The 72,089-nt window shown below is 45.5% G+C and overlaps 1 protein-coding gene across 1 annotated transcript; it reads left to right on the forward strand.

The window, feature by feature from the left end:
- Positions 1-27,052: 27,052 nt before the first annotated feature.
- FOXA2 (forkhead box A2) lies at positions 27,053-29,738 on the forward strand. Its single transcript, XM_045883800.2, has 2 exons — positions 27,053-27,139; positions 28,187-29,738. Exons 1-2 carry the CDS (start codon positions 27,053-27,055, stop codon positions 29,492-29,494), a joined length of 1,395 nt encoding a protein of 464 aa, XP_045739756.1. The 3' UTR covers positions 29,495-29,738.
- The last annotated feature ends 42,351 nt before the right edge of the window (positions 29,739-72,089 follow it).

The following is a 72,089-nucleotide window of genomic DNA, read 5'->3' on the forward strand; positions in this document are numbered from 1 at the left end:
CGGGTTTTCCTTCATCCTGGTATTTCTTTCCTCCAAAGGACACTGTGTACTCACCACACTTACTCTTGATCATCCCAAAACACAAATCCAGATTCATTTTTTAAAGACGAATGACTGAGTGCTTGTCCTATATTTTTGTTTTCCCCCAGCTATAGACTACCTGTGCCAACAAAAATGAGTGTATTCATTTATTTTTAAAAACCTCCTACAAATCTTCAGTGACTCTTTGAGTATAAAATATTCATACCTTGACTCCAAATTACAGTTGGGAGCATAACCACTCAACAAGTACTTTTAGTTCAGATTCATTTTAGATTCATACAAGCAAGGGAAGGAAACATCGAAAACACAAAGCATCCTTTGAAGGAAAGAAATCCTGAATGAAGAAATGGGTGGGAAAATACTGCCATTTCAAACCAACCCAAACACCCATGCCTCAGGTTCAGAGCTATTTAGAGTGGAGGAGCCCACTTTGGCAAGTACAAAAGGTGGCCACAGGACAGAACACAACTGAATTGAGGAGCTTCTTGAACAACAACAAAGAAAAACCCTGCTTTAGAGAATTAAGGTAAGTCAATTAAATGTGACTGTGTCTTAGCCACATCCACTTTTATCACAATTACTCAGCATTTGTTAGGAGAGCTCTTCTGACCATTTAGTTCCATGGATTCCAGATAGCTAGAAAGTTGATTTTACTATGAATTTGGGTGCTGGGGAAAAAATGATCTAGCTATTCAAAACCCACTTCTTGGGTGCCTGGGTGGCTCAGTTGGTTAAGCGACTGCCTTCGGCTCAGGTCATATCCTGGAGTCCCTGGATAGAGTCCCTCATCAGGCTCCCTGCTCAGCAGGGAGTCTGCTTCTCCCTCTGACCCTCCTCCCTCTCATGCTCTCTGTCTCTCATTCTCTCTCGCAAATAAATAAAAAGTCTTAAAAAAAAAAAAACCCACTTCTTGATTTCCATGAAGTGCTACCTGGCAGGTCTGGTTGCAAATCATTTTGTAAATGCAAATCCCAATACCAAAAGTTTCAGGACTTTTTCTTTTTAGTAATCTTCATAATAATTGTAATCCTGGTGAAGATATTTTTAGAAGAAAATGTTTTGGTGTAAGCTTCACCAAACGCTTTTAGAATGTAGACATTATGCAAATTGGAAATATGCATTTTTATTTGACAATGTTTGGAGGGAAATCAACCAGCACTTGTGAGGTCTGAGGGCTGTCTTTGAAAAGTACAAACATAGCAAAAGGTGATTCTTTCTGCCAATAAAGGTTCTATTTTACTAACATTTCAGCTGACCTAACTAAGCCCTTACTGGGAAAGGCCACCCCCAAGCCAGAATGCTTCTGGCTCACACCAGAATGAGCTTCAGGGATCACATCACTGGAGGCCCAGGGGAGGGAAGAGTTTGAGTTTGTTTGATTCAGGGGTACAGTAAGAAAGTCAAAGCCCTAGATTCATTCTGTTTTTCTTGCCTTCCCTCTGTGGGTCAGCTTCATACAGGGCTGCAATGGATCCCAGAACCTTACAAATATAAGTTTCTTCTGCCACATCCAGGACCGAAAGCAGAGATCACTTCTCAGAAGAACAAAGCAGCTTCCCCTCCCCCATCCCACATACCCCAAGCACATGTCCCCTGAGACTCACAAGAGGTGCGGAGCCCACCCCTGAACTCATACCCATGGCCAGGAGGTAAAATTGAGCTCAGGCCTGAGCCCCAAGACAGAACCAAACACAAACATTAGCATTCCCCCAAATGTAAGGACCACACAGAGTAAGAATGGATACCTACAATATAGAGTTACCAAGAATTGACCAGGTAGTAGATGTTGTGGGGCCTACTCATCTAGAAAGGAAAAGCCTGAGTAGTCACAGAGTGGGCCAGGATTTCTAATATTCCCACAGTTCCCTAAACCTGTGCAGGCTCAACAGTGGCAAGCCAAGCTACTGGGAAGGTATAGCCACTTCAACAGGAGGCCTTCCTGAAATCTCCCCACTCCCTTTGTTCATCCCTGGACCAACTATAGACCTATCGCAGCCACCCTATCTCTAGCTTTGACCCAAGCTGTCCCCAGGATCCAAGGGCAGATAGATGCTAGCAGGTTGTGGTTCGCAGGCCCTTGGCAAGTGGCCCCCTGCATAGACCAGCTCACCACATGGCAGTTTACTTCTTCACACCAGCAAGAGAGAGCCTCTGGCTTCAGTGAGGGCTCACGCTATCTTTTCAGACTCACCTGATGAAGTCAGGCTCAGCTGGGATCATCTTCCTTTTGATTAACACAAAGTCAGTTGATTTGGGACCTTAGTTACACCTATGAAATCCCTTCTTCTTTGCCATATTCTTTTGGCTAGAAACAAGTCACAGGTCCCTCCCACACTCCAGTGGAGCAGACGATACAGGCCATGAACACCAGTGGGTGACAGTCATAGGAGCTAATAGAATTTTGCCTCCCTCAGGTTGCATTTTTCTCTCTCCAGCTACCCTGTCCCCAAATACAGTGTATCTATTGGATTTTTCATAGGTTCTGCCAGCATCACATACCAAAATGGGAAAAAGCTGCCCTGTATCCATGAAAAATGGGAAGCTAGAGGAAAACTCAGTGTGCCTATACTTTCCATGGACAGAAATCTATAAGCATTGTGTTCCACCTTGCAGGCTCTTACAGAGAGATTTTTGGCCATGTTCTTGTTTTTTAAAAGACACCCCTGAATCAGTGGAAATAATAGGGCTTATGAAGTTGTCCAGTGACAGCCCCTGCTCCGTATTTCTCACTGCTCACCAGCAGTCACTCTTATAGCAGTGGGTCAATTGGCATTGGAACAGAAGTCAAATATAACAAAATAGGTCGCTTTCAAGTGGTTCAAGGTGAAGTCACTATATGGCATTAAGGACTGGGGCATTATGTGGAATTATTAGAAAAAGTGAAATAGGGGCGCCTGGGTGGCTCAGTTGGTTGGGCAACTGTCTTCGGCTCAGGTCATGATCCTGGAGTCCCGGGATCGAGTCCCGCGTCGGGCTCCCTGCTCAGTGGGGAGTTTGCCTCTCTCTCTGACCCTCCCCCCCTCATGCTCTCTATCTCATTCTCTCTCTCAAATAAATGAATAAAATCTTAAAAAAAAAAAAGAAAAAGTGAAATAGAATAAACAAAGCTTTTCAAATATCTGTACCCCAAGTACAGTATATCAACAACCAGCATAGCCCATAGGCCTATGGATTATGTGATTTACAGCTGAAAAATAAAAAATAATCCTGAATGTCCTAGTGAGTCCCAATGGCCTAAACACCAATCAGAGGTAGAGTAGGTAAGTGGGATCCTACTTCCCCTGCTCTGTTCCCACCGAAGTTCTGTACTGTTTTTCTGGACAAGCTCCATGTGGAAGCAAGTACCACCACCATGGTGGGCACCTCATTCCCACAGTGGCTCTGGAGCGCAGGCTCAGGACAGAGCTTTCATCTGAATGGATGCCAAGGCCAGAGCTGAGCTAGATAATTCAAACCGGTATACTTGTGCCGGGGCCCAGAGGAAGAACAGCAAGTTTTAGGAATCAAATTCAGGCAACAAAGAATTAAAAGAGTTTCTGAGGAAGGAACAGAAAAATCCAAGACAGCCAAGAGAGAGTCTTGAAAGCCCTCTGTTAAGGGGCCAAGATGGAATATGAGGGTCCATTTCAAGGGCCTAGCACGGGCAGACACCATGTCAAAGGTCTCACCCCAGCCAGACATTTATTTATATCCCAGTTCTTGTTCCTCATAAAGGATATTCCCCTTTCAGGAACCACAAAATCCAAAGTACATTCTCTGTGTGATGGAACTTCAGCCACGGGAAGATGAAATACTTCAGTGTGAATTCACTGAGCCCATCACTACACTCCAATGTGCCAATGCTAATAACAGTTACCAAGACAGTTCTAGCTCACCATTTTGCCTCCTCCACCAACCCACAAATTTCCTACCAAAAAAACACTCTATCTTAATCCTTAAGTGCTATCTGAATCTGAGTTCTATTATAAATATGCTAATGATTGGCAATCAGTAGACACAGTGAGGTTCCAGCCAGCCAGCCTCAGAAAAGGCAGACATCTCCAACGTTTCACTCTTCCAAACTTGGCAGGTTGTAGTATGATGAAGGATTCCAAAGCATGTAAAGTATTTTCTTTTCCTGTAGATAGAAAAAAAGAAAGGGGGAAGCAAGTTGCCAAACCCTATACATCCTCTCTTTCCAGGCTCCATCGTGTCCTCTTTGTTGCCTTGTGCCTGGAGTGTTGCAATGCCCGTCTATGTTCCTATTTTTAGTACAACACTCTACATCCTGGATGTTTCTAGTGGGTCAATCTATCACTTTCATCTTGTGACCTCTCTGCTTAAAAAAGACAATTATTCCCCATTCCCCATTGAATAAAATCTGGGATTCTGGGCCAAGCATTTGTGCCCAGCACACTCTAACCAGTATCTGAGCTCCCTGCCCCTGCTCTGCCCATATTTCCATCCTACCATCTAATCACTATCTCCAGATCATGTCTTGACTTTCCTGTCTGCACATTATTGCTCACTCCATTCCTCCCAAATGGAATATTCTCCCACCTTTCCCACCAAAACAGTCAAGATGCCCCCTCCCTGACCTTCCCCTTTGAACACTCCAGCAATCTGTATACTTCTCACTTGACCTCCCAAATTGCCAGGTATTGGGAGGGGGGGATTTATATGTGTGTATAGCCCTTAGGGAGGGGACTGGCTCACAATCACAGTCATCCATGTGCTTCACAACATCGTTTGTGTCTTAAATATGGAAAGCACTTAGTATTTGTTGGATGGGTGAGCAAGAACAATTTTCAATTCTTAGACATCCTAACTTATTAGATTACTACCTGGATTCACCATTTATTATAAAAGGAAGATTTACATATATGCTTAATATATATATATATTATTATTTACATATATACTAAAGTCTATACATATGCATATTTGTCATTTTTCTCAATAAATGGCAGCAAGTTTGAATATATAAAAATAAAGATGAAGAAGTCTAGGCAAAGCATGGAAATATGTATAACACAATGCCCAATTTTAAAAGACAGTGAAATATCAAGTTTTCTAACATTATTAGGTAAGATATGTGTGTATGAGATATAATCTAGAAGAAAGAACACAGAAATTAAATGGTTTTGCAGAGTAGTGAGATTTAGTTTATTGTTGAATTGATTAAATGATACTGTAGTAGGACTGACATTATACATTACTTACTATTCCCATGTGCCAAGGAAAAAGTGGTTTCCTTATTTCCTATAATTGAACTTAACTTTGAAGTCCCTCCCACATGTATACCCTCTAAAGACCAGGGTCAGTCTGAACAAGCCTTCTAATTAAAAGTCACACCATATCCTCTATGTAAGCAGCCTCTGTCAGCTAATTATCCCATCTATTCTAAAGCCACCTTCCCACCAGAGCTGTTTATCCTTTTCTTTCTGCCTCCTCAAGATGCCTCCAGTTTCAAGAAATATTCATATATCCTCAGGTAATGGGAGTCCCCTGCAGGAACTCCTCTAGGTCTCACTAGCTCCCAGGTGAGGGACATCCCCTCTCAATTGGTCTAGACATTAGCTCCTGGTACCACTGCTGAGTGCTGGCCCTGCTCGCTTCTTCAGGGAACTATGTGAGCTCCCTGTGCTGGAATGTCTGCACAGCATGCCCCTGGATCAAGGCTGGGGTCTACACACATGGCTGTGGGGCCACAGATCTTGAGTCTCAGCCATGTTCACCTTCAGGTTCAGCTTGACCTCCTCACCAAATAGCCTTTTCCCCCAGGGGGCCTGCCACCCCTCACCCAGTCAACCCACAGCAGGCGCTGGATCTCCCGCCTCAGCCATGGTGCAAAACCTCCCGAGGCTCCTACAGGAATGCCTGGCTTCCTTTCTCACAGGATGCTGGGGAAGAAGACACAAAACACCAGGTGAGGACCTGCTACCTCAAACTCCCTTCCTTGTTCTTCTATAGCTGCCCTATCATGTTAGAAAAAGATGCATGTACCCAGATGTCTTTGGAGTCTCAGAAACACCTTCTAAATGTTTCCATACCCTGCTATCATCCTGAGATTCACCTATTATTCCACTCCTTCTGACTCTCTTGGGAACCACATGCTGTTTGTTGGGCAATGGTTTTACATTATATCCTGCAACCTCCCTTTGCCTTATGGTAAAGCTTATGGTAAAGCTTTAGGGTCTGAATCTGTCCATTCTCATTCTTGATATGTAATTGAAGATTTTGGAGTTTAAAAATTTTTTTCTCTTCCCTCAAAACTTGGCTTTCAAAATAATTTCCTTGCTCAAGAAAGGACTCAAGAAAGAGAGCTTCAAGTCTCAAAGTAAGTTAATGAACAATTTGTTCTTCACTTTTGATGCTCCAAGTGGTACTTGGAATGATAGATAGGCATTGCCTGGGAGCTTGTCAGAAATGCAGAAGCTCAGGCCCCCATGGACCTTCTGAATCAGAATGCACCTTTGAATTGCCTTTGACCCTTAAATGATTATTGTCCTTAGTAAAGTTTGAACAACATTGGTCTAGGAAAATCTCTTCCCTCATAGATTCACTTTCATAGTGGGTGGATTGAAAGAATATGTAATTTACAAGGCGACCAAGAAGGCACTGGTTTAATATTTTTGATAATAAAAGTCCACTCTTAGTCATCATGAATAGATGGTACCTTTGCAAAAAAAAAAACAAAAAACAAAAAAAAAACACCCTGGGGAAAAGCCAAACTCCTTCTTTGCCCTGAAAAATGGTAACTGGTTTATGGGAGGAGTTCTCAGACCCTTTCAGCTTGAACCTTCCCATGCCCCTGAGTACCAGTGTGTGAGGCAGAGATGGTATCCTATGATTTCATGTCACCTTGACAGTCTCTGATCATATGTGTGTCCTCGCCCTGTTTTAAAGTTTAAACTCCAGAGGCTCAGTGAAATTAACCAACTCACTCAGGGTCCCCAGCTCCTAAGAGAAGAGCTGGGGGCAGAGCTGGGTCATTCCAGTAGGGCATACATCCAATGTCTTTCCCAAGCTGTTGAGAAGAAGAGAGCCAGTAAAAATCTTGTTTCTCTGGTTTTAGAAATAACCATGGGAAAAAAGAAAGAAAGAAAAAGAAATGCTGGCCTTGAATCACAACAATTGGGTCCTCTATATTACCTTCTCTGGGAGAGTAGGATTCGCCTCCATGATACCAACCTCAGACATTAGGATTCCTGTGTCCATATGATGACAAGGAGGAGGAAGAGGAAGAAGAGGAGGAGGGGGACATAACAACTAGTTAAGTGTCCAGTTTTACCAGAGGAAGCAATAACAATCCTTAAAAAGTATATATTCTTGCTATTCTTTTCTCCTCCTGGAATAGACACCTGGCTGAACAGATAGGCAGCATGGGACACACAGGCAAGGCCTGCAGCTGTCTTGGATAATGTCACCTCTTCGAGCTTCTCAAAGGGAGTTTCTTGGGCACCATGCAGCCTGTATTGTAAGTGAGACCACTTCCAGATTCACTCAAAATCCATGCAGGTGTTTCCACAACCTGTGATGGCCATCATATAGAGAAATATTACTGTATTTTTATAGATCATGATTAAATCAGAGAGTATCCTCACTGTGAGCCATCACTGAATGCATGACAGCCATGATCTCCACAATGCTTAGAGAAAGGAATAACCACTATCTTCCTTGAGAGATGAAGAAACAGAGTCTCGGGGAAGCTAAGTAACCTATCCAAGGTTATCCATCTCATAAGTGGTAAAATCAGAGATGCACGTCAAAGTATTGATTCTAAAGCTCATGCTCTTTTCCACTACTATCCATCAATTTAACTCCTCAACCAATGAAAACCTTTGATCTAGACCACCTGTTAGATTGGGTGTTAAGCCTCAAGGAGGAGCAGTCACTGGCAGAGCCCTGAGGGAAAAAAACACCCAGCAGGGGGCTGATGAGGGATCTGTGGGGATAGAGAGGCAGGAATCCCCAGACATCAAAGATGGTGACTAACAGAGAAGGTCCTGCCCACCATGTTGACACAGTTGCAGAGAAAATGTGGTGCTGATGAATAAGGTTAAGCTAAAGCAAAGTTGAGGTTTTTCCCAGACCCCATTACAGTTCCTTCTCACACACCCCTTTGAGAAACAGTGGTTTCAATATGCACTAGTGGTGTGCTTTCACCTTTTCTTGTAAAATTTTAAATAAACTCAACCATAGCTATTCCAGGTACTGGGGATATGCTGCAGTTTTAGCACAGACCACGGAACATTTTAATGTAGAGTTTCCTACCAATATGATGGCCAAAGGTCTCTTTCCCATTTCATTTTCCAGCACATTTCCACACGAGTAAAAGAGGTGATCCATGCAGTTGCTTACATAAAATCAGGAAAGGGATATACTTTTGGGTTTTCGAACCCTAGGAAAGAGGGTGCTCCCTGATAAAGAAATTGTTTAAGTGAAGGAACCAACCCCACCACCCACCCTTCAATGCCTACACACACACACACACACACACACACACACACACACCGTCCACACGTTGGGGTAGCCTACTAGCCACTCAACTCATCCTTTCCTGCCCTCCCAGGTCCAACCAAGATGGAGGCCTCCGTTCTGGCACCTTACCATTGCCTGCTGCTCAGCACTGGCATCCAATCAGCGCACAGAGAGAATACGGACTCTGCGGCAGACACCAGCAATTGAGATGAATACCAATTCCTCTGCGAAGACCCCTGGAGAATTCATTATGTCGGTTGTTCTTCTGAATACTCCTTTAAACATGCAAATCCCTTCAGCACTGCTGTACTCATAGTTGAATAGAATATGAATCAAAGGCTCAGCCATTTCCTTTTATGCTCTGATCATAAAGTCTGAAACATCTCAAGTTTGTGTATGTGGATTTTTTTTTTTTTAACCAAAGGAAGCTAAAGCTTTACTTATTATTCAGAGCTGTCCAAAACGATATTAGGAAATGGGAAGTTAGTCCTTCAGATGTTATCCAGATTCAAAAATTAAAATGATTAATGTCTAGAACATAAAAATTATGAGAAAGACCATTGGAATAGTGATAAAAATAAAGAGATGGTGGAATTTCCAGATAAATTCTGAAGAGTCTTGTAACTGATGTAAGGTCCCATTAACCTCATGGGGATCTAATCAAAGGCTTTCTGTTAAAAGTAAATCTGAGACTCAGGGAGTGAGAGTTCTTGCAAGGACAGGTGAAATTCCATCAGTACTTCATAGAAATGGCCCTGAAAATGGGATGTCCCTTCTCACACATAGTAGGAATTATCACAGTCCTGGTTTTTGCACAAAAATGTTTAGGGTCAAATAGTAAGAGGTTTCTTCTATGATATATAGTCTAGTTGAGTCGCCAGTACATTGCACTTTCTGACCTCAGTTTTAGGGAGCAGCTGGAGATCCAGCCTTCACTATGAGGATTTTTCATGGTGAGATAATTTTATCTTGAGTCCCTATTTACTACAAGTGAATCATCTCACCAGGAAACGAGAAGCAAGGCAATAGTTTACCTTCTACTTAATAAGGAACAAAGTTCACCATTACTCAATACTTCAGCTTACTCTTACACCACTGAGTGTTGGAAATGCATAGTTTTAGAATGTTTCTGTTCAAACTTGGCATTTATACCTACCTTCCTTCAAGTAATGAAAAGGCCTTGTGGTTCAGGGAGAATTGTAGTGGAGAAATAATCCTGTTAACTCTCTAGTTGACATCGATCTCACTGTTCCTAAATGTTATCCCTAAAAAGTGGAAAAATCACATTACTGAGTTCTGAGGCAATTTTCTGAGGAGCACATTTCATAGTTCCAGTGCTTGTTGACAGAATATAACTTTTGATGAATGCAGGTGATTCACTCTACACGTTTCTGAAAATTCAAATTTGGAAGGTTGATCCTATCTTGAAGGAGTTGGAGGGGACTCCTGGCCTCTCCACTCTTAGGAATACAGTGCTGGGGTACAGAGCATGTGATAACTGTTATTATTATATGTCTACTTGTCTCTCCCTTCCCTATCAGCCATTCTTAAAGATATCTAAAGATATCTAAAGATAAAGATCACTAAAGCCAAATCACATTGAAAACTTCACAATGATGATGAGGCACTTATCATCATTATCCTTGTTTTATGACCAGGATAAGGCCTCTAAATCTAGGCACTAGGAAATGGAGACAGTAGAATTTAAACGGATGATATCAGAGCCCCAAATATATCCCCCTAAGCCCACCCTCCATCTGTCAGCATATGCTGTCAGCAGAATCCTACCTTCCCCACACAGGACTGGAAGTGCCTAGAGAATTAAGATTGCCCAGCAGCAGCTGTTGTCAATCAATGACTGACAGAACTTGGTGCATACATACCCCAGCTCCCTCTCCCCTTGATAGGAAGAGCCCTGACATCCTTGTTCCGTTGTGTCTCCCAGGGTCCTCAGCAAAATTAAGCCTCAGTGGCCCTTAGCAGTAACTAACTCAATGACATGCCCCTTATTGTCCACCTTCCCTTCCCAATCTCACTTTGCACACCTTTCCAAATGTTTCCTGGCCCAAACACCCTGTTTATATTCGAATGCTTGGATCTACTTCTAGGGGAATCAAAATGAAACATAGATCTTTTGACTCCCAGTTCTATATTTTCATTTCATGTGATAATTTCCTGGCTTTCTCATCAGTTTGGAGTTTTCTGGAGAGACCATCAGAGGCCAGAGGTAGATCTCTTCTTCCAGAACCAGGCCATGTCCATTACTGCATAGTAGAAACCAGAGAATGTTGGTCTCAGAAGCATAGCCTCCCCACCCAGATTAGTGCTATAGCTTCCTAAGTGGTTGTATCAGCTGAGTTCCCTAAAGGCAGCCTGTAAGTCAGAGCTTAGCATGTGCCATGGTTAGGAAGCATCAGTGGGATCAATGCCTGGTGTGGGGAGAGGAGGCAGGAGTGAGAGGGGGAAATGTTGGCCCCAAAGCAGTCTTGGTCTACCCCATAGGGAGCCCCAGAGCTAGTGTGGCTCTCAGATTTGTCTGAAATTGGGTTGAGATGACTGGGCCATGGGTATTGGAAGTGGACCACCCTAGGAAGGGCTGTGACCTCAAGGGAGGTTATCTCTACAGAGGTGACCCCAAAAGGACTGACAGCTGACTAACTTGTCCTTCTTTGACACGGGCCAATTGAATAGTGATCCTACGTCCCACCTCACTTTCCTCCATGCTACTGAGAGAACAACCATTCCAAACCCTCAGTGACTCCTCATCCTCAAGAAAAGAGATCAAATTCCTTAACCTTCAGCTCCTCTGGCAACTCTCCCTTCTCCCACCACAATCTGTTTCTCCCAGGATGCTTCCGGCCCCCACTGTCGAGCCACGCCCACACCCCTGCACTGGTGTTTCCCTCTAACTAGAGGAGCCCTTGGTTCCTTTCAGCTTGGGGAACAAACTCTTCCTCTTCCCCCAAGATTTGACTTAAATATCACCCCCTCAGACAGGAGGCACCTCAGCCTTCCCATCCAAGGAAGAGCAAATTGCTCCCGTCTTGGGGGTACACCGCCTGCTGCTGCAGCAACACATTGCATTGTGTTCAGTTTGGTTCTGGCCTACTCCCAACCCTGTGAATTCCTTGAAGACATTTGTGATGCCCATGAGCTGTGAATCCACAAACATACTGGGGATTCAGTACATGTTTGTCCAATGCATTTTGGCAGAGCTTCTCCCAAAGTGTGAATAAATGTGCCTTTAAATGAGAGCTAAGACCAAGATTGATGCACATTCCTGTCACAGCTGGGGCAGGAAAAGAATGAGGGCCTCATCAGGAGTCTTGGAATCACAAAACTCCTAATTCCTGAGCTTGCAAGCAAGAGAAGAGGAATTAGGTTCCATCACTGCTATCTCTGGCTACAACCCAAAGGAAGAGGCTCAGAGTAGAAACACTTGACAAGCCTCTTGACTAGAATTGCTAGCATTTAATTGGTTGGTGTTCTTGGAAATATTTTAGCATAAATTAAATACAAAAACAATGCATGGATACATTCTTCTTGCAAAAAATTTAAAACATTACAAATAAGGGCAAAGTCCCCTTTAACACCCCCTCACCCCAGTGCACACTTTTTCTTCCCCAGAAAAGTGTGGTGTGGATCTTTCCAGATCCTCTATGCACTAGAGAAACACAGTCACATGCATACACAGACATGTACAAGAATATTCATTGCAGTATTGTCCATAATAGCAAAATTTGCAGTTCTCTCATAACATGTACTATTGGTCAGCTTCCCTCTTTCCATTTTTGTCATTTGGTGTGGGGCTTTCAGTAAGCTTTTGCAACTGCTACTCCAACAGAGCCTACCCTTGGGCTCTAAGAGCCACTTGGTGTGCTCCCACAGAGAGTTCCAAGTACCTGGGAATGTATGACCTGACCCCAGGAGATGCCTTAACCAATGATGGGTGCAGGAGTGAGAACTCACACACTTTAAAGTCTCCTGTGAAGTCAGACTGCAGCTCCTGTCTGCAGGGCTTTGCCTGAGATGGCTCCTTACTAGTCTTCTCCTCCTACACCCATCCCTTACCTGGGACTACTAGCTTAATAAATCACATGCACATGAGCCCCAGCCCTCCAGGCTCTGCTTCTAAGGAACTCACCCCTGAGACACAAGCAGTAGTAAATTGACTAAAGATTGGTGGAATGCATATATTATATTGTAGTGAAAAATAAGAGGTCATTGTGTATGTGTTAACATCAGAGAATCCCATATCCCCAAGACATACCTTTGTGTAGGAAAAACCAATTGGAATATGGATGTGTGTGCTAAAATAACATTTCAGGAAAAGAATAACACTGAGCAATGATATAAGAAAGTTAACAAAGTGGGGCGCCTGAATGGGTGGCTCAGTGGGTGAAGCGTCTGTCTTCAGCTCAGGTCATGATCTCAGGATCCTGGGCTCGAGCCCCAAAGGCAGGCTCCCTGCTCCCCGGGGAGTCTGCTTCTCCCTCTACCACTCACCCCACCCCTTCACCCCATACTATCTCTCTCTCTCAAATAAAAAAAAAAAAAAAAAAAAAAACCTTTAAAAAAAAGTTAACAGGGGCACCTGGGTGGCTCAGTCAGTTAACTGTCTGTCTTCGGCTCAGCTCACAATCCCAGACTCCTGGGATCAAGCTCTGCAACAGGCTCCCTGCTCAGTGGGGAGTCTGCTTCTGCCTCTCCCCTTGCTCATGCGCTCTCTCTCTCTCACTTGCTCACTCTTTCTCTCTCAAATAAATGAAATCTTTAAAAAATAAATAAATAAAAAAGTTAAAAAAAAGTTAACAAAGGCATGATTCTCCCCTCACACACCACCATGTGCTCCTGCTTTCTTTTTTTTTTTCCCCTGCTTTCTTTTTAGCAGCCTGACTTCTTCTGTTTTTCCAAGCAATGAGCAAAGCAGCTGCTGATTATGGGGACTTCTTCTTTTTTTTTTTTAAGATTTTATTTATTTATTTGGCAGAGAGAGACACAGCGAAAAAGGGAACACAAGCAGGGTGAGGGGTGGAGGGAGAAGCAGGCTTCCCGCCTAGCAGGGAGCCCGATGCGGGGCTCGATCCCAGGACCCTGGGATCATGACCTGAGCTAAAGGCAGTCGCTTAACCGACTGAGCCACCCAGGCGCCCCTAATTATGGGGATTTCTGCTCCCATTCACCACCCAACCAGGTCCCATGGAAAAAGGGAGAATTTTCCTTTGCTAAGAGCAAGGTTTCCATTTTCTTATGGAACAGGTGGCTACGTTGGTCAGCTTGAGAGAGTGAGATTTTCAAGTTACCTGAAAAGAATCCAAGTAGAAGTGTTTGCTTTTTTGTTTTGGTTTGGTTTGTGTTGTATCTAAGGTAGAAGTTGGCAAATGTTCTATCCCAGAGCAAGTTCTCCAGGCTGGCCTGAAACAGTTGGTGGGAGGAGTGGCAGTCTGGTAGTGGCAGCTGAGGATCCTTCTGGAAAAACAAATGAAGGAGGCTTCTGCCAGATTTGGGTCACCCAGAGAACATCACCTGGGTGGAAGACGGCTTTATGGGTGAGAGAACAGCATAGTACAGAGATTAAGGGAATAGGAAGGGAATCAGAAAGAATGGTGAGCAACATATTACCATGAAGGTAAAGAGGGGAGTTGCAAAACCATTTGGAAGTGGAGGCTTTCTGGACTTCAGGAAGAGAGCAGGAAGGAAAAGGGGACAGTTTCATCATGTGGTAAAGAGCTTAGGAACGGTTGGGGTTATTGTCTGCACAAAAAATGAAAGGCTGAATTTAGCCTTCAAAGGGAGGGAAAACCATGAAATTAAAGCCAACTGAAGCTTCAGACTGCTTGTCAGTTGAGGCAGGCTCCTCAGCTTCTAGCTCTTTGCTATGAAGAGTCACAAGAGGGGAGAACTCATTTGCTAAGCTTGGAGCTGTCCTTGGCCCAGAGCTAAGCAGAGCATTTACATCAGAGTGATCGTTTCAAACATACGGTATCATTTTGAACAAACATAGTTTTCCTTTAAGAAGTTTGTTTTTTATTACAGCTGAGAGGAGAAATTGTAAAACGTTGAGTTCTTCCTCCAGTGTGTTGCTGAGGAACCACACAGGATGCAGGGAGGAAAGCAACACTGACCCATGTTCCCAAGACACCAGGCAGTGGGCTGAGCTGTCATCGTGAGCCTCAACTGATTTCATCCTCACTAGTCCGGGGAGGTGGCTTCTGCTATTCTCCAGGTTTCACAGATGAGAAATCTGAAGCTTCTTTGAAGGGAGAACTAATGAGTCCTTAGTCACCAGTATACCCAGTTGCTCAGGTTCCTGGATGAGAACACACAGTAAGAAATGCATTTTCTATCCTGAAACAGATACACACACAATAATGGAAACGGGTTTTTCAAAAGGACACACATCTTTGCTGTGTGAGATGCACTGAAAGATTCTGTTCTATTCCTTTCCTTTATTTAATGATAGTTTTAGTGGAGCATAATAATGAGCCCTCAATTGAAATTTGAAAAGCACTTGGCTAGGATTTGTTGTAATCTGATTTGATCCCTCCAAAACCAGTCTTCGCAGGTAAAGCATGAGTTTTAAATTAACGCTGCATAGCATCTGTCCTCTATTCTTCCATCTACCCATCCATCCACCCATCCATCTGCCATCCATTCATCTACCCAATAAACATTTATTAGCATGTAGAAGTTGAACCAATTTCCAGATTCTCCATCACAGGAACTGATGCTATCTAATCAACTCCCAGGTCCCAGATGGAAAAACTCAAATCATCAATCCCTGCAAAGAATCAGTAAATGGCAGATACATGCTGTAGAAATGCCCAACACAACAATTATAGATGGTTCCAGAGCTAATGTCTTTGGGTATAACCCCTCCCCCACCAAACAGGAAAACCTTCCTTTGGACAATCAGTCACAAAGACATGAAAACGTGCAAAGAAGGTAAGTGGAAACAGTCACTGTGGCATTCTGAGACATCCCTATTGGAGGTCTCACACAGCAAAGAACATGGATCAGGGACATGAAGAAAACTGAAATCACACCATTCCCAAAGCTCCCTCATTCTTGCCTCTGAATTTGTTGTGAGTCCTGCTAACCATGACCACAGGCTGTTTAAAATTACACCGTTTGCCTTATTTAATTTTCTTCTGCAGTCATAAATATTAATTAAGCTAAACCACAGAGAGCCTGCATTGTGATCCTTTCACTTCCTGAGGTCCATAAGCAATTAAGATCCACAGCCATTTAAGTACTAGCTGGTTCTTTAAATCTGCCCTGTGAATAGACTTTTTAATTTTTTTAATTAGGTCAGATTTACAAATCTTAGTGGTTTCTTTTTTGCTACCTAACTTCTCTTGGCCTGTGGGTGTTCCCAATTTGATTCTCTTCTTGCAAATATGATCTATGTTCCTCCAACAGACTTGTTCATTTTCTCTAAAACAAGATGTAGAAAAGCGTATAAGAAAAGCATAATAAGAATCAGAAATATTTGTGTACAGCCTGTCGGCTCTCCAGTGACAAAACTGCACTTTTCAAGCCTTGTTCATTGTCTTCAAATGGTATTTAATGACAAAAACAAAAGAAATAATTGTAAAAAATGAGGAATATATAAAGGGCAAGTGAATATCTTCTCCCAAACATCCCCAAGGACCCAACTTCTGGGGTGTCATTGTTAACAGTTTTATGTGTGATCTTCCAAACTTTTCTATGCACAGACAGAGTCAGGGTTTATATTTACCAAAACTAAATCAATTCACCCTATCCTGAAACTATTTAACCCTTCATCATAAACGTATACACATTTTACACGATTTTAGAGAGATTTAAGTCATTCTGTATAACAGCTGCATAATATTCCACAATAAAGATGGGTTGATTTATTTAACTATATTCTTTTAGACTTTCAATATTGGGCATGTTGTAGGCACACCACACACGCATACACATGGTGCCAATAACTGGACACTATACCCATGAGCATTTTCTTTCCTCCCAAGCTTTTTAGAACTGCTCCATCTCACTAAAGGAAGGTCCATGGGGAAGGAGAAGAGATCTGGGTCAGAGGGCCTGGGTGGGGATGGGAGGGCTGGGGGCCTGGAGGGAGGTCTTCAGCATCTCTCACTCCTGAGACCACAGCAACAACACGAGTTCCCACCACAGACAGGCCTGCGTGTGAACCCTGAGCCTGATGTAAATGTTAGCCCTTCCACAACCTCTCTATTCTCCCAAATCTGTGTCAACTGGGGGACGGGGAACTCCAGGAAGGAAGATGTAGAAAAAACTCTGTATTCCTAAATTCAACATGTCAAGAGGGAGAAAAGAACGAAACAACCAGGAAGAGGCGAGAAGGCTTCTCCTTCCAATTTCTACGGAACTGTAAGGATCTGGAAGTGGCTCTCAGAGGTGAGGCACAGGACTCCCACCAAGACCAGATGTTCCCCATCATTAGCATCTACTTAGCACTTTATTTTGAAGACTTAGAGGAATGAAGTCACCAGGTTTCTCTCTCAAAGGAAGAGCTAAACTCTCAGGATTGTGAAAGCTCTAGACCCATTTATGTAGACTACTTTGGAAAATATTATACAGACTTTACAATTCTGTATATGATATTAAACAATACATCTGAGATCAGCATCACATATTCCTGTCCTTCGGGCTGAAAGAGGCAAGCCATGTGGTGACCGACTAGCTGCGTGTGAAAGAGCTGCAAAACCAATTTGTATTTTATATCCAGTTCCAAGCAGCTTCATACAATTCCCTCACCAGCCTCACTATCACAACCCACACTGCTTTAAAATCAAACCCAGATTAGGTACTTGGTCTCAAATTCTTACCGTGTTGACATTAATTCTCCAATGGCTTTGATAAATATGAAAGAAATAAGAAGAGTTTGCCCACAGAAAAAATATGTACCCTCCCTTTGAGCAGTTCCTACCTGGAAGGAAGGAGCCCTTTTTGGAATGAATGCCTTATTTAAATTCCCACAAGGAAAAGGTGGTCTAAGCGCTAATTGTGAGTGCATATCGCAAATAGAATAAGCATTAAAGAAACATCCTGAATTTTTAAATTCCTCTCACCTTTGAGACTCAGATTTGAATTCCTAAACGTTTCCTACTTTATACAAAAATATGTGAGTGGCAAAACAAGGGAAACAGTGTTTCTTAACGGGGTGGGGGGAGAGGGAGTTTCACTTTGGTGGTGTCTGTGGGTTCAGTTTTAATTACCCCTGGTCATGTTGTTTTTCTCATGCGCTGGTGTGCAGCATCGGTTCAGCATCTGGTCAAACTCTGTGGAAGAAAATTCCCACTCAGTCACCATCACGAGAAGCCTATGTCTTATCCAGGAGGAGGACCTGAAAACCTGAAAACCCCATTGGAAATTCAATAAACAGGAATCCCCTGTCTCGTTCTCGCTCTCTCGCTGTCTCTATCATTTTTCCATTTTACTTCATTCAAAATGCATGTTGGGATCAGCAAAAAAGCTTGTGAGATATTTAGGAAAGGTCCACAGGGAGGCAAGACCAGCCTGGATCCCGTGGGACCTCTTCCTTAAGAGGAAAAGTTAAGGGGCCTCGGTGGGCATTTGCTGATGCAGTGTGATCACAATGGAAACTTTGCTTAGGCCATTTTCTGTGCTTGGGAAAGGAGTTTCCACATTGTAAACTGATCATAGCCACAGGTCTCCTATCCCTCCTAGCCAAGCAGAGAGGTCCCTGTCTCCTGAAGACCTGTGCAAGCAGAGGAGGTGTGGGACCAGTGGGAGAGCTCTGAGTGGAGCACGGGCTACCGCACTATTTTGCCTGCACCTGCAGACACATTTTGACTCCTGTGAGCTGGAAGGTGGAATCCAGACGGCGGGGAGGGTCAGTGTAGCCACAGGTCAGTGAGGGAAGAACTGATAGAAGGTGAAGAAGGACTTAACACTTGTCATTTTATCAAGTCACATCCCACCATCTATCTCGGGACAGACTGCAGGCTGAGTGTGAAACAGGCCTTGAAGGGCCAGACTGGTCCATCTGTAGCCAGGGACCTGCAGCATGGCTTCACCAGGAAGCTTGTTGGAATGCAAACTCCGGAGTCCCTCCCCAGACCTGCAGAATCAGAATCTGCATTTTAACAAGATCCCCAGGGGATTCCTATGCACATAAAAATTTGAGGGGCGGTCCTAGGTCTGGTTAGTCCCAGTGGGTCACTGTTGCTCTATTATGCTACCCTTCCCTATAAAATAAAGCTCCCACTTTTCAGGAAGCTCCACCATCCTCCTTCTGGAATTACTTTTGGAAGTAAAATTGACAATGAATACAGACTTGTATATTACAAACACTTGAGGGCTGAGTGCTCTCTGTGCCAACTGCTGTTCTCACACCCGCAGGACGAGGTTCTCAAGCCAGCACCCACTACCAGCAGGAGCATCTCCCTGTTGCCTGCTCCTTCTTTCCAAAGCCAGAACCCCCTAGTATCCCATATTCTAGAGGGATTGCAAAAGGTGGTTTTGCATCAGGTAATTTGAACAATACATTGCTCCTGTCTGGCTGCATTCTGGCCAGATCCATTCTGCTGGCACTATGCCAACTACTTCAGAGGATTGAGTCCTTGGTTTTGCTATCAATTCTGGGTCAACACAGGCAGAAACTTCGCCTTGGGTTTTAGTCCATCACCCTGCCAGGAGAAAAACTATTTCTGAATGGTGAAATGTAGATTACCCTTTGGAATGGTCACTGGAAAATTCCTGCATCATGGCTGAAAGGAGGCATGAAAACATAAGGAAAACACGTTCTGCTAGACTCTGTGGCAGAAACAGCAGGAGAAAGTGGAAGGAAACATTTAATCTCTATGAGCACGTGGTGTAGCCTACCTTGTTCAAGGCTACATCCTCACCTCTGGAATATAGTAAGTGCTCATTAAAATAGTTGCTGAATGGACCAACAATATATAAATGCCTCTTCATTGTCACTGCTTAGTATTTGGGCAAGATATGTATAATTCTTTTATGTTTATGCAGAGCCCCTGTATCATCTTGAGATGGAGACAAGAAGCAAACACTTGGTTCTTAACCATGAGACTCAAACTCCAGGTGATGCTAAGCACTTTCTGATCTCCACAACTGTCACACGCTCTCATATGCTTCATCCTCTCATACTTACTGGAAGTGTATTTGTTAACCCACGTAAGTAATCAGTAGCTCACAGATCTAATTTTTTTTTTTTAAGATTTTATTTATTTTTTGACAGAGAGACAGCGAGAGAGGGAACACAAGCAGGGGGAGTGGGAGAGGGAGAAGCAGGCTTCCCGCTGAGCAAGGAGCCTGATGTGGAGCTCGATCCCAGGACCCTGGGATCATGACCTGAGCCGAAAGCAGACGCTTAACAACTGAGCCACCCAGGTGCCCCCACAGATCTAATTCTTAATTACCTCTTTGTGTAGACAGTAACTTCTTTGACATTAGCCATAGCAACTTCTTTCTAGATCTGTCTTCTGAAACAAGGGAACAAGAGCAAAAATAAACTATGGGAATGACATCAAAATAAACAGCTTCTGCACCATAAAGGAAACAATCAACAAAACTAAAAGGCAGCCTACAGAACAAGAGAAGATATTTGCAAATGACATATCTGATAAAGGGTTAGTATCCAAAATATATAAAGAACTTGTACATCTCAACACCCAAAAAGTGTATAATTCAATTAAAAATGGGGAGAAGACATGAACAGACATTTTTCCAAAGAAGACATCCAGATGGCCAACAGACACATGAAAAAATTCTCAATATCACTCATCACCAGGGAAATGCAAATCAAAACTACTATGAGAAATCACCTTATACCTGTCAGAATGACTAAAATAAAAAACACAATAAGCAGGTGTTGGTGAAGCTGTAGAGAAAAAGGAATCCTCATGCATTATTGGTGGGAATTCAAACTGGTGCAGCCACTCTGGAAGACAGTATGGAGGTTCCTCAAAAAGTCAAAAATAGAGCTACCCTAGATTGCACTACTGGATAATTACCCAAAGAATACAAGAACACTAATTCAAAGGGATACAAGCCTTCCTATATTTACAGCAGCATTATTTACAATGCCCAAGTTATGGAAGCAGTGCAAGTGTACATCCATAGATGAATGGATGAAGAAGATGTGGTATATGTATACAATGAAATATTATTTAGCCATAAAAAATGAAATATTTTCATTTGCAACATGGATAGAACTAGAGAGTACAAGGCTAAGTGAAATAAGTCAGTCAGAGAAAGACAAATACCATATGATTTCAGTCACATGTGGAATTTAAGAAACAAAACAAATGAGGAAAGTGGGGAGGGGGTGGCAAACTAAGAAACAGACCCTTGACTACAGAGAACAAACTGATGGTTACCAGAGGGGAGGTGGATGGGGGATGGGTTAAATACGTGATGGGGATTAAGGAGGGCACTTGTCCTGATGAGTAGTGGTTGATGTATAGAAGTGTTGAATCACTATACTGTACACTTGAAACTAACATAACACTGTATGTTAATAAACTGGAATTAAAAACTTTTTTAAAAAGAAAAAAATTATCTCTCTGTATAGCAAAGGATTCTGAAGAAGAAAGATCCAGGGTCTGATTCTTCAGGTCTGTGACCGACTCTTCATGACTCCTGTCCCCAGTGAAGTTTACTGCTTGCCTTTTTGGCAGGAATAACAGAGACTGCCTCCAAGAATAACATTCAAATATATGAAATAGCTCCCAGGGACACAAATGCAGATGCATCTAATTTAGGCATCCCTCAAAGAGGAGTTTATGCTCACTCACGTTGACATGTTATTATTGCTACTAAAAGTTGTCATTTCTTTATTTTTATCTCTTCCAATTATGTTAATTACCTGCTATAATAGTTCATATACTAGAAATGTGCTCAAGATCAAGAATGGTGGACAGGATGCTAAGTATATACCAGAAATATTTGTCGAACCCTGGACCCAAAAGGCAGAGTAGCTGGCCTTCTCCACAGACTCACACAGATGGAAGCAAAGTTGACACCTGCTCAACCCAACCACTGAGAAAGCCCATAAAAGATGAACAATTCATAACTACACCACCCTCCAAGAGCAATCAAATTACATGTTCACAGAGAGAGATCCATGTACCAAATTCATTCTAGTAGCACCCCAAGGATCGTCTTCTTTCTTCTCCTGTGCCATGTTAGAAAGTCACCATCTAGGGGCGCCTGGGTGGCTCAGTTGGTTAAGCGACTGCCTTCGGCTCAGGTCATGATCCTGGAGTCCCTGGATCGAGTCCCGCATCGGGCTCCCTGCTCGGCAGGGAGCCTGCTTCTCCCTCTGACCCTACCCCCTCTCATGTGCTTTCTCTCATTCTCTCTCAAATAAATAAATAAAATTAAAAAAAAAAAGAAAGTCACCATCTGTGGCTGGTGTGAATATCACTTCTCTCCTTCCCTCAATTCAAGGAGAGGCATGGCCCACTTTCTGACACAGATAAGAAAAAATAATATTGGTTTGCTTTTTGGAACTCAAACCTTTGGTCCATTTGAATGGTGGCTTCACCCATCTCCTTTTCAGTGTGAGAATTGAATGAATAGCTGTAAGTTAGTGTGCTAAAGTTTCCATGACATCAGATCTAATATTCTTATTACATATTTCACCTTAAAATAATAAAAAACAATTTAATAATAAAATAATAATGGTATAAAATGATACAACTATACTGCAGAAAAGATGTAGATTGAAGGTATGACTCTACCACTCAAAAATCACTTTAGCATCATATTTATTTCATTTTATTTTATCATTGTTTATTATTACTTCTTTTCCTGTGAATCTTGCCCAGGAGAGCAAGATTACATTGTATCCTGGTGTGTTGTGTATTGAACTTATACTGCTGTATTATGCTTTTTTTCCCACCTTTATCAGCATGTTCGTGTGTGTGTGTGTGTGTGTGTGTGTGTTTCAGAAGACTGGGACATGCTTAATCTTATCTTCAATCTTTCACATAAATCTCCTTTGATAACATACTCTTAGCTAATTACTTTTCCATAAACAACTGGTGTTTGGGCCATCAAAGAACTATGAAAGCCAGCAAAAGAGTATCTGAGGCTGTGTTCAGTACCAAATAGACTAATTTTGATGGTCAGGGTTTTTTTTTTTTTTTTTTAAAGATTTTATGTATTTATTCATGAGAGACAGAGTGAGAGAGAGAGAGGCAGAGGGAGAAGCAGGCTCCCAAGGAGCAGGGAGCCCGATGCGGGACTCGATCCCAGGACCCTGGGATCATGACCCAAGCCGAAGGCAGACGCTTAACCATCTGAGCCACCCAGGCACCCGATGGTCAGGGTTTTTTAAATAAAATTTCAGAAATAACAACCCACCCGCAAAAAGTGAAATGATGATTGTAACCTTTGGCACAACTATATGCTTTTCTTTATAAAGAACAAAAATTCACCCTGAAAATGCCATTCTGTGAATAAGACAGGTGTGGGCATCTGATTTCTGCCAAGCCAAAAACTTATTTAAAAGTAAAACGTGTGGAACGCCTGGGTGGCTCAGTTGGTTAAGCGGCTGCCTTCAGCTCAGGTCATGATCTCAGGGTCCTGGGATGGAGTCCCCCATCCGGCTCCCTGCTCAGCGGGGAGCCTGCTTCTCCCTCTGCCTGCTGCTCCCCCTGCTTATGCTCTCTCTCTCTGACAAATAAATAAATAAATAAATAAATAAATAAATAAATAAATAAATAAATAAATAAAATCTTTTAAAAAAATAAAAGTAAAACGTATATTTCCACAAGACTTTGCTGTCACCTTTCCATCTCCTCTGTCTTAATCTCACTTGCAGACCTGCCTGATAATGTCCTAGAGCAAGGCCTGCGCTGGACATTTATCCTCTGAAGGGCTTCAGGAATTGGAGGATTGATGAACCAAATGCCACCCTCACCCCCGACCCCCGCCCTTGGTATTTTACAGGTTATTTCTTAGGGAAGCTGAGCTCTGTTTATTGATATCCCCTTCTCCGGGCTAGTGTCATATCACAGAGAGAGCTCCCAGGTGAAAGGGGTTTTGCTAGGGGAATGCAGGATAGTAGCGTCTTCTCCCCAGCAAGAGCAGAGGAGGCTCAGATTTGAGCCCAAGTCAAATCCGCTGGGGCAGCATCCAGAATAAAAACAGCGTGCTAACCCCAAGCACAGTCGTCAGTTATAAGGCGGCCTTATACGGAAACGGGGCAGCACCCAACGAAAAGAAAGGAAAACAGGGAGGACACGGTCAAAGGAAAGCTTTGCAGGTCTCGGTCCTAGGTACGGTTTAAACTAAGGAGGTATCAGGGGAAACATCTGTTTTCAACCCAAGTTACCCGCGAACTTTTTCCTGGAGAGAAGCTCCCCAGAGCAATTTACAGCATTCCAGCCTGAGGCTTTCGTGCCAGACGCTCTGAATAAACCTTTAGAAACCGAAGCTGCCGGGGAGCACCAGGAGTGTGCCGGGGAGGTAGCGCCTCCAAAGACCTCCGCGCCGGCGACGGAAAGCGAACCTCGGGCTGTGTGAACGTTCCTGCTTCCTCGCAGCAACCGGCGCCTACAGCGCGCTGCAGGCCGCCCTCGCCTTCCTGGGAGCGGCCGCGCGCGCTCGGGAGGGTCGCGTACTGGCGGCTCGAACCCGACCCGAGCCCTCGGCGCCTCCGAGGAGGCAGGAGGCGGTTTGGGTTTGCGCAGAACTTCGGGGAACTCCAAAGAAATGCCAAACCCGTATCTGAGAGGCGGGGAAAAGGTGCCCAGGCGCCTGGGTTTCGGGCTTAGGAGCGCAGGGGTAAAGAGGGCTCGTGTCGGGCCCGAGGACCGCGCGGCCGATAGGGGGCGTCCTGTCACTGCGGAAGCCGGTGGCGAGCGCGCCCGGGTGCGTCCGGATCCCGACCACCAACTCTGGCGAGAACTTGGAAGGTTCGCTCTTTAGGAAGGGAGCACTTCTTCCTCCCGCGGACCTCCTCTCCAGGTCCCTCTCGCTCCTTTTGCTCGTGCAATAATTTCTAGAACCATAGTTTCGATCTGGAGCAAAAAGAGAAAAGGCAGCGGAACACATACACATATGCACAGATTAGGTTAACCAGAATGTGCGATTCCATAACACCAGAAAGCTATCTGTCGTTGTTTCGCAGGTTTGTCTGTTTGGGCGTCTCTCTCTCTCTTTTTTTTTTTTTTTTTTTTTTACTGAATTTGAGAAGCGCTCCTTGGGGGGTGAGATTGACAGTGTGTTTTGAGGTGTGTGTATGTATGTAACTGGCCCTAGGCCTCTGCAGAAAGCTTTAAAAAAAACAAGTAACTTACCTTTTGAGCACCAGGGCGCACCCCTCTTCCCCAAGCCCTGGGGAGAAGATTTAAATTGCTCCCCTCACGCTCTGAGACCCGGTGAGAGATGCTGGGAATCTGGTTCCTTTGGATCCCCAGCACACACTTACACTAAGGTGCATACACCCCACAACACACTTCCCAGGTGCACTGGGCCTGCTGGCCTCTCCCCGGAGCCCTCCGCGCTGCGAGTGGCTTTCAAAGCCACGCAGACTTCGGATTTGGGGGATCCTGCCCTGGCACTCTCTAGGTGGGGTTCATTAACCCCCTCACTATGAACGGGTCAAACCATTTGAGGTTCAGCACAAAAGGTGGTGCCAGCGACTGCATCTGGTTCAAAGTGATGCAGGCCTGAGATACCTGGGGAAGCGGGAAGGGGTGGCTTACTGCTCTTCCTTGCTGTCCTTCTAGACTGACCCTCACACAGTCCTTCCATTCTCGGTGCTCAGCTCAGGGCCTGCCACCTCGCCCCTGTCTTCTGGCACCATTGCCCATCATATCGGACAGGTGCGCCAGATACCCACGATTTCCTATTTGTTCTTTATCTCTGAGATGGGGGCACAGGGCTGGATCCTCATGGCCCAGCCTGTTTTTAGAACCAAGAAAAGAAGTCCACATCAAACACCTGTAATACCCCAAAACCCTGCAATCTGGGCTCATTAGGGTGTTGATAGCTGGCCCAGGACAGATGATAATCTGAACCCAGAAGCTGGAGCAAAAATAAAAAGGAAGTATATGATTGCGAGGCTTCTAATTCTTACAAAAGAGCCCCTCAAGAAAGCAGAGAACAGAGACCCTCCTGAAGTAAATTCCATGTGTCCCATTATTGATTCCTTTATTCCCCTCTCTCCTCCCGCCTCACCCCCCACCTCCTGCCCTGTTTGTTTTAGTTACGAAATGCTGTGGGCACCTCGGTTGTGACTGCAAAGTAACCTTGAAACACGGCGTCCTGAATGTCAGAGACAAATAGCAGTCTCCCAACCGTCGACTGCAGCTGGCGGGGCCGCGTGCGCCCTGCTCTGGGCGATCGGACAGTGTCTTGCCCGACAGCCACCCCCCTGCCGGTCGCCGGAGGCTGGGCTCGGAGGAGGCGAAAGCCGCGACGGCCGGACCAGGCGCTCCCCGAACGCCTTCCGGAGCCTCTCTGGGTCTTAACTGTAACCGGGAGGGGCCTCCCAGGAGCAGCGGCAGGCGAGTTCAAGGTGTGTACAGTTTTTCTAAATACGACAGCGCTTTGCAAATTGGCTCTGTCACCGTCTTGTCGTTTTGACAGGGAATGAGCACTGAGAGAGAAGAAACCCGGGATGAGTAAATGCGGCGTTTCTAAGGCTCTGCGGAGGGGCAACCTGGCGCAGAGGCCGGGCGCGTCCTCGGACAGGCGCACCAGGCGCCGGGCGCTAGGGGACCGGGCGGGGGTCAGAGCCTTGGGCCGCTCCAGGGGTGGCTTCCTCCCAGGTCCCTCCTCCCACGGGTAGTCCCCGCGCGCGCGGGGGGAAAGGGGGCTGGAGCAGGGAGCCTGCGCGCCCACTCGCCCCGCTCGCCTGGCCTGGTACTGGTGTGGGGCGCGGCGGCAGTGGGGCGGGCGCCGGGCGCCGAGGGGCAGGTGCCGGGCGCCTGCCGAGGCTCCCTCTCACCTAGGTGGGAGCTGATTATTCAAATGGGCTGCCCCGGGTCTGGGGATTGGAGGCCCGCGCCCGCGCGCCGCGCTATATCACCAGCCGCCCACGTCACTGCGGCACTTGTCGGCTCCGCGATCCACACCTCCTCCTCCTCCTCCTCTCCTCCTCCTCCTCCTCTTCCTCCTCCTCCACCTCCTCCTCCTCTCCTCCTCCTCCCTCTTTCCACCCCCCCACCCGCCCCCGCGCCGCGCGCTTCCCGCCGCCTCCCGGCAGCTCGCACTGCCAACCTCGGCCTCCGCCCAGCAGCCCGCAAGCGCGGCGGCGGCGGCGGCGGCGGCGGGCGGCGGGCGCTCCCTACAGCGGGGCTCGGGTCGGGCCTCCTCCCATCCTTGGCCCCCTCCTCCCGTGGCTGACCCCTCCCGCCCATTCCAACTACCGCCTCCGGCCGGCCAAGGGAGAGAGAGGGAGTGGAACTGGAGAGAGGGAGTGCGAGAGAGGGAGGGAGGGGACCTAGCCTTGGCTGACTTTTTTTTTTTTTTTAAGAGGGTGGGGGTGGGGGGTGATTGCTGGTCGTTTGTTGTGGCTGTTAAATTTTAAACTGCCATGCACTCGGCTTCCAGTATGCTGGGAGCGGTGAAGATGGAAGGGCACGAGCCGTCCGACTGGAGCAGCTACTATGCCGAGCCGGAGGTAGGCACTCGCCTTTTCCAGGGGGAAGTGGGGTGGTGGCGTTCGCACTGTTCCCCAACCTCAGGACCGCTTCCCTCGCCGGCACCCGCCCCCCACCCCCAGCCGCTCTGGGCAGCCGCCTTTTCCACCCTCCTTCGACTCAAATGGGTCTCTTTTTTATACGACACACTGTTAGCCTTGAGATAATATTAACTTTGTGATCAAATATTGACTTGCGGCGCCTCCAAATCCTCTTCGTGGCCGAGCCACGCACTATCCTAACAGAGTTATGTTTGGCAGCGCGCGGCTGGGGAGGGGTGGGAGGTCGGCCGGCAAGGGGGTGGGGAGCTGGAGAGAAGGTGGGTAGGAGTTGGGGGCTGAGGTAGAGGCAGATTCAAAAACTAGGGACAAAGAGAAAGGAAGTTTGTGGCTGCAAAGCCCAGCCGCGTGTAGTTCAGTTCTCGGTCTCCGCGTAGTTCAGTTCTCCGTCTCCTCCCTGCCCCTCCACTCAGTGCCTCCAGCTGGCCCCAGACTCTGCGCAGGCACTGGGTTTTGGTTCCCCTGGGGCCAAGGATGGGGTCCCGAGAGAGAGAAAGGATGAACAGAGAGGACCCTGGGACAATTTCCGCTTGAGGCCGCCGGGGCGCCCTAGGCTGTGACCCACAGGTTGTTCACTAGGGTCGGAGGTGGCATCCGAGGCCGCGGCGCGGACTCGGTGTGCTGGCCTGAGAGTTGGGGAAAGGAGATGCATTTGGGGTGCCTGGCTTAGGGGTACCCCGAGGGACCCTTGCTTTAGAATCCGAGCACGGAACAGAAGGGCTAGGATCCGGCCCCATGCAAACTGCCGCAGCCTGCTTGCCACCTCCTCCAGGGCGAGCCCGGCGCGCTCCGGGTGAAACGGACTTGGTGTCCGGGGCAGCGGGGGGGGGGCGGGGCAGGAGAGGGAAGGACTCTCCAGAGACCTCCCCGCAGGCGGGGGCCTGGGCTAGCCCGGTGGGTATGTGGTCAGGGCACGCTCTAGTTTCGGTGCTAACCCTGTGCGCCTCCCTCCCTGGGCTCTGTCCGCAGGGCTACTCCTCCGTGAGCAACATGAACGCCGGCCTGGGGATGAACGGCATGAACACGTACATGAGCATGTCCGCGGCCGCCATGGGCAGCGGCTCCGGCAACATGAGCGCGGGCTCCATGAACATGTCCTCGTACGTGGGCGCGGGCATGAGCCCGTCCCTGGCCGGCATGTCCCCCGGTGCGGGCGCCATGGCGAGCATGGGCGGCTCAGCCGGGGCGGCCGGCGTGGCGGGCATGGGGCCGCACCTGAGTCCCAGCCTCAGCCCGCTCGGGGGACAGGCGGCCGGGGCCATGGGCGGCCTGACCCCCTATGCCAACATGAACTCCATGAGCCCCATGTACGGGCAGGCAGGCCTGAGTCGCGCGCGCGACCCCAAGACGTACCGGCGCAGCTACACGCACGCCAAGCCGCCCTACTCCTACATCTCGCTCATCACCATGGCCATCCAGCAGAGCCCCAACAAGATGCTGACGCTGAGCGAGATCTACCAGTGGATCATGGACCTCTTCCCCTTCTACCGGCAGAACCAGCAGCGCTGGCAGAACTCTATCCGCCACTCGCTGTCTTTCAACGACTGTTTCCTCAAGGTGCCCCGCTCGCCCGACAAGCCCGGCAAGGGCTCCTTCTGGACCCTGCACCCCGACTCGGGCAACATGTTCGAGAACGGGTGCTACCTGCGCCGCCAGAAGCGCTTCAAGTGTGAGAAGCAGCTGGCCCTGAAGGAAGCCTCAGGCGCCACGGGCGGTGGCAAGAAGGGGGCCGCGGGGCCCCAGACCTCGCAGGGCCAGCTCGGGGAGGCCCCCGGGCCGGCCTCCGAGACTCCGGCGGGCACTGAGTCGCCCCACTCGAGCGCCTCTCCGTGCCAGGAGCACAAGCGAGGGGCCCTGGGGGAGCTGAAGGGGACGCCGGCCGCGGCCCTGAGCCCCCCGGAGCCGGCGCCGTCGCCGGGGCAGCAGCAGCAGCAGGCGGCGGCCCACCTGCTGGGGCCCCCCCATCACCCAGGCCTGCCGCCCGAGGCCCATCTTAAGCCGGAGCACCACTACGCCTTCAACCACCCCTTCTCCATCAACAACCTCATGTCCTCGGAGCAGCAACACCACCACAGCCACCACCACCACCAGCCCCACAAAATGGACCTCAAGGCCTACGAACAGGTGATGCACTACCCTGGCTATGGTTCCCCAATGCCGGGTAGCCTGGCCATGGGCCCGGTCACGAACAAAGCGGGCCTGGACGCCTCGCCCCTGGCCGCAGACACCTCCTACTACCAGGGGGTGTACTCCCGGCCCATAATGAACTCCTCTTAAGAAGACGGCTGGAGCGGGCTAGCCCGGGACGAGGACAAGAGAGAGGAAGTGGGGCGGAGAGTTTGAGGAAGGGGTGTTAGAGAGATCCAAGGGAGAAGAAATCCATTACATCCCCACCCCCAGGACAGCAGTCTCCCCTCACCTTCCGCAGCTCTCCCTCCCAAACAGAGGGGCCACACTGATACCTGTTATTCTGTATAAGGAGGGAAGGCAAAAAGAGAAACAGTCAAAAACAAACAAACAGAAAAGAGGAAGAAAAGAGTAAAAAGCCTCCGGTTTCCACTACTGTGTAGACGCCTGCTTCTTTAAGCATTTGAGAGTTCTGATTTTTTGTTGTTGTCTTTCTCCTCCATTGCTGCTGTTGCAGGAAAGTCTTACTTTATTAAAAAACAAAAAACAAAAACAAAAAAACAAAAACAAAAAAACCCACAAACTTTTGTGAGTGACTCAGTGTAAAACCATGTAGTTTTAACAGAGAAGCAGAGTTGTACTATTGTTTAAAAAGAAAAAAAAAAAGATGTAAGGGTCTGTTGTAAATGACCAAGAAAAGAAAAAAAAAAATGCATTCCCATTCTTGACACGGTGAAATCCAGGTCTCGGGTCTGATTAATTTATGGTTTCTGCGTGTTTTATTTATGGCTTATAAATGTGTGTTCTGGCTGAAAGGGCCAGAGTTCCACAAATCTATATTAAAGTGTTACTGCCAGTTTTACCCCTTGAATCTTCAAGGTTTTTTTTCCCTTTGCCTGACTTGAAAAATAAACAGGTCCAGAAATTATTTAAAAGTGTGGGGAAGGGGATCCTGGCCGGTTGCAGATTTCATTTTATTTTGGTGAAGGGAGGGCATGATGGTTGTTGTTTTAACATTTTATTATTGAAACTGTCAGACATACTGAAGTTGAACAGATTTTACAGAAAACACACGTACCCATTGCCCAGATCCAACAGTTATTGTTTCACTATACTTGTTATATCACATATCTGTCCAGCTATCTACACCTCCGTTCATTAATTCAGGTTATTTTTTCTAAATGCATTTCAGATGCTATCAAGCGCATTCAGAGTGGCATGGCCATAGACCTAAACGCATTGCAAAGTAAATCAGACATCAGTACACTTCCCCCTAAACACTTCAGCAAGCACATCATTAAATAGAAATTGATATTATTTATGATTACTTTTGGAGGGTTTTTTTTAAAAGATTTTTATTTATTTATTTGACAGAGACACAGCGAGAGAGGGAACACAAGCAGGGGAGTGGGAGAGGAAGAAGCAGGCTTCCCGCGGAGCAGGGAGCCAGATGTGGGGCTCGATCCCAGGACCCTGGGACCATGACCTGAGCGGAAGGCAGACACTTAATGACTGAGCCACCCAGGCACCCCACTTTTGGAGTTTTGAGTTTATCTTTACACACAATGAAACACACAGATCCAAGGTGGACCATTCCCTGGGTTTGATGCAGGTTTAGCTTTAAAGTAGGGAGAAAACTATGTATCTTAATTTCCCATCTGGGTCATGTGAAGGTACAATGTAGTTGATGTCTCTTGGGCCCCAGGGGGCCGACTTCTCTGGGGAGAAGCCTGGATTTTACTGTATTTCCAATCTTAGGCCTCCCTTCAAGTCAGTGAACCCAGACTGGATTTGCAAATTCCTGGTGCAGCACTTTCATCTCTGCTTCTCTGGTACCCCTTTACCCTCTTGTGGAATTGGAACTCTGCCTGGATCCTACAGCCTCAGGTTTCTGTCTACACTCCACCACCCTATCCTACCCTCCTCCTTCACTTAGGTATTCTGCACAGCCTCGGCAGTCCTAGCTATAGTCAGAGAGCCGCGAGGCTTCTGGGACCACCTCCTCCCGCTCCAGCACCTGATCTGGAGAAACAGACTTTCTCCTGGAATTGTTGTTTAAAGGGATCGCTCAGGGTGATGGTCCAAACTTCCTTTTTAAAAATAAGGTATATTTGGGGATGAGGTGGAGACAAGGGGGTATCTTGCGCTGCTTGTCCAGTGATTCTGGCCAGTGGTGAGAGCCCAGGATCTGCAGATGTGCTTACTCCGCCTCCCCACAAACACCGCAGCCTTTGGACAGCGTTCAGTTAGCCCAGGTTGGGGAGCCAGGATTGCAGGGCCAAAAGGTCTGAGGAGGTATTTTGTGAGCCTTAAAAGAAAAATCCAAAAGTATAAAGAAAGACCCAGAATAGATTTTTACAAATCTTGCTGTATCTCCCTACAGATGGCGTAGCATCCCTAAATAGGCAGCCAACCAAACTGGAGACCCCAGAGGCGAAGCGCGGCCTGGGCGCGCAAAGGGGGCCCGGTTTTGACTTTGCCTGGGGCATGTACGGGCCTACAAGCTGGCGGGGCGAGGGCAGGAGCCAGTGTCCCCGCAGATTTAGGGATGGACCATGCACAGCTGTCTTAAGGTGGGCGGTTATTCTCCGCAGGCTTCTGAAGCCGGGACTTTTTTGTGTCAAAGTTTCACAGCCCAGGACCCTGTTTTCAGGGACTAGATTTTTTTGACCATCCAAACCTGGAGTGTCCCAGGTTCGCCCCAACCCTGGAAACCCCCCTCCCCCGCTTTGCCCTCTGCCACCTTGCGGGGTCTCTGCCTCCTCAAGCCCAGGCCTTCCCACGCGCTTGAGGGGGTTTGCTCTCCCCTCGCATCCCGGCCCCCCCCCGTCTCCAAATCCCTTTTTAACATGCCACATTGTCCCAGGAACACAAGGAAGAGAAATTGGGGCGGGGTGGGGGTGGGGGGGATCCGGAGGCCGCAGCCAGCAATCAGGCCCGTCTCTCCCCCTGGCAAGGACACACACGTCGTGAGCCCGGCCTGAAATGTGTTTCATTATCACATAAAAGGCTCCCGTGGCGAAGGAGCCGAGAGGCAGGGCCGGGGGCCGAGTGGGGGACAATGGAGACTGAAAGCGCTGCCCTAACCTGCTATGTTTCGTATCGCACGCCCATTGTGCGAGGGTCGTTTTAAACTACTTAGCGCTCCCCCCCTCCACTGATCCCGGCCGATAAGATATAGTTCTGTCCGAATACATAAAAAGGATGTCGGGGAGCCGGGCGCTCTCGGAGGCTTTTCTGCGCTTCTTGTGTCTTTCACACACACCGCCCCCCCCACCCCCGCCCGCCTCAGACCCCTCCCCCAGCCGGGCTCCAAGCTCTCTAGCTCACAGATCGTCCTCCGCCCGCTTTCCCCAACTCTAAGTATTGTAGGGTGCGGCGTTTCTTTTTTCCTCCCTCTCTTTTTCTTCCTTTTCCCCCCGCGCCGTCCGCGCGTCGGTTTAAGCAACCGTGATCTGTGAATAAACAAAGTCAGTAAACAACCGAAAAAAACATTCTAGATCCGAATTCCAGGAGGGTAAACTTTCCATGCCACGTCACACTTCAGCAAATTTGCACAGATATTATATTGCCTCCCCCTCCTTTATTATTCTTTTTTTTTTTTTTTTTTTTTTTTTTGCTAGGATCCCATTGTACTTAACTGAATTTTATAACGCTGATCGATATCTTGGTAAAATATTCATTTTTAAACTAGCGGGCAGTGAAATCTTTGCTTTGTGTGCTAAAGTCAACAGTCGCTCGGTTTGAGCTCAAATAAATGCGGAGATGCCTCGGCTCGGAGCAGTCGGCCGCCTCCCTCCGCGCGCTGGACGCTCCGCCGCCCGGCCGCCGCACCGCAGGTAGGGAGCGCGCCCACTCTGGGGCCATAACCAGGTCCCCTGGGCAGCGTCCGCCCCCCATTCCCGTCTGCGCGCTTCCCCTCCCCCAGCCAGTCCCTTTCCCTTCGAAGGGCTCCAACGCGAGGGGTTGCGAGGTGGGGTTGCGATGTAGGGAGTGAGAAGCTAAGTCAGTGAAGAAACCTGGAGTTTGGGAGGTGGTCTTTTTTTCGGGGATTTCTGAGAATGCAAGGTGTGGGTGGATAAGGGGGCGAAGAGTTGCAAACAGACTCAGTCTGGGTTCTGAGCATAGAGAGTTTGGTGGGGCCCCGAAGCTACGGGAAGCCAGGCTCCTGCAGCGCCTCTGGGCTGTAGATTCGATCCGACGGCCTCGCGTTTCCTAAGGACAGTGAGAGGGTGGGGGTGGGGGGAACGCCCTTGGCCTCAGAGTCTGGGGTGGGTGCCGCGGAAAACGGCGTGCTGGTACCGGGTGGCTGCGGGGACAGAGGCCCGAGAGTGGCGAAGCCCTCCCCCCAATCCCTGGGCGTACGGGTTCCAGTCTGGTCTAGGCTTTTGCCCCAAGTCCCTAAATCGGGCAGTAGTGGGAGTCGACGCCACGAGGCCATCAGGGGAGGGACAAGGCCTTTCCGAGAAAGGAGTAAACTTTCTCGCTGCAAGAAGCGGCGGGTGCCCTTTACGCACAGGCGCGCACCGCTGCAGACAGGTTCGGGAGCTTCGGGTGTTACAAGCGGGACGCCGGGTGGGGGGTGGGTGGAGACAGAAATAGGCCACTAGGCCTTTTATCCTCATTTTCCCAGAAGCTGGCCCGGTGCAGGGGCGCGCTGCGGTGCGGGAGGACGGGAGTTTGGAGGGCCGAACAGAACCAATCGCATCTTTCTGCGCCGGCGGAAAGACGCCGACTCGGAAAGCTAGAAGTTCCAAAGCTGCCAGTTGAAACTGCAGGAACTCCTTTACAGGACAGGGTATAGGGTACTGAAAAGGTGTCTTTCGTCTGGGGTCTACCAGATGTCCCCTGAAATTTGCATTTCCCCTAGGGTGTTTATTTTAAAGGGCTAGACATCCGGCCTTGTTTGAAGCCCGCGCAGACTTCTAGGTATTTCGCCAGGCGGGGAGACAAGCGCTCTTCCCGTCTGCCCCGGAATCACCAAATCCCGACTCAAAAGGGCAGAAATAGGTCCCTATAATTGTCAGTGTCAGTTATGTGGGCATCTCTGTGTGGGGAGCATGGGTCCCCCTCCCCGCCTTCCCTGGCGCCCCGGGCCGCGCACCTTTGTCACCTCACCCGCGGCGGGCTGGGTAGAGAGCCCGCTGCGCTCCAAAGCTCCGGCTCGTGGTGGGTTATCTTCCCTAAACAAGATGGAACGCCTGCAGGACATACGACTAGGCTAATCGTTTTTAAATAATTAATGCCTCCCCGTTCCTCTGGTAATGCGCGGCCTCGAATCCGTCAATTACTTGTCATTAGACGAGTGTCGCCCCACGGCCTTCCCTCGGGCCTTTGATGGCGCCCGGTCACCCAGTCCAGCCCACTCACGGCCGAATGAAAAGGTGCCCGGCCTTTGAGAGCCGGGTGCGGAGTAGCCGCGGCCCTCAATTCAGTGCGAGTTTTGAAAGAAAGACCGTCGCTGAAGAGATGTAATCTTCCAAATGGCCAATTTAAACGCCTGATCTTTATCGCCTGCCTTCTCCCGGCTTTATAAAGAAAAGCAGGTCCTCAGTGCTTTGGGGGCCTTTTAACGTGGGGCTGGGGCGGGGAGAAGCGACAATGAGGCTTAATAGGGCATAGGGCAGGTGTTTGCTCAAGAAGGTACCTGGAGGTACCTCCGGGTAACTGGTTTTCTCAGGGGCAGCGCATTCTTCTAAGTGTCGGGGCCTGGAAGTACCGCCGGCTTTGAAGGCGAGGTGCGCCGAGACAAGTCTTCCGGAATGGATAAACCAGAACCGTCCAGAGGAAGCGGCAGGGCCTTTTCTGTCTGTGAATCGTCACCCTGCCAGAGGCGATAGGACAGGGAATATTCTCAGAGTCACCTACCCACCATGGGCCTGGACATTGCAGGACAGTTGGTGCCCGCCAATGCCCACAGACTTGTAGGCACCAAGTCCTGACGCACGGAAGAGGCCCCATGACACCCGCAGGCACCTTAGAGACTCCAACCCCAATTTGCTGTCCCTGCTGTATCAGAAGAGCAAGATTTGAGACCCCAAATGGTTTTGCTGGGCTAGGGACGCTGCGGAGACCAGCTTTGGCCACAGCACCATGGCAAGCCAAGGGGCGATGGAGTGAAATTAAAACAAAAACACAAACACAAGAAAAAACTTCCAAAGTTTGTGACTTGATTTTCCTTACATTTCTGTTGCTTCCTCTTCCCCCTCAAACGTTCTTCTTACAGTAATATCTGTAAATATCTGAGGCTCTCAGAACCTTACGTGGCCCCTTTGAGCAAAACCAATGTGCTGTATCTGTGTCCCTCTCAGCTTTACAGAGTTCAGATCACAAGTTTCTCATACCCTCTACCCCCAGGACTGGTTTTCCTCTGAGAAGAGGAGAAAAGAAAACATGAGGGATGGAGAAAAAAACATCATGAGGGGAGTGGGAGAAACTTTAAAAAGAAATGGATGGAGAAAGGGTGACTGGAACATGCTTGTGTGCTTGCTTGCCCCCAGAGGGCCCCGGGCTGAGCTTTAGGCCTTCGGCTTCAGACTCACATCCTTTCTATGGCATGCCATAACCACTGGGAGTTTTTGAAAAACTCCTTTTTGATGAGATTCACCGGGTATGGGCAGGATGTTGCAGGCACCTCCAGAGACAAGCAAACAAAAATTGCACAGAATAGATGCTCGTCCCCAGTGGAGCTCAGCGGGGTCCCCACCTCCAGGGGGCTTCTTCTCCCTTTGACAAAACTCCCAGGGAGCGCCCTACCCTGGAGCTCTCCAGGGGTTGCCTCCGAAGCCTAAAGCCTGGGGCATCTTCCCCATTCTGTTCACAGCCTTCCTGCCCACTCTCTTATCCTTTTTCTCCTTTCTTCTTTAAAACAATCATGTGTGCCCCCCCTCACCCCCTCCCGCCATTGTACTTGTTGATGACCTAACACGCTCACACCAAAAGCCACACACAGAAAACCAACAACGTGGGATGGGAGGAGAGACCAATTATGATTGAGGCTAACAAGCGGGGAACACCCAAGTTGAGGCCGGCTGTCTCCTGGGAGACTGATGGAAGCTTATTTTACAAGCTGTCATTCCGTCGTGGTCCCTATTGCCAGATTGGAGGTGATTCCTATTCTCCCCTCCCCCTCAGCCCCTACACCCATGGGGATCATTCCAGATTCTTTGTATCCCCTGCAGAAGAAGCTGCCACCAGAGTCCCTCTCCTGCCCAGGTAGAGAGAGCAAGGGTGTTTTACAAGCACATCCTCCCAATAGTTTTCTTATTTTTCACATCAGTGGCTGTTCCTCAGAGCTCTGAGCTCACTGCCAGCAAGACGTGAACTGGTCATATGTGCCCCCGTCCTCCTCACCAGGTTCCCATTAAAATGCTTTGACGACTTACTCTTTACACTTCTCCCTTCTTCCTCTTCCTCTTCCCCTTCCTCTTCTTCCTCTTCTCCTTCTCCTCATCTTCTTCTTCTCCTCTTCCTCATCTTCATCCTCCCTCTTCCTCCTCCTCCTTCTTCTTCCTCTCCTCCTCCTCCTCCTTCTTTTCCTCCTCTTTTTTTTAATCTCTCCACCCCCACCCACCAAAGAAGGGGGGATATTTTACTGTCAGGTAACACAACTGATAGCTGGATTGCTAAAAGAAGCAACACAAATTAAGTTGTTTTCATTCATGCAAAACTAGAGGTCTCACGTTCTCATTGGAGTAAGGGCCTGGGGTTTACCCCCCTCTTGAAGCTAATTAGAGGCAGTAACATTCCCTCTGATGTCAGGACACCATGCCAGCAATATCATATTTATTTAACTTTAACGTATCAAATTAACTGAGAGGGAAAATTTCAGCATCACCAACATGTGTGAGGAAGAAATCCTGGAGTATTTCTTGCCATTAGAACTTCAGAGTGAGAAATTGTTTGCTGTGGTTCAGTTCTCCTTGAAGAAAGGATTCTGCTTCTGCTTGCTTCGATGGTTGAGAACGAGACTTCCTGCATAGGTAAATCAGCTTTTCTATTGTTTCATTCATCTGAAAAGAATAAAACCACAGGGTTCGAGAATAAGCAGGGTTGTTTTTGGACCAGGGTTGGTAATGACCCCAGCGAATCAAAACAGGACTATGTGCGTGTGAATTTTGACTTGTTATTTCATTAGAAAGATGATCTCAATTCATTATCTCTTTTTTTTTCACAAAGCAGACATAATTATATAATGAATTTTATTGGAAAATTTTTGCTCACTTAAAAAAGAACACGCATTACTAATTTGAAGACATGGTTGTTAAAAGCACATTACTGGGGCGCCTGGGTGGCTCAGTTGGTTAAGCGACTGCCTTCGGCTCAGGTCATGATCCTGGAGTCCCGGGTTCGAGTCCCGCATCGGGCTCCCTGCTCGGCAGGGAGTCTGCTTCTCCCTCTGACCCTCCCCCCTCTTATGTGCTCTCTCTCTCTCATTCTTTCTCTCAAATAAATAAATAAAATCTTTAAAAATATATATAAAAAAATAAAAAGCACATTACTTGGAAGTGGACACATAATACTGAGAAGTGTTTGGAGGAGAAGGCTTGAGAGGAGTTAAGGCATGACATGGGTGGCTGGAGAATTGGAAAGGGCAGAGGATGATTATACGTCATTTTCTGTGAAGGAATAGGGTGATGTGTCAGCCAGGGCAGGACCTGGGTCATAGGGAGTTCTGTATGGAGGCCAGAGGCATCTTTAGCAAAGAAATCAGGGTGTCAACATGTGGACTCCTTGGTAAAAACATACAACCCTCTGCTCAAGCTCTCTACTTGCTCTGTCCTCTAAAACCCTATCTAAGAATTTTAAAATGAAAAAGACCAATCCATTATATATTTTTCATTTAGCCTGCAACTCTGAATTACGTTAAACTGAGCCGTTCACACACAGTAAGGAGTTGTAACTTCAACTGCTTATTAGCTGAGAAAATTCACCCTCTATGCAGAAAAGCGAGTCAACTTCTTGGCAAAACTTGCGCTCTTTGTCCTACCTTCTTGGTGTTTCTCAGCTCCTGCCACCCACCACGCATCCCCCCCCCCACTTTTCTTTATCACAATTGTATTCACTTCAGCCACCAATGAGTAGGGTCCCCCTTGTGCCAGACACTGTGCAAGGTGGCTTCATGAACATGACTTCATTTAAGCTTCCCCATGCCCCACTGGTAGGTGCCAGAATTTATGGGTAATGGACCTGGGGCGGAGAGAAGTTAGGGAACCTGTTCTGATTTCAGAGCTCAGCATTGAACTCAAGTCTTGCAACTCTATGTTCTTTCAACTTCTAGGTCGAAAGACCAACACTGGCCTCCTCTGACCCTGGGCACAGACTTCTCTGATTCCAATGTAGTAGGAAAGCTGCTTTCTCCAGAATACAGTGAGCTGCTGTTGGTAGAGAGGAAGGCTGAAATGTTAGGAGAAAGCTGGAAAGAAACAGGAAGCTCTCCAGAAGAATGAGGCGTGGGTCCTCCTTGCTAGGATGGCAGAGACCCCACCTGCTGTCCTACAAGAGATTAGGATGCATTATGTCTGGGATCAGGCTGGATTCTTATTTTCTCTTTTGGAGCAACCCAGTATTCCTATGTGACCACGGTTTCTCAAAGCCGGCCAGAGAGGTTCAATCAGGACTGCACCCCGTGGAAGCTGCAGGGGCTCTGGCTGGCTAATACTGGAGGGCAGGAGACAGGGAGGGAATCGGCAGCTAGGTGGCTCTTATATGGTGTGATTAGAAAGAGAACATGCCAGGGAAGAGAAAACAAGGGCAGGGGCAGAAACAGTGACCTGATATGGGCTTAAACAATGCACATGGCCAAGTTATTTCTTGAGATGTGGCTGCCAGTGGTATTCCTTACTGGGGATTCTGGAGCAGGGGCCAGGAATGTTCTGAGAGACTCTTGCCTCTGACCTCCCCCTGACCCACACCTGGTGGCCTGACCGCACAGGTGACAGCACAGCTGGAATGCACGCACCACCCACAGCTGGGATTCAGCGCTGCCCTTGCCCCTGCCCCAGCTGCAAGAACAGCAAGGCCCCAGCCCCCACAGCTTGCCTCCCCCTCACATATATACAAATGCAGATCGGGATAAACACTGGCCTCAGAGGTTTGCCCCTGAATAGGATATTGGCCCAGGAGGACTGGCCTGCTTCCGTCACAGAGGGAGGATAGGATGTGGCCCAGCACTCAGTAGGCCTGCCGTCTGAGAGAAGACAGTGTTCACGTCGCAGCTGCACATGGGCCCATGTGTGTGCAGGAACCAGTGGCTGACACCTGCTTGCGCTAGGCCCTGGGGACCCAGTGTGGAATGAGCAGGGCCCTCCTGAAAATAGGCTTGGAGTGGACGCCTCCTTTTTTCTTTTCAGCTTACTGGAAGATGAGTTCCCTGGGTTTCCAGGGTTTTTAATGGTGTGGGGTTTCCTGCAGACTTAGCATCTTCCATTTTGGGATTTGCGGGGAAGCTCTGGGCAACTGGATTCTAAGGCCAGTACCACACACAATGATGTCTAGGGCATGGGAATAACCGACTCTTGGAAGTGCATGCAGTTCTAGATTAAACCATATTTCCACTCCAAACTGGATACTTTCGGTGTTAGGTTGAGGTGGGGAGAATGCATCCAGAGTGACAGTCACCCAGTCAGGTTGAGCGCGGAGCTTCCTAAAGACTGCCGGAAAAGGGGCGAATGCAATCTTCTGGCTGTTTATGGGGGCACGCAGGGGGCAGACATCCAATCTATATTTTGCCCACCCTCCATTTAATGACCACTTCCCTCCCACCAACAGTTTGCCAATTAAAGGCCAATCTCTCTTGATTTCTTTGCTTTAAAAGGACATTTCGATTCACCCAGCCAAACAATTAAATCCCCCTCTCGCCTCTCCCTTCCCAGAGCTCGTGAACAAGATGCTTCCCTATCTCTTGCCAGCATCGAGCAGTGGGAAGGAGCTGATCTCAGGTGCTAACCTGCAGTTATCAGAATGCCAGACTCATTTAGGGAGCTCAACTCTGGAACCCGAGGCGATCCCTTCATTGATTGTGAAAAGCGCTGTTTAGATTTTGTCCTTGCTCAGTAAACAACTAAAAGTAACTGCGGGATTTCTTCCTTACATTCAGCTGAATCCCTCTCTTTCTCTCTCTGTCTCATAGCATAGTCGCGTGCGCGTGTGCGCGCGCTTCCACACACACACACACACACACACACAGGCCACATACACTCCTCCCCTCCCTCAGACTCCTGTTAATCAGGAAGGATAGTCAGACCACTGTCCCTTTATAACAAACACCCTCAGCTAACTTCCCTCCCCACCCCAGTGTCTGGGTCTTTCAGGGTTGTAGGGCTACACTTTCCTCCAAGAACTCACATCTGTCCCAAAGGACATAGCCTTCCAAATTCCTAAATCTGTAGGGAAAGCTCTTGAGAAAGGGTTGTGCCTTTGGGTCCCTTATGCTGCCCTCTCTGAAAGTCCCCACCTGGCTAAAATATTTGCCAGGGACTTGCTTGGGCTATTCCTCCTTGGCTTCCCTTCCCCCACCCCTGTGCTGCCTGAGATCCGGGTTGTCTTTGATAAGCTTGTTGCAGCTTAGACCCAGCTGAACAAAGTTGGGGGTGAGGGGCGGATTCCCTGTCTGCAATCCTGCACTGGGCAGCAGGGTCCTGGACATAGATATCTTGGGTGGGGGGGGGGGAGGGGGAAAGGCGAATTAAATAGGCAAACTTACTCTGATGATCAAACTTTTAAGGTTCTTAGCAAGATCCCCATTTGCTCCTCAATTACTAGTAGCAAAAGAGAAAGATGCTTCCTATTGTCCACAATTTGCAATTCTCTGAATAGACCATTTGTTTTAATTAGGTCCCCTTCATTTAGTTCTATCTGTTGGAACAGGTTTGCTCTGAAGTGATTGTGTTGAACATGCGCACTCTGCCATCTATTTGTGTAAAATAAATAGAAAGATATAATTGCCAGTCATCACAATATCAAAGATTAGTGCAAATCCTAAACAATGATCATTTAAAATTCAATAATTCTTAGAAAAAGGAATCAATGATAAATAAAGCCCCATTTCCCTGAAAGTGTTAGACACAGTCAGCCTGCAACGAGTGTGTTTTTCAAAATTAAGGAACTTTCTTTTCCAAATCGGTACTATTTCAAATGGAATTCTTTTTTGTTTGTTTAAATGCCTTTCACATGAAAAAATCATTTCAAATTAGATCACTTCAACTTCACATACAGTTCTTCAATATCAGCCAGCCTCGAGCAGAAAGCTTTTTTAAAAGACTTGCAGATCTAATTCTTGGTTCTAGTCTTCCCAAAATGCCAGAACTCTAATACCTTTTATTTTTTTAAGTCCCTAACCTTGTCCATGAGCTCTCCAATTTTAGAAAAATAATTAAAAAAAAAAAAAAAACGAAAACAGATATTGTAGTGTGTAAATTCTTAGGACTTCAGATAGAGATGTATTTCACAGTATCGAGTTTTCCACATTAAGCACATTAAGCAAATATTTTTTTTAATGAGGGATAGTTTTTGCAAATAATTGCTATTATATAAGATACAAAGCAATAACGTATGCCATTTCTTTGAACCCCTTCCCTTTTCCTAGTACGGTTTTGTGAAGGAGAATAAAATGCACTTGGGGTTTTGATATATTTATTACGTGCCAAGCCATCTGCATATTTGACGAGGCTCAACTATTTCTCTGCACCATGTACAGTCTATGCTGTGTCCTGAAGAAACGGAAGAATAACAGAGTGATGCGACCACTTGTGTTAGGTCTTGGGTCTTGGGTGTAGCTGTTCACAGGCAGCTCACAGCATTCTAGCTTCATTGTTATTGATAGTGTTATTTTGTTAAATACCAGCTTGGCTATGACTAAAGCTAATTACCCAATTTCACTTCATATTTGCCTCTAAATTTTATGCTTGATAAAATAGCTCAAAGATGCTAATTAAATCTCTCCTTTCAAAGATGATTTCTTTGTATTTCTCAAGGTTTGTCTTCCTAGCTATGAAACTTATACTGAAAATATTTCCAGGGGTAGCAGATAGATTGCTCATTTTTGGATTAAGACCGTGAATAAAATATATTTTTAAATGTCTCTGGGTAAAAATAGAATAGATTCTACGTAGAAGAGGAATTTGTTCTATTTACCTCTTTCCTTTGTGCAATGTTTGTGCAGATCTCCCCACACCTGGGGAGTAGCTTAGATATTTTGTAATAGTTCACCATCTCTGGAGCCCAGGCAAAGCTATGCTAAGTTTTGAAAAATAATTCAGGAGAAACTAGCAGATATTGGGACGCAGGGTGTAACCTACCATGGCTCTCTGAAACAAGCGACATTCTGTTTGGTTCAGGGGCGAAAAACACGACCTAACAGTGTTTACATGTGTATTCAGCCATGAAATTGAATATTATCAAAGTTGAAAAATGCAAATCAAATTAAAACTGGGAAAATTGTCTTTGGAATTACAGCGACCTGGAGCTCCCAAGTGTTTGCTTAAATTGAAGCGTTTAGAAAATGAAAAACCCTAAATTGCTCCCTCCGTCCCCCCTCCACGCCCCCGCCGCGCCGTATGAAATTTATTCTTTAATTCTCCTAGAAATGCATTGAAGCTCAGGCATCAATCGTTCGTCCTAGGCATCAGGATCACGTTGGAATAGAACTTCTTCTTAAAAATTAATTGTCTCCCTTTACTTGGTGTTACTAAAACCGGGCGTGCTTCAGAAACCGAGCGGCACCCGCTTTCCTCAATTCCGAAATGAGCGAGTGGAGGGGGAACCCTGTGCCGCTGCTCGGCCGAAGCCAACCAAGCGGCGCGCTCCTAGCGCGGGCGGCGCGGGTCCGGGGGCGAAGCGAGCGGAGGTGCTGGGGGCCCCCGCCGCACCCCCGGGTCAGCGCCCCGCGGGCGACCCGGCCGCTGGGTCCGCGGAGCAGCCGGCCAAGCCCCGGAGCCTCCTCGCGCTTCGGGCGCGCTTTCCCACATCTGGGAAGCCTGCAATAGGGAAACGTGGCTCTTTGCTTCGCCCCCTCTCTGTGCTCACTTCGTTAACGCAGACTTCCCAGGGTCTTGGTGGAGGAGGCCGAGAAAGGGAAGTGTCAAAAATCTATTTTTTAGAAGAGAAAGAGAGAGATCTAAGAAGCAATAGGCGCCGGGGGTGGGGCGGGGGGGGTGTCATTCTTGCCTTTTTCCAAGTTCTAAAGCTCAGGGAACAAACCCTATGCGGCCAACCCACCAGATGGGGCCAATCCCACCCCAAGTCGCCTGCAAATTTTATTCCTCTCCCGCCCCTCCCCCATCTCCCTGCAGCCTGGGAGAACACCAGCGCGCCCGCTGCTCTCTAGCAGGTGCCAAGGGCGGCCACGTTCGGAGAGAGCCCGGAGGGCCCGCGTAGCGTGGCAGGATGTGCAGGTGGAACCGCCGGCGGTGCTCTGAGTGGACCTGGCCTGGGGTCAAGGGTGGCAGCGGGACCCAGCTGGGGTGGGAGCAGGACCCAGGCAGTCAAGCCCAGCCCCGTTAATTGGGACTGTGGGGAGGCTGGGGATGCCAGCAACAACTAGGATGTGCTGGCGTGCCTTGGAAAAACTTTCATCTGATTCGGTGACCCCAAGGTTGTTCATTGCGCCCCGCAGTTCGAACACGCAAGCGTGGTCAGGCCGGGGATGGCCAAGGGCTGTCTGACTTTTTGTCGCCTGGGGAGAGAAGACAACTGGTGGCCTCCGCGGCACTCCGTCCTCCCTCTGGGCTTCCTCCTAAATCCTTGTAGATTTGAGGGGCGGACCCTGTTTCAGAAACGCAGTTAAGTCTAGTCCCAGGAACCCTGATAGCGGCGAGGTGGGAAGTAGCGGAAGCCAATTTTTATTTGAAACTTGCCACTTTATTTCCTTTCCAGGAGCCCCTGGATCAAGACTAGCTCAACTATGGCTGAGTAAACAACCCATGTTCCCCAGAGTTTTAAACCTACCCATAAGTTGTCGTGTTTTGGAGATTCAGGATCCTATTTCCAAGGAGAGTTGTGTGTGGGGGGGGCGGGGGCTGTTTATATTTGTTATTTTCAAAACCAAGCAAAGGAAAACTGCAGCCAAGTAAAATGAAATATTTTTATTTGCCTCCAACGTTGTCAGTGATTTGCCCCCAGGGATCCACAATTTTCCCAAGCCTGTTAACGGGTGACAATGAATGAGTGCCTCCTGTAATTTAATTTTCCTGTCACACTAAATAGAGCTACATTGTAAACCTTAGATCTACTCTTACTGATAGGATCGGCTTGTTTTGCCATTTGCACCATAAAGACCCCCAAAAGGGACACTGTATTGTGACCTCTACTCTTGAATTATTCAAGAACTTAATGACATTTTCCATTTTAAAAAGGGAACTAATTGCCATGGATGTAAAGCATGTGACCTTCTCTGGGTGCCCAGTATGAGAATGTAACCATCTGTATGTGCATACAGAAGCTGCAGAAAGCAGGCAAAAATAGAAGAAAGATGTAAACATAAATGAGCTCCAAACGGACATGGAATTAACCACATTATTTAATTCTACCTCAAGTCATGACATAGTTTAACAGAAAGTTCTCTTACCTTACCTAAATCTTTATAAAATCTCACATCAACCCAGGTCTGTTTTTTGGGCATGGCATGACTTTTTAGCTAAGACAGTAACATTTGAATTTGTGAAATCTGGTATGTCTTCATTAATGGAAAACTACTTTGTGTGATGTCAAACAAAATATCTAATAATCTGCTCCCCTTCTCCCCCCAGCCTTTCTTAATTTCATTATTATTATTATTATTATTATTACTCAATAGGAAAAAGAAACTCACAACTGTAAAGAAATTGCACCTCAGTATTTGCTATTTGAATCAGGCTTAAGTTTCCAGGAAAGCCGGCATTGAAATTCTTCAGGACCAGGATTCTCACTCTTCAAATTACTTGAAAATGGATGCTTATCTTTCCTCAAAGTCAAAAGACTCCAGTGTATTTCCTGCTGTCCTTTCACTCTTTCCCTAACTCCTAGAGGAAAGCAAAAAGAGAGAAAATGTTCTTTGGCTTCATAATTTCACAATTAGTGTGCAAAGATGCTTTGATGCTTTTCCCGATCTATCTAGTAAGTCCACAGCCAATGTTAGCCGTTTTAAAAGGGTGAGTAAATTGGGAAGTAAAACACATTCCCCGGGCTGGGCTGCAAATACTTCTTTTGAACCTTAAAGTGATGCTTTCAACAAGGAATCGTCATTTGGGCAGAGAACAGACAGTTCCTTTTTAATAAATACAGCATGGCTTCATTGAGAACTAAGTAACCTCTCTCTGTGGGGCTGTGTTTCTATGTTGTAGAATTTGTGGAAAAGAAAATAAAGTACATTTGAACACCTAACTCAATTCTAATTCCCCCATTATATCAACCTATTTGACACCATTGCTGCCATTGCAGCCTGGAGTCATGTGCAAAACAGTGTCCGACACTCCATCTGTGGAAGAATATTATTTTAAAGGAGTTTGTCATAAAGCTGTTATTATGTTGTGTAACAAAACAACTGCTTTCATATTTCTTCAAAAGAAACTTGTTTCTTTCCTTGGTATTACATTCTCTTTGTATACAGTAACATGGCAGAAAAAATGAGTTCCTAATGTCAAATAATAAGGACATCCTTAAGGAATAAAGCTGGAAACATTTTTAAATCAAGAAAAGTTTCAACAGATACAGAATGAACAGAGATCCACCTCCTGGCAAGTTTCCTGTGCAAAAAGCGGCTTGTGATGCGTCAAATGTTAATTTCATTTTACTGATTTTTATTTAGTTCTCCCCGTTTAAAAAATGTTTTGAGCAACTCGGGTTTAGACGAGAAGACAAAGAAGCAATTATGTGGGTCTCTCGCAGCATGTCTAGACTCTATCTAGCATTCCACAGTATTATAATCCAGTAATTTTTCCACAGTGACAGTATGTGTTCAAAATGAAAATTTGATTCACCGTCCAAACTGTCACCGTGAATAAATTACAGTGATTTTTTTTTTTTATCATAAAAAACAACATTCTTGATCTAGGACTGCTTGAAGGAAACTGTAAGTACCGTGGAAAGTTTATGGCATCTTTAGAGCACAGCAAAGCCCTCTCCTGGCTCTCTTTCTAGATCACTCCCTCTTCGGAATGGATTTCTGTGTTGACAGTTCAGAGAGCTGGGAGGAGGGATTTTATCTTCACTGAGCTTGAGTGGATGGTTCTAGAGGGGTGTGCAAGAGATTCTGATTGAGGGCCTTATTTCACCCACTTCCCATCCTCACCTCCCCCTGCCGGCCAAAAACCAAAAGCAAAACAACTGCTTTGAAAAACATTCCCAGTTTGGCTTTTATGAAGGGTAAACTAGATGCCTTTCCCATGGGGTAGGAATGACATTTTAGTTCCTCATCTGTAAAATGGGTTCCTTCTTTCTCCATCAAGCCTGGAGTGAAGGGACACAGTGGGGCTTTGTGGCTGTGTCTCTAGGCATTGATGGAGATCAACAACACGGTGCGCTTTGGTTATTTTTCAAGATGCTGTGCACACATTGGAAGGGAAAAAATGAGGCAATTATTGAGGGGAAAATAAGGTAGCTTATGATACCAAGGTAGATATATTATCAAGCCAAGCTGCCCTTATACATATGTAATTGCTTCAGTTTTCCAGGCCCCGTTAGTCTTTTAACAGCTGTGGTGTGCCAACAGCCTGGGGGGCTTGTCTTTTTCCATTTTTACCCCCAGCCAGGAAGACCAATGTACATGTGTTTTCACCCTCATTCCTGAATTTGCTTACACCCTTTGTCTGCTCCTTTAAAGATTTTTAACTGTTGATATATGGTTTTTAAAAAACCGGAGCTAGCAAAAGTCAGTAACTTGCTGTCTTATTCTATTTATCTGAATGTATGCACTTATATATGTTTATTTGACTTCTGACTATCCATTCTTCTTCCTCTGGGAAATAACATGAAGATAGCTCAACTCTGACACGATTACTAAAATACTTTTTATTTTTTTATTTATTTTTTTTAAAGATTTTATTTATTTATTTGAGACAGAGAAAATGAGACAGAGAGCATGAGAGGGAGGAGGGTCAGAGGGAGAAGCAAACTCCCTGCCGAGCAGGGAGCCCAATGCGGGACTCGATCCCGGGACTCTAGGATCATGACCTGAGCCGAAGGCAGTCGCTTAACCAAGTGAGCCACCCAGGTGCCCCTAAAATACCTTTTAAAACAACTCCATTTCTTCTGTTTAGTAAATATTTATCTTATAAACATGGATTGTGGTCTGACTCTGTGTCAAGATTCTGCTTTTGCATGGAGACTTGCCCCTGACTAAGAAGGTGGTTATAAAGTCACTCAGCAATAACATTTTCCAGTATGAGCAAGTATGGTTGTGGAAGTAGGAACACTTGGTTCTGGTGTGTTCTCTCATGGAGTTCAGGGGTACAAAACTCTGAAAGGATTTTCCATAGGATGGGTGAAGCTCATGTGTTATACAGGTTCTCTATGTTGCCAATTACGTGTTTGAATCATGGAGTAATTAAAGCATGTACAAAATATATCTTCACTGAGGCCAAATGTTCTAGGCATGGAAGGCATCACTTTTCTAATGAGAATATAGAGACTTTTCAAAATATACCACCAGGATGTAGTTCACTTTTCAAACAAAATTCGAAAGCCTGACTCTCCTTGACCACATTCTTATGTTTTCTCTAAATTTGCTTATTCCCAGCTACCAGAACAAAAAGATGAGATGGAGGAAGCATGCTGCTTTTCTAAGAGTCCCATGTGATGGAAAGTATATGAGCTTCTCCCCAAGCTGAACTTTGACCATCACAAGAGCATCCCCAAAAGGCCCTAACTTTGCTGTCAGATTCAGATTGCTCCTGGATGCTTTCCTCTGAGTTTTCAGTGAATATCAACTGAGGAATGAGTCACAAAAGCAGACTGTTAATAGAGAGGCGATGGTCCAAGTCCAGATGGGTTTTGTGTATGCATCTGGAGCTCTCAGGATAAAAGGAAAGGGGCACATGAAAATCGAGGCTTGGACCAAACCACCAGACCCACAAAGCATCAGAATATGTCAACACAAAGACGTTAAAATATGAAAGTGTTGATTTGCCCTGCAGTGCAAATTGAAGTTGTGATGGTCAAGTTGCCCAAGTAGACATTTAACCTTCCGTGAAGTCACTAAAGCTTACCGTGAGTAAATAATGACGAGTGGCCAATTTTTATAAATTCCTGGCCTAAAAGTGAGGGACTTATCTTAAAATGTCATTACTTTTCAATGACAGGGGAAAAAAAATCCACAGACTCAGAGTGATTGCTTGGGGTGAAAGGTGCTCCAGTACCATCCCTCGTGGGCCTTTCTTTGCTGGATGATAAAATGTTGTGGCCCCTGCCTCATAGAAAGCAGAGTGGGGCCAGCATGTACACAGGCCCAGTGAGCCCCCAGAGTGGGCAGAGCAGGCACACTCTCCCCAAGGAGCCCTGACCCCGACGGGGCCCACGAACAGCCCAGGGGCACACACACCAATGCCCCTGCCATCCGCCCACCAAGGCACACAGGTGCCGCGCTGATGATGACACATTCCAAAAGGAAGGGACTCACGGGTCTTGGGGCTGGTCAGCGTGGGGACAGTTGTATTACTCTTAGTGCCATTTTCCATTATTGGGGTGAGGTAGGGCATCAAAGGGACAGAGTTCAACCTGTTTCAAGTGAAAAAATGTCAAGCCCAAGGCCCCCAGAGCACCTCTCCTTTCCTTTGGAAGACTGAGTGTCTTTCACAAACTGGCCATTTGCTGCACGGGGGTTTCTAACATAATGTGATTTTTTAGTGTGCTTTGTCTCCGTGGAGAGGCTTCAGAAAGCCCTTGAAGTCCTCAGCCTTAAATCCATGTTAATAGGGGAAGTCTTTTTTTTTTTTTTTAGGTGGGGAGATTTGGTTGGGAGAAACATTGACCCAGACTGCACTCTGGGTAAACTAGGGCAAAAGACCTGATACCGTCTGCTGGGTACTTATTAACCACTGCTCATTTGTGGGATCAATATTGCCAGCAAAGGAGTCAACACTCAAGTTACACCACTACGTACGTCTCGTTTTTTTCCTTGACACACAATTTATTTTATAAATGCATCTGCTAGAGAAGAAAAGGCAGTAGGAAGGACTGTGTCTTTTATCAGAGGGATATGCAAAGCACATTTATTTTCAGCTTTTATCTCTGGAATTGTATGTTGATCCCATACATATAGATTGATTTTGTTCAGGTAGATAATGAAAAGTCAAGTGGAAAATTACACAATGGCACTCACAATCCTAGTCTTATATCGGTATATAAATTGGTTTATTATTTCATTCTATTAAAGAGGCTTTTTTTTTTTTTTTTTTTTTTTTTAACACTAGGAAAACTTCAAAATGCATCATGTTGTCAGCCTCACTGAATTTTCTTTTAGGGGAGGAGGTAGGGAAGGGGAGCAGAGGGAAGCAATTTATTCTGCTCCCTTTGCTAATTGTATTGGCTAAATGAGCTTCCACAACGGAGTATCCTTGCAGATTCTCTCCCCCAGCCTACTTCAGGGTCATGCACACAGTTTCTGTAACTCTGGGACCTTTCCGGGCCTGAACAAAGATGTTCATCATACATGTCCTTTTCCATAAGTGAATATTTTTTCCACCCCAGGCAATTCTAAATTTTGTCACGATGACTGAAAAAGGCGAGCCGCACCCCCCACAACGAGTACCAAGAGGCCAGGGGCGAGAGGGTGGTAGCCGAATAAAGCCACCACCAAGGGACAGCTTGGAGCCAGAATCCTGGAGGAAACGTTATTAATAAACATCTTCTGGACATTTGGTAGCCCGTGGAGCTTGCTCCAGCTTAAAGCAATTAATTCAGGACACTGACATAAACTCTCCAGGTCTTTGACAGCTTGGAGCCGAAATAAAAATGCTAGTTCTCCCGGGAAGAGAAGAGCCTGGCTAGCTCTTTTCTGGACTGTTTGCTTATAGGCCCAGAGAGCAACCTTCCTTGCAGAATGAAATGCAAGGGCACAAACAATGTACCAGGGAGAGAATAGAAGATGGGAATGAACAGTTTGAACTATTTGCTCAGCAGAAGGGCACCACAATGCTGGGGTAGTGGTTTTCCCATGCATCCACCGTCCCTTCTTTGGGGTCTTTTGTTGTCCCCTGTCTCCTTTGGCCAGATAAGAGCACAGCTGCAGCATTGCAGCTAAGTAAGGCTGTACTTATCCCCCTAAATCTCGGGGTGACTGTACTGTAATGGGTTAGGCTCGGCTCTCTTTTATTTTACAAGGGGATGGTAAGGGAGAGAATGGAAGAATGGAGCGGGGGAGGGGTGGGGGGGACTAGGACTGTAACATGGCTTGTATGTGATTCCTGATTTTTTTCCTTTCTTTCTTAAATACGGGCAGTGATCAGATACAATCTTTGTGGGGCATGTAAATGGAAGGGCTCAGTGATTTGTGCTGGTTGCTAGACCAAAATGTTGTTTTTTGGGGAAAGGAGCAAAAGGAGGTGTGTACAGTGAAGAGAAGTGGGGGGTTTTGAGGCAGAATTTTTGGTTTAAATAATCAGGCTTCTCTGGTTGTTGGAAACAGGGGAAAGTTTTGAATTGGCAATTTAAAAACTGCATTCAGTGATGATCTGTCACTTCTGAAAATCATTTTGGACTCCTCCTTTCCAAACTTATTTATTTTGCTCAGAATAGTAATGGGTAGAGGTTCCTGGAATCAGAGTTAAAAATAGGATGATCTGGAGATGAACATAAGATGTACTTTTGTAATTGCCATAAATTACACCTCTAATCAGAGTAAATGTCACCTAAAATATAATCAAATGTTCTTTCACATTTGCTCTTTTAAAGTCAGAGCCTATTTTAAATGCCATAAGAGACAGTAGACATGGTAATAATACAAAAATAAGCACAAAGTACGGTTTACATTAAATTCATTTTAAAGTCAAAATCTAACATGAGTTTGCACTGTCTTGTGTGTGTGTGTTTTCCAACTCAGTGGGTTTTGCCACCAGTGTTGGTTTTGGGAGCCAGGCCACAATGCTTAATTCTATTGTAATAAGGTTTATTTAGCCTGAATGGTTTTATAAGGTGAAAAGGCAAAAAACTTGAACACAGAAGAAAATTCATGGCTTACTATGATTGTATTAATTGTTCACAGGCCAGAAGCCCACCTGCGGGAAGTACAAAGTTTCAATGCTGTTTTGTTTTTTTTTCACACTGACAAAACTCACAGGAAAAAAAAAAAAAAAACCCTTCTGTATATTTTTCCTGCTGGGTGGTCAGAAGGAAAGGCCACGAAGCCAAAGGCCTCCCATTGAGACAGTGCTCTGCGGAGAGTCGACCTCACGTGCCGCCGCTGCAGGAGATGAGAGCACCTGTTGGGTCTCCGCCACTCCTTGGTGAGCTCTGCGCGTGCGGGGGGACAGCCACGCACCACCCCCATGGAGGGGACAGGGACCCCCCCCGCTGGGAAACGCCCACCCCATGTGCCCACACCGGACTCAAGACATCCTGCAAAATGTCGTGTGGCCATTGTCCAGTAGAGCTACTAAGTAGTTTTAATGCCAGTGAGTATTAAATTTGTTTAAAAAAGGTGTGTGTGTGTGTGTATATGTGTGTGTGTGTGTGTTCTGCCCTGCAAGGAAGAAGGGAGAGAATATGGGGGGTGGGGGCAAATGTGTGATGGGACCATGAAAAAAGATTCCTTAAAATATGTCATTTTTGCTATGCTTTTGTGTAAACATGTATGGATGGAATAACCTTTTTTTTTCCCCATAAGGATTATAATAAAACTATTAAGTACAAGATGTTATGCATTTCTTTTGCAAACACAGATTTTAAAATTTTGTATTTAGTACAGAAATATTACCACATAATAAAGGACAAACACATCTTCTTTCCTGATTAGGTGCTAGATTAAATGTATACCACCTTTATAAAAACTGAGCCCAGGTGAAGGAATCCTAGTCTGCACGGGTAAATGTATTTCTTTTCTCCTCCCTAACTCTTGACATAAAGAAAAACTTGTCCAGGGAAAATTTTTCTCACATGGCATTTTAAGACTGATCTGAAAATCACATTGAACCATTGTGGAAATGACTTCTCCTTTGAGATCATGGATTTCCACAAAAGGGGAAATGGTTTTTTATTGCCAATTTCTGCAAATAATGCACATGCGACTGGTATGCAGCACAAAGCTGCACGCGCTGGGAGGCCTCTGAGGGAGAAGGAATGCCAGTCACAGTGGAGGGCAAAGGCACAAACAATGAATCAAGTTTAAAAGACTGTGGTCAGAAGCAAGGAGCAAGTGATACTGATCTTATATGAGACGGGCTTGGACATCACACCAGCTGCCACGGGGTTTGATTAATGAGGCATTAAGGAGATCGAGTGACACTTACAGCTAGTTACTTATGGTGCTAATTTCAAAACACTTTGCAATAGACAAAGAGACTCTGCTCATAATGCAAAGTAATTTGTGGTGTGTTCCTGGTGAATGCATTTAGCGAAGCAAATATAGTTATGCAGAATTTAAATTAAGGTTGACACTAATGTAAACAGAGTCCAAGAACCACTGTCCAATAATTTGATGAGGACACAGGTTTTAATCAAGCCTCTTCCACTAAAATAGCAATTTAAATCCCCATCGTTTAAACTGGATAAAATGCTTAACCATGAAGGTTGGGGGAAAAACAGAAATTTATTAGAAAAGATAAAAGAAACACAGTATCTCTGGGGAAACTGTGACTATACTCTGACCCAACAGAGGGTTATCCATCCTGATTTAAATATCAGGTTGATTCCAGGTCCGGATTCTAGGAATTTGAGGGCATTTGCCATGTATCTTTTTTGTTGTTGTGAAATTATGGCTTAACATATTCTGGTACTATTGATCTCAGAGTGAAAATGATCCTGGTAATGGGGAAATGGAGACTCCAAACGGATTCAGAATGTGCAGAAGTATTTATTTTATTTATTAAAAGGAGGAATATCACCCCCCACCAGCCCCACAACCGATTTGTATTTGAATTGAAATTTTCCAAATTGACTGGGGGTGGTGAGGATGGAGGCAGGCCGGGTAAGGAAGCTGGCCTGCCTACCCAGAAGGGTACCTTTTCCAGGAAGAACCCACACACTCATACATGGCTTTTCTCTGGTTTGCTAGCTTATTTCCCTTACTAAAAATCATTAGGGGAGGAAGGTGGTCAGCCCAGGCATTAACATTAATTAAAATGCCAGCCACCCACATTCCAGGGCCTGGGAGGTCTTGTGTATCAGAAACAAAACAAAACAAAATAGCAGTTTACTCTGTCACAGCTCCTGGAAGGAAAAACCAGTGAAGGCTAGAAACAACATATCCCAAGCTCTTGGGACTTTACTGTTGGCAATGGAGTAGGAAGGTGAGGACACCCTAAATTGTGATCTGTTCCAGATCATGTTAGTGATGTATCTTCTGGGGAAGAATTTGTACAGAGGTGTGTTTTTTAATACTTATTCCATAGAAAGGGCCCAAAACAATTTAGAAAAAAAAATGTGCTAAATCTAAAATGTTCTGAAATGCTCCTAGCAGTAATTTTCAAGGTCACCCACCTTATGGAACTTAGTCAAGGGCAGAAGCTGAGGGGAAAACTGGAACCTCAAATTTTGGTGGGAACAGCTGAGCATTTACCTTGTTCTTGGCACCATCTACATGGCAACAGCTCTTGTACGTGGTGAATAAATCATGCTCCTAAGGTCACTTGGGCAGTAAGGGCAGGGCCAGTCCACTCTGATCCCGGAGCCTGCATCTCTTGTTGTCGGCCTCGGCCCCATGAGGGACGTGTCCTCCTGTGAAGGAGGCACTGCCCCTTTCTCCGCTACCCCTTCCTCTGTGGTGGTTCTGTGGACGGTCAGCACTGCTTTGTAAAGACTCCACTTCAGGTGGGTTGCCTGAGGAAAACCAATGGCTCAGAAGTCCCTTCCTCCAGATATATTTAAGAGAGAAGGGGTCTCTGATCATCTTCATCCCTCTGGGTCAGAGTAAAGGGACTGAAAATGCATCAGTGCACATCACAGCTGCAAAGATGGGGACTCTGAAAGTAACGGGGTCTGTATTTTCTGTGTCCCAAACAGACAGACTCTTTGGCATCCTGATGTTGGGAGCTCAGAGGGGAGGTGGCTCAGAAACCACAAGGCTGAGGCTCACACACTGGGCACGCAGCCTGCAGGCTCTTTCTCCCTTCTGCTAAAGGAGAAGCTGCAAAGAGCAGAGTGGGCCGGTGGAAGGGGAGGAAGGAAGTGTGCAGGACCAACACAGTATGTCAGAGTGCCTTCCAGAATAATGTAAGGAAAACAATTTGTTGGGCGATGTCTTTGGGGGCCTCTTGGGTTTGGGGACATATTGAGTTTCTTTTGGGTCCTGATTCACAGACTCTTCACCTCATCTTTGATGCCTGCTCTGTGGAGAGCATTCCCTAAGGGCTGTGATGCACTTGGCATTGACACAGAATGTTGATTTCTGCCCTTGGGAGGCACGACCCTGCCTGGCCTATGTAGCAAAGTCACTGCTCATGGCAGTTGCAAGCTTCAGGGGACAGAAGTAGGTGCTGCTCCTCTGGGGACAGTTCTGATAAGTCCTTCACGGGGATGGCAGTAAGCAGCCCCATGGTGCTTCTCCTCCTTCCTGCCCCCTCTTCTGTCCCTCATCCCTGCATCCTGAGGTCCCGTTCCCGGGAAACCACACGCACACACCTCCCGCTTCCAGCTGAAAAAGTTGTCCTCCTCTTATCTCCCCGTGCTCGCTGGGGCTGGCCAGTCAGTCCATGTTGGAAGAGCAATGTGGGAGAACCATTTCACTATTCCCTTCACTTTATCCTTCTAACCATACATCTGGAGACTGCATGCCCCTGAGCTCACTTGCCACACACTCTTGGAAGCATCTTATTCTTTTTTGCACTGATGCACAACGCAGAATTGACTGGAGTGGTTGCATTTCAGCCTCAGCTCCTGGGAGGTAACATGGGTGAAGGCTTGTACATGCCAACCCATCTCTTTTGTCCTCAGTCTCTCTCTCTGTCAGAGGATAAAACAAAACAATTTCACAGACCATTGTTAAAAAAAAAAAAAGTTGGCTTCATAAAATTCCCTGGACATAAATGATGCCGTTGATGCATTTTGGACTCATTTCTTGTTATGGAAACATAAGGCACAATTGGGTGTGGGCAAGGCCAACTGACCGTCAGCAGTCAGCTCTCGACCTTCACTGAGAAGTACTCACATTCTTTTGCCTGCTCTGTGAAAGAAATCCAAACCTGTTTCTCCTGCCCTACCTCTCGATTTGGAATCCCAGTGCAAATCCCAACATCAACACGGTTGCTATGGTTTTTTATGATTATCTTAAGAATTTGTCTCAAGTGAGGCTCGAGTACTGCCCGGGGAAGGTGCTGAGATCACATTCAACTCAGCACACATTCTCCACTTTCTTCCTTCCTGTCTCTTGCACGGCAAACGCCACCTCTGGTCCCACAAAGCTTGCTTTCTTCCAAGAACCACACTCTGCCATGTGATTCTGGGCCCAGAGTCCTCCACTGATCTCCTCTTAAACAGAAAAAAGATGACAAAGTTCTTCTCATCACCTTTAAAGCAGTCTCTGTTCCCAAGAAACACTGACTCCTTCCATGGGACCCTGTGAATGGAGCCCATGGCCCCTTCCTAGCAAGCAGGCCACTGAGAGGCCCTGGTTGTCTCTAGAAGTTTCTTTCCAGGTACCAGCAGACCTACACAGCCATCCCAATGGACACCTAATTCTGCATGCCTGTGTGGACTATTCCTTGTCAAATGCCAGTGTCTGTGTTGGGTCACTTCTTAGTGAGGTAGCTGGGAAGGGTGAGACCCTTGTCCCACATCAAAGGTAATTTTGCACCAGCGTGGGTATGAGTGGGCTGGCAGACAGGCTCTTTTGGGTCTGGGAATGTCCACTGATAAATAGGTTGAGTGACAGGCTGGGGGAACTCTCCATGGAAGTCTAAACTAAACTGCTGATATTTATTATAATGTACTGCTTCTAATAAGCATTTTGGAGGCCAGTTCCAGGCTTGAGTGGTGTCTCTCAGAACTTTTTTCTAGGTTTCACTGTCTGTTCTCCTCTTTCTTTCTTCCTCACCTCCGGGACCCAGGTGTGGGCTCCTGGTGTGTCTCCCGACTCTTGTCAGGGCTCAAGCTTCTGGCCCCCCAGGCTTTGCCATGCGCTGGATCATTAATAACATTGATCACATAGCAGAAAGCATTATTCTGACTTATTCTACAGAATTCTTTATATGCACAGGGGAGTTGCCCACTCCTCCAAACCCTGTGTATTTGCTTAACCAGTTTATCACATAGGGACTGAAGCATTTGAGTATTGTCCGGATAAATAGGTTAATATTTTATTTCTTTAAAATGCACATGACTCAGCATTTTAGGATATCTCTGAGCAATGGGTCTAGTTGTTATTTATTAGCAGTTTTCTAAGAAATATCTAGAGATGAGAGGGTGGATTCTGATGGCTTAGGGAAATTTCTGGGGTTATCTGAGCACGCCAGTTAATCTGTGAAGTTAGAGCAATACCAGTTGGGATGTCCATTGGCCTAAACCAGCAGGACAGTTTTCATGCTCTTGTGAAATTTCCAAATCACATTCCTTTGTTACTTGAGAGTCTGTTGGTCAAGGTATTGGCAACATCTCAACTCTCCCTTTCTTTAATTATTTACCAAATCCTGTTAATTCTTCTTTCGTAATGTCACATTTATCACTGCTTTTCCATTCTCCCTGCCAACACCTTCATATAGGCTGTTTATGACAAGGAAAATCAGCTTCCTGCACCACCTGTGTTGTTACCAATAGTTGGTTTCTAGAAGTTTGTGCCCAGGCCCACAGAGGGGGAAAGTTTGAACATGCGACTTACATCCAGTTATTACTGGACTTTTTAAGAGACATTCTATACCTATTATTTCAATGTCAGTGAAAGGCCACATTCTGAACATTGCTTTCATCTTAAAAAAATCAACTATAGTTTGTCATGGGTATGGACATACCTATTTTTTAATTTAAGAAATATTGATTTTTATATGTATTGGACCTACTGTGTATAGAATCTTGAATTTTTTGCTGTTCAAAATAGATTAGATTTTCTGTAAGAAAGTAAGAACTTGTATTTCCCCACCAACAGAATGAAAGGTGTTGGGAATTCACCACAGATGGATGGGGTAGATGGCTCTGGACCCACACATCAGTCTGGACATCACAAAAGGGAGGTCACAAGACATTTGTACCTACCGATATGATACCATAGAAAACACACATTTTTTGACAAAAATAAAATATGAACCACATAAAACCTCTGGATCTAACTCCCAGAAATACAGAGAGCTGAAGAAACTGAGTAGCATCATTTGGGTGTTGTCCGTAAAATCCAGATGGTGGGAAACAGGATATATTAGACATAATACCTTGTTTCTTCAATGAATAATCATTAAGAAAAAGAGACAGGGAGAACTTAAGAGATTCAAACATACAGAAAACATATGTTAGCCAATTGCCACGTGTGGACTTTATTTGGATCTTGATTTCAATAGAAGAATTCCCTCCTTCATCTTCCCCAGCCCCTGTAATAGTATTAGATAATTAGAGAAATCTAAACATGTATGAACTATTCAGGAATTATTGTCAACTTTTTAGATGTAGCAATGGCATGTGACTATACTTTTTAAAGTCTGTATCTTTTAGAGTAACTTTCAAAAAATTATTTAAGGAAAGAGTGACTTAATATGTAGAATTAACTTTCAAATGAAGCAGCTGGGGTACACTGTGGGTGTAGTAAAGGTAAATCAGGATTGACCATGGGTTGGTAATTCTGGGAGTGGAGTGATGTTATATACTATTGTCTTTAATGTGTTTGAAAATTTCCAAGATAAAAAGTGAAAAAAAAATTAGGGCTCACATTTGCTAAACTAATTGCCCCCCAAATCTCTCAGCAGTTTCATATTAGAGATAGACTGGAGTCTGGGCGGCCATCTTCCTGTCCACCGAAGCCACATGATCTTCTCCTAGATTCTTGTCAAGGCCCCTCCTAGTGGTGACTGCTGACCTAGTGGAAGAAGTCGTCTGTAGGTGATGCTGTGACTAGCTTACTCCTTATATCCTTTTCAACTCCCCACTGTTTAGTTTGCTACCAGAACACACACCACATTTCAACTCTGGAATCACAAACCCAACGGCCATCTCTCTGTGAGCATGGCAGTGGTAATTCGCGTTTCCTTCTTGAAACTCTTTTCCTTGCTTTCCATGATGATGCAGCTACTGATTTTCTTCTTAGTTAACTGCTCATCATCCTGCTATTCACTCACAGAAGCTCTTCTGGGGCTCCAGGGTTCAGCTTTCTGCTTTTTCTTTCTCTTGACTCTTCCATCTAAGAAGATACACCTGCTCCCCATCACTTTTGTGGAGAGGACCCTCCACCCAGCCTCTGGCCTCGCCTCCTTCCTGAGTTCTTCAGTCTCACCTCTTCAGATGCTTGTCAGACATTCCTTCTGATATCCCTAGACATCATTCCCTCATACCCAGCATTTCCACAAAATGAATGCCTCCTCTCATCTTTCCCTTCCATGTTTCTTCAGGCACCATATCTCCTGTCAGCTCTTCTTTGTAATATCTCATCTCCCCCATTCATCTCCTCTTTCATACTTACCTCCAACACTCATGTCCAAGCCCCTCTGTTTTTCCTCCTTTCTCGGTTTCCCAGCATCTTTCACTCTGTGGCCTGGCATTTGGAAAGCCTCTCTCTTCTTGCACTCACCAAGGCCATCAGAGAGTTCCTGTCTCTTGCAAGGTGAAATTCTCAATTTATTTCTTCAGTATCCTCTATCTGACCTCAATTGCTAGTTCAATTACCAGACTCTACACTAACCTCCTAGAGACAACATCCTCCCCAGATCTGAACCTGAAGTTCTGAAGTATGAGTCCCACCTATGTTTCAAGACTCAGCCTGCTGGAAGCCATAGATGGGGTCTCCATAGTCTGAAGTTGTTAGCTTGGCCTACCCGACCTTAATGTGGCATGTAATGGAAAGACCACTCTAAGCTGGCCAGTTCTCTAATGCTTGCAGCCTTAAACCAGTGTTCAACCTCTCTTATTCATTTAAAATGAAGATAAACCCAACTTGGATGCCCACCTTCCTGAATAAAATTGAGCACTTTAGGATATGGGCCTTGGAACCTATAAGAACTAACTTGTTAATTTCATCTATAAGTATTTTTCCCTTTCTTGGAAGAGAATACAAACATTTTAGAGTTGAGGCTGTCTCACTCATCTCATGGCTGTCAGTCCTCAGCACAATGTGAACAGAAAGTATTCAATAAAGATGGTTGAGTAAATGAATCATTCATGACCTTCTTCCCCTCACCCAATCCTAAACCCAACCCCCTCCTCACAGGCACAGGTGTAAATATGCCTACATACTTGCATGTGTCAGCGGATTTTCTGGGAGATGCCCACTTCTAAACAGTCTGCCATTTTTTTCCTAATAAGTATACTTGTCAGATCATGTACTTGTATTTCTTTCTTTTCTTTTCCTTTTATAACTGGAAGTTTGTACCTATTAATGCCCTTAGCCTACTTCACCTGCCCCTCCCCCTTCTCCCTTTTGGTAACCACATGTTTGTTCCCTTTATCTATGAGTCTGTTTCTGTTTGTTTGGTTTGTTTTGTTTTCAGATTCCATATAAAAGTGAAATCATATGGTATTTGTCTTTCCCTGTCTGACTAATTTCACTTAGCTTAAAACCCTCTTTTGTATGGCTGAGTAATATTCCGTGGTATACCCACCACATCTCCTTTATCCATTTGTCTATTGATGGATACTTGAGTTGCTTCCATATCTTGGCTTTTGTAAATAATGCTACAGTGAACATAGGGGTGTATATATCTCTTTTTTGGATAAATACTCAGAAGTGGAATTGCTAGATAGTATGGTCATGCTATTTTCAATTTTTTGAGGAACATCCAGATTGTCTTCCATAGCTGCTGGACCAATGTACATTCCCACCAGCAGTGCATGAGGGTCCCCTTTTCTCTACATCCTTGCCAACACTTGCCATTTTTTGTCTTTTTGATAATAGCCTATCTGACAGTTGTAAGGTGATAGCTCATTATGGTTTTGATTCTCATTTCCCTGGTAATTAGTGATGTTGAGCATCTTTTTGTGTGCTATGTACTTATATTTCTCGGTTTAAAAAATATCACTAAATGGTATACAATTTTGGTTTGCACGCACTGGAACTGTCTAGATGACATCCCTCACTGGCCTAGGCAACTTGGGGTGGGTGTGGAGGCCCATTGGGAGAACTGAGCAGGTGGGTGCTGGGAAGATATGTGGATCTTTGCATATAAACACCCAAGTCTAAGCCCTCTACCCCTCACTTCTCCAACACATCTCACTTAAGCTGCCTTCCCCCTTTCTAAATGTGCTCTGAAAGGTAATTTCTTTTCTTTTCTTTTTTTTAAGATTTATTTATTTATTTTGAGAGAGAGAGAGAGCGAGAGAGGAGGCAGGGAGAGGGGCAGAGGGAGAGGGAGAGACAGAATCTCCAGCAAACCCCATGATTGGTGCAGAGCCAGACTGGAGGCTTGATCTCATGACCCCAAGATCACGGCCTGAGCAGAAACCAAGAGAAGGCTGCTTAATCGTTGAGTCACCCTAGTGCCCCTGAAAGATAATTTTTAAACTTACTTTATGTAGAGAAAGAAAGAAAGAAAGAAAGAAAGAAAGAAAGAAAGAAAGAAAGAAAGAAAAGAAAGAAAGAAAGAAAGAAAGAAAGAAAGAAAGAAAGAAAGAAAGAAAGAAAAGAAAAGAAAGGAAGAAAGGAAGGAAGGAAGGAAAGAAAGAAAGAAAGAAAGAAAGAAAGAAAGAAAGAAAGAAAGAAAGAAAGAAAGAAAGAAAAAGGAAGGAAGGAAGGAAGGGAGGAAGGAAGGAAGGAAGGAAGGAAGGAAGGAAGGAAGGAAGGAAGGAAGGAAGGAAGAAAGAAAAGAAAGAAAGAAAAAAGAAAGAAAGAAAAAAGAAAGAAAGAAAAAAGAAAGAAAGAAAGAAAAGAAAGGAAAGAAGAAAAAAAGAAAGAAAAGAAAGAAAGGAAGGAAGAAAGAAAGAAAGAAAAGGAAGGAAGGAAGGAAGGAAGGAAGGAAGGAAGGAAGGAAGGAAGGAAGGAAGGAAGAAAGGAAACTTTCAATACTCCAACATTTTTTATAGAACATTACATGTTTTTATAAAACATATCTGGACACTTGCCCTGCTTTTGTCGGTGGCACTACCTTCTCTTCTTGAATCCAGGTAGACAGTGAGACTAGTTTATCCATCTTGCTTCCTGCTGTGTTCATGAAGTCCAGAGCAGTGCTTGGCATAAAGTAGTCACTCAGTAAATACTTGTGAATATTGAGCAAACGGCATCCCTGAGCCGAGGTGGGACTGGCTGTAGGAAGAGCCATTGTCTAATCTTGGTTTTCAAGTTGTCAACCTGATGCCACACCCTCTTTTTCTGCTTCTGCTGCCATCCCCTCGGGCAAGATTCTCATTACTGAAACTAGGGCAGTAGCCTCATAAGTAATCTCTCCGCGTCATGTGTGTGCCCACTTCATTTTCCCACCCACTGCTGTAAACTTGGTATCCCTGAAGGGCTGTTAGAATACTTTCTTTCTCTCCTCAAAAGCTATCAGTGACTCCCCTGTGCTAATGTGCTGGTACCAACGTGTCTTGGTTTTCTGGACTTACCACAATATAGCCACTCAGCACTTTCAACTTCATAACTTACCTCTTAATCTCTATAAATTCTATGCTCTGGCAAAATGGAAATATTTCCTGTTGCCAGAGCACATTTTCTATTTCTCCACCTTAACTTTTTCTTCATGTGGTTCCTAGGATGTGAAAACTCTCCTTTCCAAGGGTACTTGTTGAGATCTGCCCATCGCCAAAGGTCAACCTTGAACACCACCACATCCATGAGTCTTTTTAGATCAAGCCTTCCTAACACTTTGTGTCCTTCTTATGATATTTAACATATTTATCTTGGAATTTTATTCTCTGAACCCATGTTTCTAGCCTGGAGCCTTGAATAGAGTAAGTACGGGATTGAACTCAGCACCAGTTATGTATCAAGCCCTCTGTCAGATTCAGGGGATACTGCAAAAGTGACCTTCTGAGGATGATACAAGAGAAAGCATGAGGAATTATTCTGTAAACCCAGAAGTAGTATACACATTTGAATAGTATAAAGATGATGATGAAGATGGTGTTGATGATGGTGAATGTGAAGGATATTTGCATTCCCTCTCCAGGTCTATTCTTCACCCTTATCCTCCCACTCTGCCCCCAGGGAGATTGATCTCTATAGACTGCATCAGCCAGGCTCCCTTGCATTTTGCTTTCCTGTTGCATTCGGCCAATAGGAAATATGAGTAGAATATCAGAGTGAGAAGAGAGTTTGGGTATTTATTCCACCAGCTGTCTTTGCTGGGCTTCAGACTGACAGTAGTTGCATTCTAGAGATCACAATCCCTTTCAGCTAGTCCCCCCACCCTGTAGTTAGAGCTCCTGCTGGACTCCAGTCACCACTCCCCACCTTGCCCTTTAAGGCCTAGGATGGTAGTGGCCTCCCATTGTTGTCAGTCCCAGGTGTGTCACTAATAAGTTTGCTTAACCCTACCCTACCCACTTTTAAAAACTCTCCATAATTTCCTCTTTTCAGTGTGGCACCTGCAGTTCTTGTCAAGACCCTGACTCATACAATAACTGTTGAGAATGGCAGTAGTAATAGCGGTTGAGGTGATTTTTTTTTCTCCCAGCTGGTGGTCTGAGCATCCTGACAAACAACTGCATGCAGAGAAGCTGGAGAATCATGGCAGAGACTAGCATGATGTTCACTGTATTGCTGCACAGGTTACCCCCAAACTTAGTGGCTTAAAGCAATAACAAAGATTTATTATTTCTTATCATTTTTGTGGGTCATGAATTCACCCAGTTACAGTAGGATGGCTTATTTCTACTCTAATATGCCTAAGGCCTGCCCTAGAAGGCTGAAGGCTCAGCCACTTATAGGTCTGGCAGTGGCTCCTGGCTGTTGGTTGGGGAACTATTTGGGGCTGTCAGCTGGACTATACACATGTATCTTCTCCATGTGGCTTGGGCTTCCTCACAACATGGTGGCTGGAGTCCAAGTATTAACATTTAGAGACAGAGAATGAGCCAAGCCAAAGCCATATTGCCCTTTACAACCCAGCCTTGGAAGTCCTGCCTGTCACTTCCACCATGTTCCACTGGTAGAAGTAATTATAAAGGTCCACCCAGTTTCATGGGGAGGAAATATAGCCCCATCTCTTAGTGGAGGAGTGTCAATGTCTGAAATTGATTGTCGATGGTATGATGTGGACTGAAGTGATGTAAGCCACTTCTGGACCTACGCATACGTACCCACATTCCACCCATTCTTTCTTCCCATTCAGTGAAAACTGTGCAGGATGCATCTTTTTTTTTTTTTTTTTAAGATGACAGTGACACAAAAGTCAAGGAGGACGACCCAACCCATATCAACCTTTGTAAGTGTGATAACTAAGCATTTAGTGTGTTAATCCTCTGAGATTTGGTGATTGCTACAAGAATTTTATCCATATCCTCAAACTTCATCTGAGCCACTAGATTCTTCTTCCTGTCTCATCAGCACATCTATCAGGACTACACACCTACGACGAAAGCAAGGAACTGGGGTTAGTTTCTTTTTCTTCCTTGTTATGTGTGCACCTTCCCCCCCTCCAAGTTGTAGTGTGCAGTAAAACGACTGGGAAGGAGAAGAAGGAGGTCATGGGACTGCCTAAATCATTGAGCAGCAGGATCACTACTGTGTCCAAAAAGGTCTAAGCCAAGCCAAATAGTGGAAAAGGTGAAATGTTAACATGAATGCAGTAAATATTCAATCCTTCTTTGGAAGATCTTGGGGAAAAAAGAGAGTGTTGTGGTGGAAATGACTGGCAGGTGGATGTCTGCAGGGGCCTGCCACATCACAGAAGACTGTCTGGAGAAGAAGGTGTGCCTGACATCCTTCCCAATAAAAAACCTGGGAAAAACATCTGTCAAGTGATATTTAGAACTGACATTTTCATAAGGACCCAGTCTATAGAGGGTTTTTGCAGGGCTTGGAAAACCACATTTTTCATTCTTCCTTCTCCCCATCTCCTGTAATTAAATGATGCTCACAGTGTTAAATGTATATTTAAAATGACATGCTTTGAGGACTATATTTTAGGAAACTTTCTATTTGGAAATAATTTTGACAATAATAATGATTATTTCAAAAAGTAATATTTATTTCCTGAACCTTTTGAGAGTAAGGTAGGTGCACACATCATGGCTTTTTACTCCTAAATATTTCCTATTTCCTCCTAAATGTACCCCAAACTGGGGTCTTAGACACAGACCGAGGCCCAATATCTGGCATTAAGTTTTGGGAAATGGAAGCCCAGGTTCTGATCCCCACATAGAAGGACATAGGGAGACATCTGCTCTCTTGCCATGGGTGCTGCCCTGTCTAATATTTTCATGTTCTGCTTGGATGAAGAAACAGAAGGGATGTTTACCCCCTCCACCCCCCACCCCCCCTTCAGGGATACTGATTGGGAAAGGGTGGCTAACATAGTCTCTGGGTCAGAAAAGATCTTGATAGACTGGACCTTTACCAGATTAAATATAAAGTGTACATTATAGGGGCACCTGGGTGGCTCAGTCAGTTAAGCATCTGCCTTCAGCTCAGATCATGGTCAATGATTTAGGCAGTCCCATGACCAATCTCAGGTCATGATCTTGGAGTCCTGGGATCGAGCCCCAATTGGGCTCCTTGCTCAGCAGGGAGTCTGCTTCTCCCTCTCCCTCTGTGCCCTCTCTCTCTCTAGCTCTCTCTCAAGTAAATAAATAAAATCTTAAAAAAATAAAGTGTACATTGTATAAGCACAAAATTACTACTGTATTATTTCCTAGTTTCTAAGAGACTTTTCTCTATCTTTTATTGTTTCTGAACTTTAGATGCCCCCTAAAATCTATGTCAAAGGCAACTAGCTATAATAGTTAAGGGAGTTCTAAGTAGAAAACCTACCTGCATGCAGATGAAGGTCCAACTAATTGCCACCTGGTTTTCTCCACCATTGGTGGAATAAATTTTCTTTGAGGTATAATTACGTACACTAAAGTGTATCCTTCTTATTATACAGTTCCAGGAGTTTTAACAAACATACATAGTCATATAACTGATAGCAAAATCAATGTACAGAACAGTTCTATCCCCAAAAGGTTCCCCTGTAGTCAAACCTTGTAGTCAAACCTCCCCCCTGCAACTTGTTTTGTATCCATATAGTTTTGTCTTTTCCAGAATGCCATATAAATGTAAAATATAAATACTTAGTTATATTTTACTTAGAATTTCTGAGTCTGGATTCTTTTGGGAATGCATTTGAAATAAACCCATGTTGTTGTATGTATTAATAGGCTACTCCTTTTTTATTGCTGAGTTGTATTCCACAGCATGGACACCTTGTACAATGTTCACCCATTCAACATTTAATGAACATTTAGGCTGTTTTCAGGTTTCGGCTATTATGAATAAAGCCATTATGAACATTCACACACAAATTTTCGTGTGAACACATGTTTTCATTTCTCCTGGGTAAATAGTTAGCCATATCGTGTATGTTTAATGTTTTAGGAAACTGCCCAACTGTTTTCTTAAGTTGCTGTACTGGTTTACACTCCAGAAGCAATGCATGAGAGTTCTGCATTTTGATATTGCCAGCATATTTTACAAATTCAAATGTAAGCGTATTAGTATCTCATGGTGGTTTAAATTTGTATTTCTTTAGTGACAAATGATGCTGGGCATCTTATCAGATGCTAATTTGTTCATAAATCATCTTCTTTGGTGAAATGTGGTCTCAAATCTTTTTATTGGATTATTTGTTTTCTTTTTATTAAATTAAAATTTTTTTTTACGTATTCTGAGTAAGTTCCTTATGTGTTTTGCAAATATTGACCCCCAACTTGTGGCTTGTCTTCATTTTCTTAACAGTACCTTTTAAGAGTTTTTCATTTTGGTGAAGTCCATTTTATCAATTTTTTCTTTCATGTGTTGTATTTTTGGTGTCATAGGTGAGAAATATGTGTCTAATCCAAGGTGACAATGATGTTCTGCTATGTTCTTTTCTAGAAGTGTTATAATTTTACATTAGGTCTATGATCCATTTTGAGTTTATTTTTATATATGGCATGAGGTACAGATTGAAGTGTACATTTGCCATGGTGACTTTTCTGTTTGTTTGGTTTTTCGCAAAGATAATATTGAATCAAAGATATATATTTTCAGTAACAGAGTCTTCAACTGAAAAAAATGCAAGACTAATGCAGCCTAACTTAGTTTTTGTGAGAAAAACCTAGATGTGAAGGTGAACCACATGTTCCCCTAAATGGACGGTGTATCTCAGCTGTTAAGATAGGTCAAAATCATGGCATCCAGGTCAAAGGAGGCACTAGTCTTATTGTTTTCCATACTGCCCAAGCTATGTTTGCATTGCTCTTAAGTTTTTTGCGTAGTTTTTGAAAGAGAGGTATTGATATAAGAATGAAGAATGAGCAAGATCTTGGTGGGTTCGGCCTCAGGTAGGAGGGATAGGAAGGTGAGAGAAGTAAGAAACTAAATGAACATCATTTCCAAGCAGCAGTTATAGTCTTTGGTCTTTGGAAAGGCAGGGTTCAGAACTCAAACTCTGACATCAGCCAAAATGGTTTAATATCTCTATCCTTTATCATTTCTAGCTGTGGACTTCAAGTGACTTGCTTAATTTCTCTGATTTTTGTTTCCACATGCATAAAATGTAGATAACAAAACTCCCTATTTCATAGTTTTTATTGTGAGCAAATAAAAGGAGATAATCCATGCCAAATACCTAGCTCAATGCTTGGTGTTGTATGTGTTCAGAAAATGCTAGCTATTTTTCTTGCCACATATTATTTATCTACTCTAGTTTCATTCACTGAACTCCTACTGTGTATCAATCATTGGGGTATCAAAATGAGATAACAAGCCCTCAAGAGGTTTAGCCTAGTAGATTTGGAAATTGGACCATTGTAGCCAGGCTAGTAGAGATGAACCTAGTTGTTTGTATGGGAGTTATCTTGTGTGTATTATATGGTGTATACTGTGTGAGATGTGATTGAAGATGTATACATTTACCGCGGTGGGATTTTTGTCTTCTTGAAGAGATACTATTAAGCCAAGGATGGACCCTATAAATGATGGAATATTTATCTGAAAGAAGTACGCTACATAAAGGAATAATGAGTCAGCGTGGAGGCCGGAGGCCAACCATGGGTTTCCAGAAGGCTGACCTTTGAATTAAGACCTAAAAGAATCAGCCAACCTAGAGTGGGTGTGGAGGTGAATATAGAAGGTTGTCCACACTGAGCAGTCAGCCAGTTCACTAGAACATGGTGGAGAAGAGCATCGACAGACTTAATTTTGAAAATGATGGGCAAGTGACAGCCTTCTTGAACTCCAGTTGCTTCACTCGTGAGGCATCAATAATTTCTTCATTCCAGGTAGTTGTAAGGATTACAAGAAACATTTGTGTAGCCCCTGGTGAGCACTGCTGCTCTGCATAGTTTTCACAGTTATCCTCATACTTCAAGCCATCCTGTTAGTCCGGAACAGCAAGTGAAGCAGGGGATGGTGGAGGAAGAGACAGGGGAGGCAGCAGAACAGAGGATAAATTGGCTGGGATTTCATGCTGAGGAATGTGGATGTTATCTCTAAGGTAACTAAGGTAATGATTAGCCAGGGAAGGGTCCTAAGCCAGGAGTATGGAATTTTAGAACACCAGACAGGACAACAAATTGCAGGAGGTTCAACTGGAGACAGGGAGAGGAGTTAGGAGATTTGCAGAAATCTAGGGAAGGAATGAAGGCAGCAGGAAGTGAGGCAATGGCAGGAGGGATAGAGCAGAGGGCAGAGGTGAGGAGTATCCAAGAAGTAGCTCCAGCACCTAGTTCACTGCAAGAGGTAGATGACTTCCCAGTGTCTGACTTGGGTGAGATGAGAGAAGACAGGTTGGAATGGGCTTGTAGGGAAAGAAAATGAGTTCACAGTCATTTTGAGGTAGCTGCAGTCCATCAGCTGAAGAGACCCTGTGAAGAGTTAACGTTTGGGTCTGGAGCCTAAAAGAAGGATCTTTCCTAGAGATGTCCACATGACAGATGCCAACAGACTGGCAGACAGAACCTTTGGCAGGGACAGAATCACTCAGAGACAGACTAGTCATGAGACAGCCAGTCTGTCTATGTTAGCATGTTTTCTCAGATTGACCTGGCTTGGGCACATTTCTTAACTATTCTGAGCCTCAGTTTCCTCATCTGCAAACTAAAACTCAAGTACATGTGGCCTTACCTGGGAATGAAATGTATACATGCATTCCAGGTGCTCAGAGTAGTGTCTGACACAGAGTATTTGATAGTCTTCACTGCATTTTTACAAGAAAGACTGAGGGCTGAGGGAAGCACTAGGGGGCAGCCACAGGTGATGAAGGAAAGGCTGAGGAAGAGAGGACATGACAGATACTAAGAAGAGTCTTCCAGGGGGAAAAAAAAAGACTCTCCAGAACATGGTGATATAGAAATCATGTGAGCAGACTCTTTTATGAAAGAGAAGGAGCTGAACGATGTCCAAATTTCCCAAGAGAAGCTGAGAAGAGTCCACTGGATTAGACAGCCAAGAGGCCATTGGCATCTTTGGTGGGAGAGGAAGGCTGATGACAGGAGCTGGAGGGGGAAGGGAGAACTAAGGGAATAGAGTCAAATGAATGCTTAGCTTAGACAAGACAGAGAAGATGATGTCTGTACTGATAACTATTTAAAACAATGATATAGGGCAAAACACTTCATCTCATGTGATATAGCACATCCAGATGGGTATCATCATCCTCACTTTATAGCTGGGAAAACTGAGGCTCAGAGAGATTGAAAAATTTGTTCAAGTTCACACAGCTGGTAAGAATGGAGTCTGATCTCAGACTGACTTGGGCTCAAACTCAAAATCCAATGGGTGGAGGTAGAAGGGAGGACACATGGACTCAAAATTAGAAAGGACATTTTAGGAGTTACAAACACCTGATGATGGACTAAACCCTATCATAAAGGGAGGCCCCTGTCATGGGGATGTTCAGTCATAGCCTGGATGAATAGCCCCCAGGAGGAATGATCACTTCATGCTGTGTGTATATGTCTATGTGCTTGTGTTCCTCACTGGAGGATGAGTTTCTTGAGATTCTATTAATTTTTAAAAATATCCTGACATGCTATAAAGCCTGGGATGTAATGGGAACTCAGTAAGGTTTGCTGGCCAGCTGGCTTTAGAAGGACTTCTCATACTAAGAGGTTAGACACGGTATCTGTGCTCTGAGACCCTTCCCTGGTCTAAGTCTCTGAATTCTCTGAGCTGTAATTATGAAATCTCCAATGGGAGTCAGCTCTGAGCACTGAAGTCTGGAAATGGGAGCCAAGCAGTCACCAGCAAGATAAGGAGGAACAGGGTAGAGACCCAAATCCAGAAGTCTAGTTCAGGGACAAAAACCAGAGGGAAATGTGGGTGGGGGAAGTAGAGACTCAGCACAAAAAGGGTATACTAGAAACATCTACTTTAACAGCAGGTCCCAAAATGGAGCAGAGGCATAGTATACAGTACACAGAGGATGGTTGACCTTGAATCAATCAAGTTCTTAGTCTCTGCTTTGTGGGGCAAGCTGGTCAGTTGTTTGGACTACAAGGGGCTGTGCTATGTTGGCAGTTACCCTCAAGAATCCCGAGGGATCCAAAGTACTGGTTGCCTGGGGATGCTGAGAAGGAAGTGAAAAACCCTTACTTATCTGCCTGGACAAGACAAGGCAAGAGTGCCTTTGAGAATCATCTCAGAAATGCTTTGGAAATGAAGGGTCAGAAACAAGGCTTGCCTTATACATTATATGACTCTGCTCACAGCCAACAAGCCAAATCTGTTCAATGATCCTGACTTACATGGAAATGATTGGAAGCCCAGAGAGGTTGAGCATCTAGTCTGGGATCACACAGCGAGGAAATGGGGAGCTTGAATGAAGCCTTCCTAGGGGTAGGAAAAGGGAAGAGAATTTCTTAGGTAACAAAACTTAAAATTCCCATCTTCTCTAGAGATATCAACACCAGAGAAAAGACATTGATTTATAATCAAGGCAATCTTTTTGTTGCAGGGGAACTCATTTGGAGGGGAAGAAAGATTTTGTCTAATGGATCTTGTTCCTTGATTCCAGATTCTAATAACCCCACTGCATCTCTGGATATGATTGGAATTACTCCCAGATGTCAATGTTAGGAATCACTGGGAGGAACATGTCTCACAATGGTGGGATGGTGGGATGGGTAAAGGTGATGTGTGTATGTACATGTGAGTGTGTGTGTGTTGGCTGCATTATTCTCAAAGGGTGCTGTGGAGAACTCCTCCTGGGGTGAGTTTGGAGAGAATCAAAAGGCAGGATCCTCAAAGGAGCTGGATGCCAGTGCTGCCGGCTGCAGCCACCTCTCTGGTTAGCTTTCCAGGCATTGGGCCTGAAGAATGAACTCAAGTCCCTGAAGAGTGTTTTGTTCTTTACTCCCTGCCCCCATAGGTCTTTGTTCCTGGCCCAGCTAATTTGGCTCAGTGGTTGATTAGCAGGTCCCAAAGTTAAGGAGAACAATGGCAGAGGTACTGGTGGTTTCTAGCCAGCCCCCTCCACCCCAGCTTCTCATTTTTTAGGTGGTGGGTAATTGTGGCTGGGGGTCTCACATTCTCAGCCGCTCTTCCAAGCAATTTCCTTAGTCACATGGTGGGCTAACTGCTCCTTCTAAACTTACCTGTTAGTGCTGTGACAGCCTCAGCACAACCATGGACTGTCCCTGTGACCACCAGGATTCCTCTGTGAGAAAGCTGAAGTTTTTTCTTCTTTTTTCCTGGGAGAGGAACTGCCTTTCTCTGTGGCAGTGGAAGAGGGAAGGGGCCAGCAGGGTCTGCCAGATACCCCATGATAACATCTTTTATCTCATAATGTCCCTAAAAGTTGGTGTGGTGGAGCCTGGACTTCTCCAACTGCAGGAACATGCACTCATGTTGTCAGGTTTCCAAGCTTTGTGCTACACTCACACAAATCATCAATCTGAAAAAGGTCCATTGTGATCTTTACCAGCTGGGGCATGGCCCCTTCCCCAGCACTGCCTCTGAAGGTCACCCAGGCCTGTTTATTTGTGGACTCTTGATAATAGGAAAGGCTCTTAGAGATTGTTTAGTTTAAGTATCATCCTTTCTTACCTTGAGGTTCAGGAAGGCTAAGAAATTCATCGGAGCTCACAGCAGAATAACTGGGACCCTGATCCCCTATGATTTGTGGCAGGAACCCAGCCAGCCTTGGCCAACTGACACCTGCAGAGTAGATGCAAGAACCTTAGGCAAACCCAGTGTTGCCTACCCACCTCTCATCCTCCACCCCTTTTCCCAAATCCCTAGTGTTTGTCTGGAGCCTGGTTTCTCCTAAATTAATTTGCACTGAGTGACCAGAGACACCACACCCCACACTTACAAGGGCATAAACTGTGAAAGTTAAGATGGAGGTGTGGGGTCACACAGAAGGCTGGGAGCCCC

The sequence above is a fragment of the Mirounga angustirostris genome, unplaced genomic scaffold (assembly GCF_029215605.1).
Source record: "Mirounga angustirostris isolate CCGP_5_RB_7025 unplaced genomic scaffold, mMirAng1.0.hap1 SCAF_10, whole genome shotgun sequence".
Taxonomy (NCBI): Eukaryota; Metazoa; Chordata; class Mammalia; order Carnivora; family Phocidae; genus Mirounga; species Mirounga angustirostris.

What these genes read in the sequence shown, in the direction of transcription:
- FOXA2 (XM_045883800.2), top strand. Translation starts at nt 27,053, where the DNA reads ATGCACTCGGCTTCCAGTATGCTGGGAGCGGTGAAGATGGAAGGGCAC. An exon ending in GCTACTATGCCGAGCCGGAG is followed by an intron (nt 27,140 to 28,186) that starts GTAGGCACTCGC and finishes CTCTGTCCGCAG; the next exon opens with GGCTACTCCTCCGTGAGCAA.